Below are 71,188 nucleotides of genomic sequence, written 5' to 3'. Positions count from 1 at the left end.
TAGATTTTTAATTCACAATAATTAAAATTATATACAATCTAAATCAGGTTTGTGAAAATCTCAAATAGTAATTGGAGGACAAACAATATGGTGTAGAAATGTTGGTTTCTAATCCATTGTTTTTATGCTACTATCTTTTACAAGATATTATTTACAACTTTGTTGGTAGATTTGACAATTTCCTATTGTTGAATTTAGTTATGCTTTATTCAACTTATTTTTTTTAAACACACACTACTATAATAATTTGTAATTTTATGATAAGGTTTTGTGCACAGTATTGTTTTTGGAGTGTAATTTTTATTATTTCTTATAAATTCACTAACTGTATTATATTTCTCTAAATATTTATCTAATTTATTTTACTATACTCTTCCTATACTTAATAATATCTGGAGTTCGTTTCTATCATTTCACTAATTGTCACATACTAAATCATCAAGATGTACTTTTAATTCCAAGTGTTTTATCAATCACATAAGAAATACATTTATTATTTTCAATTGAACAATTGTAATGTGTAGATCCATCGATCTGACGTTTTGAAGATCTTGACTTCCAACATTTGATTCCAACATCTTACAGTTTTCATCTTCGAAACGTTTTGAAGATGTTGGAATCATTAATTTGAAATAGTACAGGTTTGGAAATAAAATTGATCGTCTTTGTTAAGTATACTATCGCAGTTCAGATAGTTTGATCTTCTACTCCTTTTCTTTTGCTGATTATCCACTTTTATACATTTCATTACGCTTTGTCTAATTTTTAGTTACTAGATTCAATGAGAAACTAAATATTACAAATTGTCAAAATAAATACAATGATGAGATATTGTAAGAACAGATTGATGTCATGATAAGAACAGATAACTGGTGCCAACTGAAGCTCTGTTATCTTCTCTAATATTTACAAATCTTGGAGAAAATTCCATAATTATAACAAAACCCTGACTAAACATTGTCAAGACCCCTTCAGATAACCACCAGATGCTAATGCTGGCTAACCCATCTCCGCTGCTGGTTGCCATCATAGAGTCCTGAAACAAATCCGAGATATTATGACTTTATAACACTATGCAGATATGACTAAACTGCATGAATCCATGATTTCATCTTAAAGAACCAGCAGGTCCCACATTTGAAGAACACTAAACGACTCTCATTTTCATACCATTTTCCACTAAATTGACAGTAGAGGGTCCAGGAGAGGCCGGTTCGTTCAAGAACATGGTAAGACACCACCCAATGCGGCTGGAGAGTCCGACAATCCAGGTCCAGGCAGAGAGAATATTTCCTATTTCTAAGGAGAGCTGCACCTGAAAGATACCGTCCCGGGTTGCATGCACGAGACGGCTGGCATATTTTGCCATGATACATCAATTTGTTGTACATCAAAACTTGAGAACATTCGCCTCAAATCCAGCGAGACAGCCTCTGCGACTTGCTGCACTCCCAAAAGTCTAGGTCCAGCAACTCAAAAAAATGGTTGAAAAAGTTTAGGGGTAGACAAAGACCTACATTCCACCTGTAGGAATGACATGGCAGTACGGACTTCAATGCTCAGGATGTGCTTACTCCAGCTTCTTCTGATCGAACCAGAAATACTTTTCGTTCTCTGATGCTTTGCGGGGGAAGTACTTGATATTACACATCTCACCCACCTCAGAAAGGACCTGATAATGATAATGAGAATATCTACTCTTAGACCTCCAAGTCAAGCTTCTGAATCATCACATACATTGCCGTAATCACAGTATTAATTATTCTTAGAAGTAAAGAAATAAAGAGGAGATATTCGTTACCTTTACTGCTTGGTCAAGATCCTCTCGTGTGTGAGAAGCAGACATGCAAACTCGTGTTCTGGCCAGCAGCAAAGGTGTTGCTGGAAAAGCAACCACAACAACTGCCACCTGCACTCATTGAAAAGTAACGCTGTATCAGTGCCAACTAAGCTTAATCCAGAAGCTCGCAGACGTCCAAACTGATGTGCACAAGGTATGATATAACTCTTGGACACACGTCTCCAATACACGCAAGCAAAGACTTTGGACTCCTTAAAAAGGAATATTACATCAAGAATACAAGTTAAATCGAAATTGACCAAAGCTGATGGGAATGTGGTAGGATTCGAGTAATTCTTACGTTGCGCTTGAGGCATTCCCGAGAGAAGGCTGGAATCTTTCCAGGGTTGTAAAGCATGACAGGCATGACAGGTGAATCCATGTCACCCAAGACTTCAAAACCCCTATTACGAAGCTCAATTCGCACGTAATTGCTGTTCTCCCGTACCTGAGCAAGTTTTTTTGCACCTAAAGAAAGACAACCACCATAAGCGAACTCCCAAACCGACCATTTTGTCTTTCAAACTGAAATCTCTACCACAGAAATATCAACAGTCTGCCAAAAGTTTAGAATCCTCGGACGCAAGAAAAGAAAAACATCTAGTCACATCACGACATAAACTTCAATTTACGTTAGCATTAGAAAATTTCAAAATCAGAAGATCAGTATATTAGATTGCACTTACCGCGATCGCTTCCATCCAACCCGAGGATGACTTCAAGAGCAGAAATAACCTGCTGCACAGCTGGTGTTGACATTGAGGTTGCGTACATGTGAGCAGGACTAGCACTCTTCATGTATTGTATTAACTCCTGCACAACCGTTGCAACATTATTAAGAAAAGCCTAAGAAGAATGTACACATCATAGAAGCCGTAAATAACCCCCAGAGAGTATGCGATTCTTATCAAAGAAGGGGGAAAGGATTTTTCTTTACAAAAGCCGAAGATAGCTCCTCTGAGTATAACGAACACAGAATACATAACAAAAATTACAACGAATGATGCGGCGTTCTTCAGACAAACCTGAAAATTAACATACCTTAGACCCTGCAATATACCCGCCACAAGACCCGAACGACTTAGTGAAAGTGCCCATCATCACATCAATATTAGCCGGGTCTACACCCTGCAGCTCACATATGCCCTTTCCGGTTTTCCCAATTGCTCCAATGCTGTGTGCTTCATCGAGATATATGTAAGCCTGCACAAGTATCGAAGGCCCTTAGCGAGTGCAACCAGACCCAAAACAATACCACACGTCACAGGGTTGATAACACTAATGAAAGTTCGGAAGTTGAAAATCCTGAAATGATATACTTGAACAGTTTTCGAATCTGATCCGCGAATCAGGATACTGGTGCAAATGATTACAATGCTCAGCATTTTCCTTGAATAGAAGAAATGAACATTCCACGGGGCAAAGAAAGTTGACACGATGACCGTGCTGGGACACAAGAAACACGCCAACTGGAAGCATCATAGTGGTACCTTGTATTTCTTCGCTACTTCCACAATGTCCTTAAGCCGACACAACTCGCCTTCCATACTGTAAATACCTTCAATAACGACAATAATTTTCTTCCATGGCCTATGTGTTCGGGCCTGTCCTTGGGAAATTGCTTCTCGAAGCACTTGCTCTAAATGTGATGGAGCTGTTCAAGGAAAAAAGCACATTTAGTTCTACAGTCCCAGTGTCAGTAATACACAAAGCTACGGGGAGGTGTTAATACATCGAAAACGAGAACAAAACGCTGTGACACAAACACAAAGATAAATCAAGATATGCAAAACTGGTTACAGAATATAAGAACCTGCTTCAAAGGAATCAAGAACACAAGCGACAAGATTCACATTAAATTAAAAACGATACATCTAAGAGTAAGTTAACGTACTATTATGCTGGAAGACCTTGATTTTTGCACCAGAGCCACGTGAGCCATTTACGATGGAGGAATGGTTCAGAGCGTCACTAATTATGAGACCGCCCTGTAGATTTCAAGAACACGTTATTGTAAGTTCTGACGATCAAAGACTTCGCGAGAAGGTGAAAGGCTTGATTTACTATTTAATCTTAAAAAAAAAAGGAGAAGTGGAAGGAGGAGGGCATCTCGGAACTTTGAACCCGAACGTGACAAATACTATCAATTGGGCGTATCTAAGGGATTGAAACGGAGATGAACATAAAAACGAACTTAAAGTTGCTAAGACCTAGAGTATGCTTCAGATCTCAGTATTCTCCCTCTTGAATGAGAAATGTTTTACTATCACGGAAACATAAAACCTGGCACTTCACTCGGCACATACTATTCTCAAATCACCAGTAGGTGCGCGATTTCCGAATTCAAACAGGTGATTACAATGACACTCCCGATTTCATTGCCGGAGCTCATGTATGAAAAGCGGATTCAGACCAACCTTGCCGATGAGGGCAGGTAGGGTAGTTGAGTTGGTTGCATATCCCATCCCATACACCATAGCTGCAGGCTTTCCAACGTACTTTGCAACCAACTCCTCAAGCTCATTGTGGAGAAGAGTTGTGCCTGCAGAAATTTAAAACCGGGAAGTGATGAGCATTACGCTGCTGTACAAATTTTTTGAAAAATGTCGACAGAAAGCGTTCACGAATAGTCAACGAGAACACAAATGGATATGACATTCACAGCACGTAATCCTACACCTAAAAGAATTAAAAAAATAAAAAATAAATAAATAAATAAATAAAAGGAGGGGGATACCTACCACCATCCACACGAGCTGAGCAAGCGCTAGCACCATACTTGTTCAATGATTCGAGGACACGGGGTGTGCAGTACTCGTCGTGAGACGCAAAACCTAGATAATTGTATGACCCCAGATTCAAGCACCGTCTTACGTTCTCTGTTTGGCTGCAATACAAAAATAAAGGACACTTAAAATAAAATTAAGCACAACCCATCAACTATAATAATTATTGCTATGATGTGAAACCAACGACCACGGCGGCCAGCTAATTGAACATAGATATCGACCTAATTCACATGTGAAGGAGGAAGGAAGGAGAATTTCAAATATTTAAATGGGAAATCAGAAAATTAGCATACTGCAGTGTTTTGTTGCTGTCATAGGATACACGCTCGATAACGTCAACCCAATTGGTAGGTGCACTGGCAATTGGTCGATTGAAACAGTCCTGGTAACAGTAATGAAATATGTCAATTTAAAAGCCAGTAGTACTCTTTCGATTTCAATTTAAATTTGCAACAATAAATTGGCGGACCGTCACAGACTCGCAGAGAATGTAGACACGGTGCCAACCTGAATGCGGTTGTAAAGCCTACGCGTGTAGAAATCCTCAAAATCCCGGCAGAGTGGTGCATAACCCTGGTGCATGGTATCGACACAACTTGATCAGGGACAAAACATGTAGGTCGAATGACTGTTAACACATCGTGATGGATGTAAGAAAGATCACATTGCATAAGTTGTGCATCCAAAATATACTGGTGTCATCAATGTCTCGACAACATCAATGCTGACCACCAGCCAAGTAGAGATCAACACCACGCATGCTTGTTGCATATGTTAAATCAAGATGGGTTTAGCAAGGATAGTGGCCCGCAAATGCTACAGTGATAGGACAAGGCAACCTACACCAGATCAAGTGAAATGAAACCCACTGATATTCCCGAGGCAACTTCAGATCCGTACACTCGACATCATTCTAATTTCAACAGATGCAACGCTCACTAGACATGAATACCGTTGTCTTCAGAGACGAAATTTTATGGCACTTTTTATAAGTTAACCAAACTTACTCCCTCTTTCCGCCGTCGAAAAAGAAGAGAAACAAAGAGCAGAACATATTCTAAAAGAGATCTCGATGATAACACTGCAAACAAATCCCGAAGAAGCAGCCAATTCGCTGAATTTCAAGGTACTTCTACAGTGCTCACAGAGCGATGTCCCAGGGCTGGCAAAGAAATACCTTCGCAACCTTCTTTCCTGATCTCATTATGTTCCGATAGAAGTCGCGCAAGGTTCCGATGATGAAAAGAATGCCGTACGAAAAGTAGGTTGTGATTGCCACATGGTAGGGCACCTCAAACCCCTCCTCATTCTCCATAACGGGGTCGGGCTCCGCCACCGTCATCCTCCCCGCTTACGTCCTGCCCTCTCCCTCCTCACCTCCCGCTGATACGGTCGACCTCTCTGCACTCCCTCTCCCTCTTCCCCCGCAAATCTCCACAAATCTCCCACACCTCACAAACCGCTCTGGCTCGTCTCCAGACCCAACGCTAACGATAGATTCATAAGCGATGCCGTTGCATCCAACGTCCAGCAAAACCCACCTCGCACAAGATTCACAGCGAGCCCTTTCTTTACACGGGCCTCACCTTCTCGAAACAACAACCCCACTCAGACAACTTCCAACCGCGCTCCACTTCTATGGGCTCCTCCACATCTGCTTCCGCTCAGGCTCCCACAACGCAACCAGGAACCTGGAGGAAGGCAGAGACGCGGGGGAGACCACAAAGACCAGACGAAGCCAGCCTGCCCGTCTCCTTCTCCACAACTCGCCTCGCCCGTGGGTCCCACCTGCGATCCACAACGCAAATCTTGGAACAAAGAGAAGAAAAAGAAGAAGGACGCCGAAACAGGATGAGCACCCCCACCAACTCGTTGATACTGTTGCCACCCAGTGACGTTAACGACAAAAGCAACAACGTCAACAACTGCAAATGCGAGGCAATGAAGAGAGCAGGCAAGCGCATGGGACGCAGCCCACCCACCACCGAACCCCGCAGCGTCGCTCGCACCCTCGCTGGCTCACCACTTGCGACAGATTGGGAACAACAGCCAACCTGGGGATGGGATGAAGTAACCTGGACCCCGCTCCTTTTAGTTAGCCAGCCCCCCTTAGGCTGTGGGGTTTGGCTGTGGCTATGGTGGCTATGGCCGTGCTCACAGATTCTTCTCCCACATTCCGTCTCTCCGGCTCTAAGCCTCACGAATGCGGGGCCAGCGGGGAATGCCAGTCCATCAGTGCTGGCTGGATCTGTGGAGCCAGCCCACCCAATCCACCCAGCCAGGCAGCCATTCAATGGGATGGATGATTCATTGATCGCGTGGCCGCGACTACGTCGTCAACAAATAGGCAGTATTGTATGTGCCCCAGCGCTGCCGCGAGTGCCTTTCCCGCGTCCCCACCCGCGCGTTCTTCACGCGGCGACCTCCTCCTCCTCGCCGCCACTCCAAGCTTCGACTCCTCGCTTTCTTTTTTCCTTTTGCTTTCTATTTTTACTGTCTTTTACTTTTTTGTTCTCTTGCATCTTTAGGGCCTTTCTTTTGTGACGTTGCTTGATTCGTGACAGGGACAGGGACGTGGCCCATTCATTGATCCACTGGTGGAACTGTGTTAAGCTGACGTTCCTTGGTTATTGTATTCTTTCTTTTATTTTATTTTTCTTATTTTCCACAGACCGAGAAAGAGAGAGATGTGCATGAGTTTTTTTTACAGCCCTTTCGTATCTTCATTTTCGTTTTTTATTTTATTTTTTTCGTCTTCCTCTGTGGCATGTGATGTGGTCATGTCTTTCACCCACATGCTTTGCATGTAGACCTGTTGTCATGACAGTGTTGTACAGTTCTAGTTTGGCAGACATTATGGACGCTTGTGTTTTCTTCAAATGTCTTTGCATGTTAGTTTTTTCTTTTGTTTTCTTTTTCTTTTTCTATTTTGTTTTTTTTTGTTTGATATGCTGTTGTTTGGTGTACAGGAAAAATAAAATAAAATAAGACATGAAAAAAATATATCTATAAGTATGCTCTTATTCATTTATTTATATTTTTCAAATCAAATCAACTGAAAAACACATGTTTTTTTTTTCTTTTTTGAATTTAACTTTGAAAAGTATGTATTTATATATATATATATATATAGGCCTTCTTCTTTACTCAACAACAGAAATGGAAATTAATTCATTAAACAAGGTAAAATACTTTTCCATATTTTGGCATGTGTGTACAGAGATTTGTGTTTTATTTTTTCAATTTTAATATTTGACTTGGATTCATATCTTTGCATTGAAGTGTGCACTACCTGTAGATGATTCCTTTGCATGCAAAAGGAAAAAAGTAAAACAACAACAACAACAACAACAACCCTGAAAATCCATGAAAGCTTTCTTAACACTACCTGGAATGTAACAAACACAATAACCAGATTCAAGGTGTTGGGAGTATCACTCTCTCCATGACTACAAGCAAACATGACCACAGCAGGGTGGCATAAAAAAGAAATGAGGTGGTACAAATACTCAGCCTTTCAACCCATCCATAAAATAAAATATATTTTTTTGTAGTAATCTCATAACAACCTTTTTCCCCGTTGACAGGTTTGAATCTAGAAGCTTTTTTTTCCCCCTTTCAAAATGTGGGTTCATTTAGAGATCCACCTGGGCACTCCAGCCATGCACCAGCTGGTGAGACGTACACACAACATGTTACTCACTCAGAACCCCCCCCCCCCCTGATATTGACTTCTTTTCATCTCGTGTTGGACAAAAATCCCAAGCAAAAGAGGGAGCCCAACCCAACTGCACATTGTACTTTCAGACAAAACCGATCCAGAAAATGCTTAGATTCTAAGTGCCGTCTACCAAGGAGAAAGATATTCCAATCACAGGGGCTCAGTAGGAAGGAGCACTTTCACCCCCTTGCTGGAGGTTTTCTTAAGAAACTTCCACCCCCCATTCACATTCCAAGTCTTACATTTCAAACTGCTAGCTAACCTGTAACCACCAATTACTAACACACACACACACACACACATTATATATATATATATATATATATATATATATTGTTTTGTTTGTTTATTGTTTATTGTTTTTTTTTCATTCATGATTGATATCTCCTCCTCTATTCTCAGCACAGAAGTCGTCAGAAGAAAGACTTTCAAGTCAGGATGCGGTGGGAAGCAAAGAGGACTTTGCCCATCATCCTTTCCAATGAAGTAAAAGTGTGTGTGGGGGGTTGAAACGCGTGTCATAGTAATGTCGGATTACCTTAAACTGTGTCAGGCCCTTGAACCAACTCGTCAGTAACCGCGCTTGTACAAACCTAAAACCGCTTTGAAGAATGTAGAAAGATTCTGAATGGATTCCAAGCCCACCAATGATCTGCAAATATTAAAGCGACAAAGGCGGTGGTTTTGTGTGATGGAGGGTGGTGGTTTAACCTGTTTTTACGGACGGTTATGCTCAAGTCAACGACTGAGTTCAGGGGTAAAATGCAAAAAATGCTTTGAACATTTTTATCAATTCATCCACTGCTGCGATTCATTTTTTTTCTTCTACAGAACATCAGAACCTTGTTTCTTCACCCAAAACAAAAAATCCCCCTCCCCCCGAGATAGCTGAAAAACCTTAAGTTGACGGTTTTAAATATTCCGACATTAGTGGTGGAGGGATACAACAACGAAACCCGACAGGTAGATTTGTGAGATGGATCCTCCTCTTTTTCTGTCTGTCTCTATCATACGGTGTGGCTTCTATCTCTCTGGCTTTCACCAAGTGGCGGTGGGGCCATCGATAACTTCTTCCTCTCACTCACACTCTGTCAGTAAGTCAGTGAGTCTGTCAGTCTGGAGCATGATGCTGGAAACACATCAGCACTGCAACACCTCCACCCAACCAGGTTGTCCGTTTCCCAGCATTATTCGATGTATGTACGTCTGTATATAGTGTATGTATATAAACAAACATACACGCACACGAACGCACACTTAGTGGAATGTATTATAGGTAGAATGTTAAAACTGCAGTTTGCAAAATTGGGTGTCGAATGTTTCACGGGATAGTTGTATAATCAACGAGATACAGGATGAATGCGGATGCTAAAAAATTGATAGCTGTCCCTCGAAATCGCTTCAGAGCCCTTTGTGTGTTTTTTTGGACAAAATTCAGATTCGTTTTTCGTGTGATTGATTGTGCGCAGCAGTAGATCCAAACAGAGATAGAATCTGGTCCACAAAGTGGTTTGCCGAGGATGTGGGCACGTTGTGTGTCATAAATTTTTCCCCTCCCTCAGCTCCATGCGTAACGGTACAAATGCAGATCGAAGTAGAAAAAACAACAATTACAAATAAAAAGCAAGTATAATACTACTTTGAGAAGTTTGCTTTCGGGAGGGTTTTGTTCTCTTTGAAAGGTTTCTCAGAGCAACGGAAGGCATCTGCATCCTGATTTATGACGTCCGAAAATTCGATGAACATTGCAGAAGGGTAATGAGAAAAGGAAAGGAGTGTAAGCTGATAAGGATATAGGAAGGTAAAAGAATGTTTGAAAGCAAAAGAAGCAGAGAGAGGAAAAGAAAAATATGAAGAAGAAGGGAAATATTAGGAATCGAAGGGAACCCAATGTGCATGAAAGTTACGACTTGGAGCATTGCCACCTCAGCAGCAGCAGATCAGTTTTTGACTGAGTCAGCACTTTAATTCGCAGCCTCCACAATCTGTCTATATTTCAAGCTTCTTTTCATCGTGTTCATGTGGCACAATAAATAGATAGATGGATAATAAAGTGTGTTGTTTTATTTATCTTTTTAACAAAACATGAATGCTCATCACTCTCCAGGTTCAAACACAAGACATGCCTAAGGACATGCACCCTTCCAATTTTTATTCTGCGTAAGTAAATAAAAAAATAGACAAAAAGGATGCCATTATACTAGTTTCTTTGAAGAACGTAGCTCTATTTTAAATTATGGATTTTGTAAAATTGTTTTATTTGGCCTCAAATATCTCTAGCTTCCTTGATGTCTTCTCTCTTGAAAACCAAAATTTTAATATGTTCGTTTGTTGTTTGTGCTTATGTTTGGACTATTGACACAATCACCTTCTTGTTTTGTTTTGTTTTGTTTTGTTTTTTTTTTATTTTTTTTGTTTTGCGGAAATACCAGAACTTTCTTTTTAAATTCAATTATTTTGTATTCGGTAAGATGAATTACTTTTCTTCCACAACTTGAACAAAGCGAGACAGAATATGCACAAGAGAAACAACAAATTGAAGAATTCCAACAGAAGCTTAAGTTTTCACTGCAAGTCCGTTAACTCGCAGTCGAGTGATGCCACTCCCAAGTTGCGGATTAAGTGACAATGGAGTTTTTTGGGTTCACGCTGTGCAATCGCACGCATGCTCACGACCAGGCCAGATTAGAAGCTTCACTCTGGAGCCTCCCATCGTCACCAAGGTTCGTTCCTGGGATTCCATGATTTGAGATTTAAGGTATCATGTATCTTGTTCCACTTCTTTAAGAAGTGTTATTGAGTTTTGTAAACAATTGGCATAATGCACCATGGGCTAGGAAAGTTCAAACCTGATGCGAGTGTTGGACACAATATTATAATCATCTCACCAAAAGCCTTTACAAGCAATTAATCCTTCTTTCACAGTAAGGTTGAGTTTTTTCAAGTGTTCGAGTATCAGATTGACTGAGGATCCACATTACTAATCAGCCTGTCATTTTAAGTCTACAATATTTGATATCGAGGCACGAGATCCGTGATCGAACTCTTGGTGTATTGGTTACGAAGCTGCTCCTGATAGTGCGATGAGTAAAGGATTACAATCACTCTCAAAATAAATCCTGTGTTGCTTCACGGTCGCGTCACCTACAGAAGTGATTTGTTGGCACCTTTTAGAGGAAAACTATAAAATGAAGCAGAGCATAAAAGCAAAAGAATCTCCTAAACGTGGTTATGGCGGTACATCGAACTCCTACAACATGTAAATCATGAGCTCGAGTCACGAAACGAACGGTTTGTTGTAGAATAACCAGGGTAGAATAACACTTGCGTACCCTGGTGATCCAGAAGTGCGACCTCACAAACACGTCCTGTTCACAAGACGTAGATAACAAACTAATTAGTTGCGATTCGTTTGGAGATTTCTTCATGTTTGAAGAACTTCGAAAGTCTACCATGAAATAAAATGGATTCGAGGAGTCTGCGGGATATAAAAGTGGCTAACATGGACGGCCAAATGGGATTAAATCAAACCTCAAATCCGAAGAAATCCACACCTTCGAAAGCAAAACGTACAAAAATTGGTCTGTATAAGGTTGATGGTCACCTAATGTGTAATAGCGAATTCAGACAAGCACCCAAAAAGATACGAAGTGACAATATAACGGACAAATGGTCACCCCTACTACACACAGTGGCTTTCGTGATCATAAACATTCACAAATATGTGAATCTAGCGACAAGACACTCTTCAACCAAAAGCCCCATCACTATAAACCTGTTCAGTTGTATCGACCTTGCATCTTAATCACACAAGTGGGGCTTCTTGGAAATCGTTGTGTGGGGACTGCACTGCATTCCACCCAGCTTGCCGTTCCAGGCTGCACACTTGGAGCCCCTTCCAGTTCAAGTTGACGCACACGCTGTGCAGAGAGACCTCTGCCAATTGCAGCATGTGCGTTCTTGACTGAAAGGTGGTGATTCTCCAAACCTCCAGCGTGCGTCACCAATGGCTCGCGCATGAGACTGGTATTTTAGCGAATTTACACATACAACTTAGGGACTACACCGAAGAACTTGCCTCCTAGAAAGACTCAGCTGTGCGAACTTCCATTCGGCATGTCTTGTGCGAAGACACAAGACAAAGCTCACACGACGGCTGCGTCCTTGAAGTGACAAAAATTACCACCTTTAACATCACTCGGTAACACCTGGAAGGGTGAATTCACGGTGGATCCATCCTTTTTGACTTTCAGGTGTGGATTTAGAGTTTTTTGACCATCTGAAGGTTGTTCTTTGCACTTCTGCAGTGCTACCAAAGACGCACTGGTGGGCCCCGTGCAGCCACACATCTAATGACTGTTTCTCCGCCAGAGTGGATGGTTTTGTGTTGAATAATACCCTAAAGAGTGTACAGTAAGTTGGGACTTCTCCAGACTATGATCAAACTTCAAAGTAGGAGCATTCTTTCTTTTCCGTGCATTTGTGATACTAATATTTTTGGCACATTTGTAATAGTAATAGATGAGATTTGCTAGTTGGACAAATGCATGAGTTACCATTTTGTAACATTATATGAGAGCTATGCTTGTTTTAGGACAACAACTATGGAGCTTTGTTGTTGAGTGTGTCTAGTGCTGATTGCAGATTTCTTGCTACTACTATAAATTGGTGCTATTGTTGTTGCTATTGCTATCAATTGATGTTCTTAGTGTTGAAGAAGTAACTGCTATTGCAATTCATATTTCATCATAGCTTGGTCTTACATTTCTTTGCAATTGCTTTTGATATAACATTTGTTGTTATTGATTGATCTATTGTTGCTACTACAAAACTTGTTGTTAAACAATCTTGTGGCTTACTATTGCTCAATTAATTAAATTAATAATAATATTATCTTTGACCAACAATTGTATTGATTGATTATATGAGAGGAGCTATGCTACATGGACATTTGTCATGAAATATTTGACAAATGTATGTAAGTTTAATATGCATATGAATAAAACATCATAATATCTTAGAAGTATGAATAAGAAAATAAATGGGAGTTGAATAAAGCAAAAGAAATGGAAGTTGAATAAAGCACATGTATTAATTGCTCTTATTGTTAAATCCTTGTAGATGACACACATATGCAAATATAAATCAACAAAAGAAATGGAAAATGTTCTGGCTAAGATCCACAAGCCATGAAGGATTATTATTGAGATTTTTTTAATGAAGAAACTCCATAATCTTTGGTATGTTGATGGATAACCTTTCAAGAGGTTTTGTACCAAAAGCTTTGATATTAGGAATCAATATATTAAATATGATAGTGAAATAGACTAATAAAGTATGATTTTTCTTATGCAATAATATTAATATTTTAGTAGACAATAATAGATTATTTTTTTATAAGTAATAAATTTAGAATTTATTAGCATATAATCTACTATAAAAATTATAATAATTACCACTAGTTAAAGAATGTATATATTTTGAGCTTATTTTAAAAATTAAAAAATTAACCTTATTAATAAAAAAAATTATTTTAACAAATCATCAAAATAAACATGCTTAAATAAATGTATTTAAAAATACATTAGAATTTAGTTTTGAATCTAAGAAATCAAATTATAATAAAAAAAATGTGTGTAGACATGTCTTAGTTACCTAAGTTACTTCAACCTTATATGTTAAATAAATTTATTATAACATATTTATTTTAATTATATAGTATTTTTTATATCATTAGAATCATAAAATAATTACTTAATAAAATGTACTCAAAAAATATATTTTTTGTTCTAAAGTAGTACCATCTATCATATATATATATATATATATATATATATATATATATTTTAATAATTACCTATATGATTACATAGAAATAGATTAAAATAGATTAATTTTATAATATCTTCTAGAAAAGCTTCAAAGAAACTATATAGATGGGGTCTTGATTTTACATGTATTTGTAGTTGATTGATAGGTTAGAAACTTGGTAACTAGTTAATCATATGTTATACGTATTGATAGCTTGTAGAACAAATTAACTATATAGTGCACATAAAAAACTTGCCTTGTAAGTTAAGATATATATATCAAGGACTTGAATCTTAGAGAACTAAAAAATCAATACACTCTTGTGTCACTCAAAAAGAATAGAAAATCACTCAAAAATAATATAATATTAAATTAGAATCGATATTGCTAAAAATAAAAAGATTAGAAAGTCTTAAAATAAGACTAGGGACTAGAAAGATATCAATAAGAGTGAAGAAGGCTTCACTCTTGTTTCCATGTACACTCTCTAATTAGGAGATACGTGGCGATATTTTATAGGACCTTCAATTCTCGCTGATTTTTCTTGATATATGTCTTAACTTCCAAAAGAAGTTATTTATATGTGTACCATATAATTAGCTTGTTCTACAAGCTACTAATACATGTCACATGTGACTAACTTGTTGACTAAGTTTCTAGCCTATCAATTAACTACAAATACATGTAAAATGAAAGCAACATCTATGAAGCTTTTAAGAATTTATTTTTTAAAATATTATGAAATTAATCTATTTTTATATATTTCTACTTAATAATATAAATAATTATTGAAGTAAAAATATGTATCTATGACATTATCTTCTTTTTTAAGAACAAATATTATGAAGAGCAATCATCAACTTCCATGGATCTTATTATTTTCTATTTTGGTTTTCATAGATATCATCAATAAAAAAACCTTAATATTATTTGCTACATTTGTTAGATTCTTTATTGACTCTTATATGCATTCATTAATATCATATCCATGCCAATAAATAAGATATTCTAATTTATTTTGGTGTCACCTTAAATCTAAGACTTCTTCCACTTCAAATGCCAATTATGGTTGTCATCTATGACTTAATACTTTTGATTTTTTAAAAGTACATAATCTTTTGGCAAATCATTTATAAAAGCTACATGCAATAATGAAGGCACAATTAAAAAAAGCTCAAAAATGACAAAAGATCAATGCAGATGCCTATCATAAGGAAATGCCAAATAAGAAATGGTCCAAGTCTACATTCTTCTACTCAATAAATATATTGAATTGATCTTTTGGTACATTTTTTGAGTAGAAGAATGTACCAAATTATTATATGCAAACTTTGCCAATGGCAAAAAAGTTGTCCAATCTTCTTGTTGATAGTTGATAGTACATCTCAAATATTACTCCAAAACTTCATTCATCTATTTCATTTGCCTATCAATTTTATAATGAAAGATTGAAGATAATTTTATAACTATCTTGAATATCTTAAAAAAAAATTTCTAAAATCTTGATACAAATTATGTGCCTTTATATGATATAATATCTTTTAAAAAATTTATAATAATAGTAGATATTCTCAAAAAAAAACTTAGTTATTTTTTTACATGTAATAGATTTTATACATGATACAAAATGTACCATTTTGACGAAGCTATCTACAATCATAAATATAGAGTCATATGAACTTGAACTTAAAAGATCCATAATAAAGTCCATAGAAATAGAAGACTATAGTTGTTCCAAAATAGGTAATAGCTAAAGAAATTCTTAAGATCAATGACGAGGAGTTTTTGATCTTGAACAAATGTCTTATGATTGTATAAAGTCTTTTGTAGCCTTCAACATTTGTAACTATAAAAAATCTCTTGATATTAGTTCCAAAGTCTTGTTGTATCTAAAATATCATATGGTTGGAAAGTTGTGATGTGCTTAAAAAACACATAAATATGTGTGTTTTTTTTTGTGGAATATAGAAATAATATTTGAAATAAAATATGTTATTTTTGAACTTGAACTTAGAATTACTATGAGATGTATAAGAAGTATTTTTGATATTATGAATAAGAAGTTCGAAGGACATATTTGATTGAATTTACTTGAGAAAGGTGTTAGGGACCATATATAAGACAAGGATTCAAGACTAAAAAATGGAGTTAGCTTGACATTAGAACAATAATTAGATACAATGCAAGAAGATCCTGGTTAGACCACAAGAAGTGAATTGTTGAGATTGAGGATCTCCTCAGCCTCAACTCCTATATATATTAGGTCCTAGGAAGTTTCTTGAGAAATTTTTATAAAGCTTGGAAACAAAGCAAGGCTAAGATCCTTCTTTAGCAACTTCCTAAATCATCTAAAGCTTCCTAGAACCTTTCAGGATCTTCTATAATCTTCTAGAACTTTCTTAGAATCTACTAGAACTTTTTGGAATCTTCTTCAGTTGTATGTCTATGACATCACCTCCTCTTCTAGCTTTGAGGTCTTTGAGAATTAATGTTGTAACAAGTCAGTATATACTTAAGAAGTTGAAGATCTGTCGCATGGTATCTACTACATATTCCAATTGTTTTTTTACAAGGTAAATGATTCATAGGTCCTTGTAGCCATCAATAGTAGCCCAAGCCTTCTACTTGTGACTAAGCATGAACTTTGGTATCTTCATTATAGAATTGTCCTACAAACACTCCTTCTGGATGTCCTTCATAGGCAGATTCTATCTCAAACATAATTATCAGTGACCTATTATTAAGTATCCTTTAAAGTCTTCATGGTTCAAGTGGCTCTTCATCTCAGGGTCGTCTTTGCAAGCTATTTAGTTGAGATGGTATTATTGGCAGTGCATCTATATCTTGACTATCCATATCATATAAAGTAGATAAGACCAAAAGAATATAAACAAGCTATGGTCGTGAACTCAAAATATCAACTTATAATGTTTTAAACATTTGAAAAAACTACCTCTTCAAAGGTTGCCTCCTCTCTTTCTTTATAAGGCCAAGAACTAAGAATCTTCATGGTGAAGCCATCTTACTAAGCTACCATTTTTCATTTTTCTACTTTTGGTCTAGATAGATGTTGTTGATGGAACCTTTGAACCTTCATTTGTGCATTTACAAGGTTGCTAGCTAGTTCCTACATGCAATCATTAATATCATATCCATATCAATGGACCAAATATTCAAGCCTTCCATATCTTATCCTTGAATGTAATACATCTTCTACCTCAAATTCAACATGATCATTGATTTCAAATATATGAGGTTGAGGTTGTCTTCGACTTAGTATGTTCAATTCTTTATACTATTTTAAAAGTGAAACATACAAGACTAGATGAATCTTCATAGATGAAGGTAACTCCAAGCGATAAGTTACATTATTAATTTATTTCTAAACACAAATGGTCCCAACCTTCAGTAGTCCAACTTATGATATGGCTTGTTGGTTTTTATATTACGTCAAAGAAGCCATACTTTGTCACCAACTTAAAATAGAGGATGTTCCTTCCACAATTCTTCCACATATAGCTTATAATATTGTTGAGTCCTTTCTAGGTGAGTCTTCATGGTTGCTTGAAGTTCAGCCAACTTTGTAGCAAACTCTTCTATTGCTAGATTTGTCGACTTTGAAGGTTCTATCATATCCAACTTTGGATGATGATCATAGTTTGAGTAGAATGGTATTTATTACGTAGATGCATAGATTATATTATTATATGTAAACTCCACCAATAATAAGTAAGAAGTCTAATTATCTTATTGATAGTTGATGGAGTACCTCAAATATTGCTTAAGAATTTGGTTGACCTCCTTTCATTTGGCCATCAGTTTAAAGGTGGAAGGTAAAAGAAAGGTTGATGTCAATCTTAAGAATCTTGAAGAGAGCCTTTCAAAACCTTAATACAAATTGTGGCCCATGATCTAACACAATGTTATCTGACAATCCATGGTAATGATAGACATTGTTAATAAAGAGTCTTGTAGTTCCTTCACTAGTAATTGACTACTTACAAACTATAAAATGTGCTATCTTAGTCAATCGATCAACAACTACAAAGATAGTATTAAATAAATTTGATGGTAGAAGATCTGTAATGAAATCCACAAAAATAGATGACCATGATTGTCTTAGAATAGGAAGGGATTGAAGAAGTTTATATGGCCAATGTCAAGGATTCTGCAACCATGAATAAATATCACATGATAGTACGAGTTCTTTAATATCTTTCCACATTATAGGCCACCAAAAATCTTTAGACAAAAGTTCCAAGGTCTTGTTGAATCCAAAATATTCGGCTGCAGGGAAGTCATGGCATATTTGAAGAACGTCCAAGGGAGTTGATCCTTCAGGAATGAACAAACATTCTTCAAAAAATAAGAGGTTGTCTTCATAATTGAATTTAAAAGATTCTTCAGGAAGGTTGTTGGCAAGACACTTCATATTAAGAATAAGAATGTCTGTGTTTGAGGCTTTACGAACTTGATCAAAAAATAATAAGTCCATAGACATTGATACATTGGTTACTCAAAGATGAAATTGCTCAAGCTTTAACAAGGTTGCCGGTTGTTGATCATATATTGCTTCGCCTTCTTTTGGTTCAAGGTAGGAATGTCTTCATAATACATTTGATAACGTTTGTTGGTTCTTGGATTGATATGTGATGCAAAAGACAAATCATGACAAAGATATACTTCAACGAGCTTGGCAACACTTCAAGACTTAGGTTGATATGAAATATTCAAGATTCTTATAATCTGTATATACAATCACTTAATGAGAGGCGCCTTCAAGTAAGTAGTATCATTCTTGAAAAGAATCTATGATAACAAGTAAGTCTTTATCGTAGATTTTGTAGTTAATTTTTGTCGCTAAGAATTTTTTAGATTAGAATGCAATTAAATGAAGTTTATTATCTTCTCCATATTACAATAAGATTCCTTTCAATACAAAGTCTAAGGCATCGGTTTCCGTAAAATAGGGCTTGTTAAAATCTATATGTATTAAAATTAGAGCTGTTGTAAAAGCATTTATTAAGCTTTGAAAAACTTTTTCTGCTTCAAGGCCTCAATCGAGCTTGTCCTTGCATGTTAATCGCGTAAGTGGAGCAACAATCTTGGTATAATTCCTAACAAAAATCTTGTAAAAGTTTACAAATCTAAGAAAGCATTGGACATCATGTACAATTTTTGGCTTTGCCCAAACAATAATTACTTGTACCTTCTTTAGATCCATAAAAAGATTTTTTTTGGAAATAAGATATCCAACAAATTTGACTTGAGATGCATGAAATTCACAGTTCACCAGTTTTACATATACTCCAGTACTTTGAAGCTTTTTGAGCATAAGGCAAACATATTTTTTTTGGTCTTCTAGTGTTGTATTGCATGGTTTTCTATCTGGGAATATATTTGGTACTTAGCTGTAGAGAATTTAATTTTAACTTATTGGCCAAGCTCTAATAAGTTATTTAACCTTAAAAATAGAAGACAAATAAATACTATAATATTAAAAAGATATTATACTAATAAATCCTTTTATATTTAAGAAGGTTTGTACATAATACTTTCTAAAATATCTAGAAATTTTCTAACATTCTTAGCTATATCAAATCATAGCTAAGCATTTACTGATAGATTAGATTATTAATAACTTCAAAAGAAATCATCAATCTCACCTCAAAAGCTCATCTTTATATAAAAGTTCAACCATAATTCTATATATCCATTTTCAACATATATATAAAGTCTTGGCTTCCAAAATACTCCTTTAATTTGTATAAAATGCTCAAGTTATAATAAAATCCCTTCAAAATATAATATTCCTATAAAAGATTTCTTCTTCCTGAATTTTAGAAATTCATATCACTTGATCCAATTATTCAAATTTTTCTAAATTTACAAATATTATAGAATTCATCCTTAGGTTTTATCTTTCAAAAATTCAACTATAAATTCACTACCAATTTTTTGGCACCTTAAAAACCTTAGCAGGTACTCTAAAACCCTAATTTATAAGCACCTAAGTACTATTTTCTTCATATCTCACAAATCAAAATCTAAATGTTACAAAACTATGTATAAAGTTTAGTAACATAAAAATATACATTCTTAGAAATTCTTAGCCAAAATCTTGTTAAATTACACAAGATATAGTTCAAAACACAACTATTGGTAATTCAGGTCACTTACAACTCCTTACATTCCAAATGCTGACTTCAACTTCTAATATCTCCTTTATTCATCAAGAAATATACATAAAGTATAGCCAAGAAAGTGCTCTCTTCAAATCAAATCGCCAATCTTTAGTTGCTTTCTATATGCGTGCGTTATATCCAAAAGAATGACAATAAGTATGAAATCAATACTTCAACTTTGAGCACTTATATCTCCTTTATAAAAACTCCAAATGATTGAAAATTTTCACCAAAACCATATCCGAAAATCTAAACCTACAGACTTTAGCCTTTGATGTTCAAATCCTCCCAAAAAACTAATTCTAATCTCTAATATGGCCTCAGGCAGCCTCCTTGAAGCCCATTGGTCATGATTTTTGACCAATAGGAATGGAGATTTTCATCATCCATTTCCATTCATCTATATGGCTACTCTACACTCTCTTTTTGCTATCAAAATCCCTCTCTAATTCTTTATTTTATAAGATTTATATAATATATGCTCTAATTACCAAATAAAAGAAACAAAATAAGACTTCAAGGATCACCAATTTCTTATAAAGGTTACTCTAAATATTTAAAGTTACTACCAAAAAAATCAATTTCAAAAGCGACTATCAAAAGAAAATAAAGTTATACAAATTCTAATAGTAATCTTTTTAAACAACCTCCTTTTAAAGTAGTAATTTAATCACACTCTACAACTAATTAAAATCTAGTAAAATGGTGCTCATCATGTTGCTAAGTAAATTGTACATTAAATACATAATCACATTATTTTCACATGATAGCCAAATGATAACATGACACTGGATTCTTGGAAAAGATAAGAATATCATTCAAATAGATCACAACAAAGTCATTGAGATGCTTGCAAAATATGTCATTCATTAAATGTTGGAATATGGCTGGTATATTAGTAAGTCCAAAAAGTATGATATTATATTCAAAATGTCCATATCTAGTGTGAAATGCTATCTTCTATTCATCTCCTTTCTTAATGCATACCAAGTTATAAGCACCTCGTAGGTCAATCTTCATGAAGATCTTTTTTTGGTTAAGTTAATCAAAAAATCTAGATATCAATGGCAATGGATATCATTTTTTTACTGTGATTTTATTAAGACCACAATAATCAACAAACATTTATAAAGATCCATCTTTTTTCTTCACAAATAATATTGGAGCACTAGCTGGCGACTTGGAATGTCAAATAAAATTCTTAGCCCGATTTTTCTTAATGTATTCCTTTAAAGTTGCAAGCTCATTCTGGGATAAATTATATATGGGTTCAAATGGTGGTTAAGAACCTTCTTGAAGGTCAATTGTACAATCGTAAGGACAATACTTTGGCAAAAATACTCACATTTTTTTTTCAAATACATCTATAAAATCCTTGTACACCTTTAAAATTATTGTAGTAGCAACTACAGATTTTGATTATGGATTTGCATAGACACTAAACAAAGTACCTTGTTTGGCCGCCTTCACACATGCTCTAGCTTTAAAAAATAAATATTATTTAAATTTTGGCTTGTTGAGTGTTAAAAGCTTTTTCATAGATTTGCAGGTTCTATGATCTACTAGAAGAAATTCTAACTTTTGTGATACCTAATTTATTTGTGGATTGTATTTTTCAAGCCATGAGAGTCCTAAAATGACTAGACTTGACAGTGAGCTAATGATGTTGAATAGTACTTGGCTGCTATGATTGTCAAAGGTTATTTTTAATAAAATTGTTTTATAAGTGACATCTCTAGACGATAAAGGTCGACCATCTTTTACTTCTACATGTACAACTTTGGATTTTTTGATCATATAGATTTTGTGTGATCTAGAAAATTCTTCATCAATAAAATATGCAGGGGCTCTTGAGTCAAGTAATACATGACACTCTAGTTTTATAACTCCTAATCATATAGGTATAGTAAAACAAGGGGAACGACAAGCAAAGAGTACAAGATCTTTTTTGATTTATGATAGTGAAGAATCTAGCGGCATTATTTCTACTATAGTTGGATGCCTTTGTTTTCCTACAATGCTTTTGATGATGTAGTTGCATTCTTCACTTAATATGTACATTGGTGTTTATTTGAAAAATTATTAACCTTATTACCAAATTTTCCACAATATAAGCATAGGCCAAATTCCCTTTGACGTTTTTTTTTCTTGCTTAGTATGAGGTTTGAAGCAAATTCCATCAATCTGGATATCTTTTGCTTCTAAATACTCATTAAAATTGGATGGTGAAGAAGCTGTAAAATAAATCGTGTATACATGTGATATAATTGAAGAACATTTATCTTGTTGTTATTGAAATAAATATTTATTGCACTTTATAGCTTGACTAATGGTTTCATTGAGAGTTAAAGGATCTGACATAGACAATAATAAGTCCTTGACATCGTCTCTTAATATCTAATAAAATTGGCTAATTAATGCATCTTCTCTCTAATTTATATCATATGCTAATTGTCAAAAATTTGAAGCATATTTTGATGCAGAATGTATTCTTTATTGAAGGCTTTGAATTTTAGTTGTTTTAGAATAAACCTTATCATATTCACCAAATGCTTCTGCAAATACTGCCAAAAATACTTCAAAATTATACAATATAAGAGATTTTTTTAAAAATAATGGAGCAAATCAAGATAAAGCTTAATTTGATAGCAAAGTTCTAACCAAATTAGCATGAGATGCTTCAGTGGAATATCATTGAGGTTGAAGCAAGGTGATTAGTCGTACTTAGTTTACAAAGCCACAAAATTTTGAGTGGATGCCATCAAACTCTTCTGAAAGACTGATCTTTGGTTTTTTTACTGCTATTGTTATTAGATCATTGCCTTGAGTAGATGTACCTCCCATATTTGAAGCGGACATAGTCATGTGAGAATTTGGAACTTCTATTGCGATTTGATGTGGTAGTTGAAGCACTCTAGCTTTGACTATTATGTATGGTCATATATAGTTCTTCATTCTACTTTGACAGAGTCTCTGTCTTGATCTTCAATGCTTCAAGAGCATTAATAATAGAATCTAATTTGATATCTTTAGAGTCTATTATATTGATTTTTTTTTATCTTTTTCCATAGAAAATCAAAAAAATACACATCTTTGAAGGAAAAAAAACTTGATCTATAAAATATATATATAGATATATATATATATATATATATATATATATATATATATAAAAACCAAAAGAATATTTAAAAAAGAATAATATTAGTTTAGAGGAGGATAATCTACAACCTCTAGAATGCTATAGTATTTCCAACAAGAAGGATAATCCACTATCTATTAAGAAAGAGTAAGCTCTTAATATTATTTTATGGCAATTTTGACAAACTGTTAGGGACCATATACAAGACAAGGATTCAAGACCAAGAAATAGAGTTAGCTTGATATTAGAACAATAACTGGATACAAGGCAAGAAGGTCTTGATTAGATAACAAGAAGTGAGTTGTCGAGACTGGGGATCTCTTCAATTTCGACTTTTATATACACTAGGTCCTAAGAAGATTCTTGAAAAGTTTCTGTGAAGCTTAAGAACAAAACAAGCCTAAGATCCTTCTTTGGTAACTTTTTAAATCATCTAAAGCCTCTTAGAACCTTTTAGGATCTCCTATGACTTTCTAAAACTTTCTTAAAATCTACTAGAATCTTCTAGAACCTTATTCAGTTGTATGTCCATGAAAAAAAGCTTGAATCAATAATTAATGTTGATTTTATTGCTTGAAGATAAAATTGTTTGAAGTTTAAGATAATCATACTATGTTAATCAAAAGATGCATCTTCTACTTTAGATATAAGATAAGAATGTCTAAAAAAGATATTTGACAAATCTTATTATTTTTTGAGTTGATTGGTGATCTTAGAATCAAATCTTTATAAAGACATGCTTTAACGGGCTTGGCAATGACTCAAAACATGTACAAACATGAAATATTTGAGGCTCTTACAATCCATATATATATATATATATATATATATATAATGAATAGACTCAAGGCGTTGTCGTAATGTGTGAAGTCTTTCTTGAGAATGCTCCGGGCACCTGGCTGTAGAAGGAAGAATAGAAATTGCGATAACAAAATCCTAAATAGAATACTAACAATGCTCTAATTAGACTATAATAATGGTAAACAAACGTAACCCAATTCAAAATAACTCAAAGAAATTTCAAACAAATAATAAAATTCTTAAAGAAATATTAGAATGATCACAAATTTTACTCAAATATATGTCAATTCAACCTTAATTTAATTCTAGTTAAAACCCTATTGAATTTCACTCAATTTTAGACCAAACCTAATTAAATCTTAAACCCTAATAATTCCTAAATCCTAAGTCAAATCCTAAACAAATCTTAAATTAAATCCTATTCCAAACCCTAAAACCTAAACCAAACCCTATTCCAATTCTAAATTCTAAACCAAACCTTAAATCAAATCCTAACCAAACCCTAATCCAAACCCTAACCAAATCCTAAACCCTAATCCAAATCTTGGTAATTCCTATGACAGATTTAAACCTCAATATCTAATGAAAAAACCGTTGATCTCAATTCAAAATTTGCACACTTCTTAAAAATCAAGTTCAAAACAAGAAAACAAATTTTGAAAAGGATCGAAGTTACCAAATTGACAAAAACCTCAAAAAAGTGTTCGGGTGTTAGCCGGCCTCCTTCTCCAATCTTGTTGCCAACCTTCCAGAGCCAATTACTCTTCTTTGCGCTATTAAATTGGTTTCAAATTTCTTGTGGACATAGGAAAAGAAGTCTAATATCCTTTCACATAAGTTTTACTCCAATCCAACCAGTAGATTGCATGAAATCTTAAAAATCCTCACTGGATCTAAAATTCTATTTTTTGAGACCTTGATTCACTTAAACCTCAATATCTCTCAGTCCAACCGTTAGATCAAGCTCAAATTCACAACATGTATTTAAGACAACTATAAACATGAACCCAAAAAAATTCATCCGTAGATCTGCAATAAAACTCTCGAAATCATTCAAAACATAAACCCTATTTTATTTCATAAAACCCAAGTCATCCGAAAAAAACCTCAACTTTGCAAAGCTCTTACAAATTCATATCAACTCCAAATCACCCAAAATCAACGCCCATAGAAACCTCATTCAATCTTCTCTCAAACCCCTTTCTCCGATCTACCAAAGAGTCCCGGAGTCGTCATCAAGACTCGGTTTTGTGCCTCAGGGTCTGATTTCGACCTTGGTTCATAACCGGCCCTCTCCGGGTATCAATATCTAGTTTTTCTAAGTAAATTTTTTCTAGAATTTACTTTTAACTTTCTTTTAAAGATTTCTATATCATTTATTTTCCCAATCTACTTTGATTTGCCTTACTTATGGTACTACAAAGTAAGTAGAAGTCACCTGTCTAAAAGGCAGCATTGGTACCTTTTAATTTTTCTACCCCTTTGGCTATTAACTATATTTCTAAGATAATTTGTTCTAATAATTTGAACTAAGATCTCTTAAATTATAATAATCTCCACACTCTTTCACCTATTAATCGTGTTACATCACGACAGCGTCTTTTGTATAATGATGCTATTCTTGAAATAAATCCATGATTACAAAAAACTCTTATTGTGGATCTCATAGTTAATTTTGATTGCTAAAAATTTCTAGGAATAGAAAGATATTAAATAGAACTTATCATCTACTTCTATTTGTGACAAAATAACATCCATAGCAAAATTTAATATGTCTGTTTCCATAAAGAATGCCTTAGAAAAATTGACACAATATAAGATTAGTATAAAAATAAATGATGTCTTCAAGGCTTCAAAAGATGCTTCAGTTTCATTGCTCTACTTAAGTTTGTCTTTACATATCAAATGTATAAAAAGAGCCGCTACTTGAATTTTTTTATAAAGATCTAATAATAATTAACAAATGTCAAAAAAAATTACATATCTTTGACTGTTTTTGAGATATTTCAATTTATAATAGTATATACCTTTTTTAGAATTCATCATAAGACCATTTTTTGAGATAATGTATCCTAAGAAGTCAACCTGAGTAGTATGAAATATACACTTTTTTATCTTAGCATATAATCTTGTATTTCTTAATTTTTGTAATACATGACGAATATGAACTTCATGTTCTTTTCTATTCTTAGAGTAGATTAAGATGTCATCTAAATAATAGACAATAAAATCATCAAAAAATTCATGAAAGACATCATTCATTAGATATTGAAAAGTAGTTGGTACATTTGTGAATCCAAAAGGCATAACATTATATTCAAAATTCCTATACCTAGTTTATAATATAATATTTTATTAATTTCTTTTTTCAATATGTATTAGGTTATATGCTCTTTGTAGATCTATTTTTTTATAGAATTTTTTTTGATTTAATTGATCAAAAAATCTTAAAATCAAAGATAGAGAATATCTATTTTTTATGGTAATCTTGTTGAGTCCTTAATAGTCCACATTCATCTGTAGAGATTCGACTTCTTTCTTCACAAATAAGATTAGAGCCTTGACTAGAGATTTTGAATGGCATATGAAGTCTTTAGCCAAATTCTCATCAATGTACTTCTTGAGTGCAACCAACTCATTCTGTAATACGCTATGGATTGGTCCGGATGGTAGTTGAGTTCTTTTTTGAAGATCAATAGAACAATCATAAGGACAATACTTTAGAAGAATATTTGTATATTTTTTTATAAATATCTTAATAATCTTAGTATTAACTTAAAATGCTACTTAAAATATTTTTTTCATCACTAATAGATATCTCATATATAGCAAAAATTAAGCCTATTTTTGTAGCATACATGAAAGTTCTTATATATACTAATAATGATTTGGATATATCAATCTTATAGATTTTTACTTGCATATCAAAATCTTGGGCTAAATTATAAAAAAAATTGAATCTATTTGAAGATTATATTTTTTAATCATAATAATCTTAATATGATTAGATTAAAAAAGATCTAATTATATTATATTACTAAACGATTATGACCACTAATTTTTAATTCTAAAAAAATAATTTTATGTATAACATCTCCAAAAGACAACCAATGACCATTTATAATTTTTACATGTAGAGGTTTGGTTTTTTTTAACTAAAGATATATCTTGTTTTTTGATAAATTCTTTGTGTATAAAATAGGCTAAGATCCTCAAATCTTACAAATTCTAGACTTTGTGATTTTTTTATCCTAAATAAATTTCTATTATAAAACAAGATGAGGGATCTAAAAAAAGAATAGAATCTTTATTATGTATTATACAAGATTTTAGTTGCATGATCCTTATTATAGCTGAAAAAACTCCTTTTTGAAACACATTGACTTTTTTGGCAACCATGCTCCTCATTTTGTGATTGCGTTTCTTATATGGATAATATTAAATAATGTGCTTGGATTTTCCATAATATAAGCACAAACCTTTTTAACAATAATAAGGTTTTTTTTGCTGAGTAAGAAATTTAAAATGTATTGTGTTAATTTGCATAGACTTTTACTTGAAAAAGTATAATCAACGTCAATAATAGCCCTTTAAATTAACTAATTCAAAGTAATAATATAATCCTATTTTATAATCAATTAAAATCTAATATTATGTCTCTTATTATATTATATATTAAATATATATGTATATTATTTTCACATAATAGCTAAATTCTAACAAGACAATGTATTAGAGGTCTTATAGAACATTGCTACTTAGCTTCTAGTTAGATAATATATATGGATTCAAGAGTGAAGCCTTCTTTACTCTTGTCAATGCCTTTCTAGTCCTTAGTCTTGTTTCAAGACTTTATAGTCTTTTTGTCTTTAATAATAGTCATTCTAGTTTAATATTATATCATCTTTGAATGGCATTGTAGTCTTTTTGAGTGAAAAATGAGTGTATTGAACTTTTAGTTCTTTGAAGTTCATTGAATCCTTGACACCATTTTATATTTGAATCAAAAAGTGAATTTTATCCTCATATCTATAATGTATTGTTCTAATAAATTTGATTTAAAATAGTGATTTAATAGTTGAATTTTAATTTAAAAAAATTAGTTTATAAATCCTAAAAAAATTAGATCTATTATATATTAAAAAAATAAATAAAATAAAATGATTTTATTAAGATCTAAATAAATTTAAACATATAATTATTACTTTACAAAGCTAAATATTAGAGAAATTAAAACATTTATCTAACATGTATAGGACTTTAATTTTTGCAATATAATAAACTTTGATCTTATATTAAATTAAATTCATTAGAAAATTCTATTAACCATATTTTTTTAGTTATTTTATAAAAATAATATATTCTACTTTGATTAATGAAAGAATTGTAATAGAATAGAAATTTGACTTTAAAAATAAAATTTGACCAATTATTATAAATAAATAAAGTATCATAAAGTTGTATTTGTTCAAGTTTTTGAAAAAAATTAGCATTAATAAATCTCATCATATTCTCTTCTTTCTTATATTGTGCATCGAATATAGTGCAAAAAATCATAATAACTTTTAAATAAAAAAATATTTACTTTATTATTTTTTAATAATCTCTTATTGGATTTTTTATGTATTTATTTATTATACTTAAAATATAAAAATATAAAGTAGATATAACATCATTGTGTACATAAAATTTTCTATTACATTTATATCCATAATATTAGATATATTCTCTATTTTATTATTAATTCAATGATAATTTATTAAAGATGGTTTTAATATGTGATGTTAGAAGGGTAATTATTGGTGTTTTTTTTCTATATCAAAATATTTTTTTCTATTGTATTTTGTCTATGATATTTAAAGTTTATATTTCTTTTATCTCTATAGATATCAATACCTAAAGCTCTCTTGGAAAGTCTTAAATATTTCATATGAAATTCTTAGTTTAGTTGCATCTCTTACTTATGTGTATTAAAAATCTCTTTTGGTGCAACCAACATATTTTTAATATAAATATAATATAATCATGTAAATTAGCATTTTGCAAGAATTGAACATTATATGTCTACTACTTATAAAGAAAGTTCATGTCTTCATTGATTCATTTCTTTCATTTATATTAATTTTTATCTTTTATAGCTTCTTCAAATAGATAAGACAAACTATTTTTTTATACTTAAAATAAATAATAGTATATTTAGGTAGCTAAATTTATTAAGAAATTTTCTTTATTTTATGATATATAAAAATATTTAATTAGTTTTTTTAATATAAAATATCTTAGATGTACTTGGATTCAAGATCTTTTCAATATTATGTGAAGGTTTGAGAATATTAAGCTTTACTTCAAAAATTGCAAGTGTAATTTGATTGTTCAATTCTTTGTAAATATCAATATCTTTCAACCTATGTATTTTATTAAATTTTATATTTTTCTTCATGATAATCTTACTTAAATTTAAAATTTTAATATTATTTCTTTATTTATTTTTATATTTTTTAGAATCCAAGAATATAAATTTCTTAGCCTTAAAATTCATCTCTAATAATTTTGCTTATTGAATAGAAACACATATCATAGACATTTATAAAAACTAGTATATCAACTTTTTTATGGAATAGAATTAGATAGAAGTAAGTTTAATTATTAATATCTTGTTGAAAATACTTTTAAAAGTCTTGTGGACTTGGATATGACTTTATACATAATTGTAGGTAATTGATAGGTTAAAAAATTTGGCCAAAAAGTTGACCACATGTTGCATGTGTTAGCTACTTACATTACAAGTTGGCCACATGTTCACATGTCAAAAACTTGTGCTACAAGTTGGACATACATCTTATAAGTTAGACACTTATCATATGGCATGTAGGACGTTGGAACATAGCTTCTTAATAAAGAGTGTATATGGAGGCAACTGTAAGGCCTTCTTTATTCTTGTCAATACATTTCTTGTTTCTAGTCTAATTTTAAGAGTTTATAGTCTTCTTGACTTTGGCAATAGCTATTCCAATTTCTTTTTGAATATACATATTTTCTCTTTTTCTTTATATTATTTGTCTTCTATGCATGACTTGTTTGTTTATTCACATCCTTCAAGTTCTTTGCCTTGACAACATATGATATGCATTTAAAAATTCTAAGTTTTAGTAATATACAAGTCTACAACTCCACATCTCTTTAAATGATTTGCATTTTTATAGTAGTAAATAGAAAAATATTTATAAAATTAGAAATATTTATAGCTTTAATTTAAAAGCTCTTTTCTAATTCAACATTGTTTAACATTTTTTGTGATTTTCCCAACAATGTACAGTTTAGCCTCCGTGCTATTCTATACTGTTGAAGAATTCCTAGAACAGTAAAATGATGGAATTGTTTTTTTTGAATTACTTTGAAACAGAATGACGTTTGTGTGAATAGTGCATTAGCGTCAATTCAATTAGACGAAAACTGTGTACATGCTGCAGGAGGCAAAAGAAAAAAGTAGAAGAAGGCCTGAAAGAGAAAAACGTAAAGCAAAAATAAAAAGGAGAAAGCATCCGACGAGGTTAGGTTCGGGTCAGGTTCGGTGCCAGGTCCGGTGCAAAACCTAACTCCCGCATTACTCGTCGTGAGCTCGCATTTCTCATCATCATTGCTCGTTCTCGTCTTCGTCTCCGTCTCGTACAGCAATCTGCTGCTGTGCTGCTCGATCTGCGTGTGTCCGATTGGCAGGTGCTACATCACATCCCTGCCCTTCATCTCTGCTAACCCATCGTGTTCTATTCCTTCGTTTCTCGTTCAGTCCAGTTTCAGCATTCTTCGTTCGGTCCTTGCATCTCGCATGACCGATTCATTGTCTTCGATTCATTAACGTGTTGTCGAATTGTCACGCAAAATGGCAATGCGAGCTGGCTCATATTCGTGTTAATTTCAGTGAGTTTTGGGGATCTTCGGGAGTTGTCTGTTCTGGGTCTCTTAAGCCGGAGTGTATCCGTGTTTGAAGTATGTAGGGTAAATTTATTGGCCTCCACGGATTTTTAAGGGTCTTGTTGCGTTTGGTATAATTTGTAAGTTGTAGGTGAATTTGATTGTGCTGAGAGGGACTCTTGTGACTTTTGTTCTCTTACGCGTTGTTGGCCTTGCAATGGTCTCGATCTCCCTTCGTTTTTTTGTCATGCAAAACGGTTTATGTCTTCGTGGCATTGATTGGTTGCAGTGTCTTCAAATTTTTCTTTATCTCTCTGGCCACTCTTGGTTGTGGTGATTTTTTTTTTCTTTTTCTTTTTTTTTCCCTCAAATCCATGGGGCTCTGAGTTTAGCATTCTGAGGTCTTATCTGATATGGCGCTTGTTTGGCATGTCTGGTGGGGCGAGCTTAGTACGGCCGCAAGTGGTAATCAACGAATATGGCGATGTTTCAGAAGTTGGGTGCATCCAGTAGGCTGCTTCGCAGTGTCTCGCCCCAGCTGACACAGACTCGTAATTTTGCAGGTAAATTGTGAATCCACACCTCACTACTTTCTACGAGGATCAAATTATGTGCAGGCCATTGTCAGCCCGTGGGAAATAGACTCTCAAGGTTTCAAAACCATCTATGGTTTCGGCACAGTTTTTAATTATTCTGGCTATCAGTCGCTAATTAATTCTGAAAGACAGGAAATGAATAATTTGTCACAGACGTTTTCTTTCTGCAAGGATGAAATCGCCGAAAATTCTTTGGCATAGAATTTAATAAAATGAATCCGCCACTATCGACAGGGCACAAAGCCTACGGATCGATGATTACGGCCAATGTAGGATTATTGATTTCATTCCAATGATGTCGTACGCAAAATGGCGATTCCTGCTGATCGCTTAAAACTGAAAAATTGAGTGTTGAATGGCAATATGATCGGTTCCTGTTAGTACCTGTTGACTGACACCAACGAATTTAAGAAACAGGCTTGATTGCTTACCCTGCAATTGAGCATGTACGTTTTAGTTGAATGCACCTTGGATGGGACATTGAAACGATTGGGAGATTACTTCGGCGCGTCAAAATCAAATGGTGACTTAGAGCTGCTCTTTTTGACAAAGATATGAACAATAAGCTTCTCCTTTTTTTATATTTATTTAAATTTTTGATTTTTTTTTGCAAGCTTCAAAGCGCCAGTCAATCATTCGTCTATGACCTACCATCGTAGCGCCTGAGTGGCGTAGTCGTGGCAGAAACTGAGTCAGGTTGCTTGAACATTTTCTCGCACTGAAACTTGTTTTGCGAATTAATTCTTTTCACGAAGAGGCCGTTACAAAACACCGTAAGCTGAAAGTACAGAAAATTTATTGATGGTTAGTTAGAAAATTTTCATCCGTGTTTTACCCTTTGTATGCCTGGCATAACACGCTGCAATTCTTGTCATTGACCCAGCTGACGCTCATGGATCGACGAAGGTGCCAATGTGGACTGCCCCTGGGAGCCCCTCCACATGGAAGGAAGAACATGTAAAGTCATACTTCTGTTCTCATTTTGGACGAAAACCTGTACCTGGCATGAGATCAGAGGAGATATATAGTCTAATTCGCAGGGGGAATTAACTTTGTGTCGTTGTTACTAGAAAACATCACTTGCTTCCTTGCTTTTAGCTGGCTTGTAAAAATTAACTTTTCTTGCTGTATGATTTTCCGTCCCGAGACCAACTTAAAGTGAATTCTAGTGTTGTCCGTCATTATCCTGACGCAGAGTATTAGCTGTATTGAAAATTTGGCTTTCGCTTTAGGTTATTGCAAGTTAAACTTTCTAATCAGGTTTACTGCAGACTAGACAATTTTTGCATGCATTTCAATGCAACTGACTGTGCGTTAGTTCAGTTTGTGTTTGTTTCTCTAGCAGGATGGGGTGCTCTATTCTATGGAGGTTACAAGTTTTTCACCAGCGGTTCCAAGAAAGTTGCAGCTGTCGCAGAACCCTGTCCAGAAGGCATGGAGAGGGTCAAAGTAGCAAAACACTAAATGCAGTCATTTATAAATAACGCACAAGCCGATATTGTTCTTTCCCATCCAACACAAGTGTGTCTCATTTAGATAAGGTGTGTTGGCATGGAGAGCATCCCAGCAGTTTGTGAAATTCAGGGTGTACAGCCTATTGTGAATTTGTATCTAGTGATTTAAGGAGCGCATTACAGTGTTGGACCCTAAAACCGCTTTTTTGGTTGTCACGGTACTCATTAACCGCAGTGAAATTATCATTCTTGGACTTGGTGCCTAAGTAAATTTTGTGAGATTAGCGCTTATTTAATAATGATATGAGGCTCCCTGATTTGTCAAAACATGCCTAGTTAAGGTGCAACTCCTGTCGTGATTCTGGATTGTTTACTGAGCAGATTGTCGTGTATGTTTGAGGTACTACCAACGATTGTATGTTCCAGTGCCAAATATCCATGAACTCTACCGACGGGGGTGATGAAATGACAGTATGGTTCACATTCTTGAAGGCCGTCTACATGTTCTGAAGCAGGATAGTTGAGTGGAGATGTGGGTTTGTGCAGACGATTCACAGCACAGGCGTCTACTGCCCAATTCATTTTTTGGAAACCTTCGTTGCAATAGGTCGACGCTGCGTCCCATTTAAATGGTCTCTTATTTATCCAACATTCAACAGTTGTAACTGTCTTCGAGGCTTTCGTCAGATCTTGACCGGGGTTGAGCTACATATCAGGCATGACGTGGTAGATGCTTAACTACTACACAGTCACACTGTCAAATGTGAGCATGGTAAGTCTTTTACATACGGTACGGGCAGCAAACGAATGCATTGATCGAGCCTTATGAGACTGTCATCTTTAATGAGAAAGTTTCATTTAATGAATAGTTGATCAACAATACCTATACGGGACTGCATGCTGTGCGAGGCACCCTGTCTCAGCGATTGCCTAGACAAACCATGCGGGCACTATACTCTCGTCTGGCATCTAAGCTAAACGGTCTGTGCATAGTCAGAGTCCAAAAAATATTTTAAATGATCTATACGGTTGCTACAAATGTCCTTGCAATTGAACCCTGCTCTTACGCAAGCAGCCATACGAAACAAACGGGCAATTGGCGAGGAATACCACGATTGATGTCAGGTCTTCTGCTGTACAGTGTTCAACTTGTGTCTTATGCCTGAATTGGAAGCTTACCGTTCAGTTGTGAATCATCAGCTATGGTTCCACTCCTCTATTTTCTTCTTCATCCTTTCAATGCTGGCCTCCACTGCGAACTCCTCTACTATGTGGTCATCCAAGGTTTTAAAAGGATACCAATTCTTGTTGGCTTTTGTATACTATACAATGGAATCAAACAGTTCTCAGCCCGATGCAGATCGTTATCCTTGCAGTTGTATGAGTTGCTCGCCGACACCATATAAGTCATTTTTTTTCGTTTTTTCTTTTTAAATTCAACGTTACAAGGCAGCTATCGATCCCAACTCTCCAGCTTCGGAGTAGTACTCATCACAATTCCACCTTCGACTTGCCTGACTTACACAAACTTGATCCTGCACCAAAATCAAAACCTCAGATTACACACATTACAGTACCAGCTACGAAAAATTCCCAAAAAACCAGTCACGGAATGGAAATCTTATGGTGGCAACGAGGAGGCCACTTACCATGATTGACGAGCGAACCTTTCCCCAAGCTTTGCCTGCCTTGAATGAATCCCATCTCTACCACACTTTGAAGGTCTCCGTTCCCACAAACCTGAGCAGCAAATAAATTTGCGAAAAACACGGATGTTAGTTTCTACGTCATGTTCTGTTTATCAAATTGCCACGGTTCCAGCCAGCTGCAAAACTAGCAGAAAGTCAGTTTAGCTTGGGGGAATCAATGTCAGTACCTGAGACAGAGGATCGCCAAAATCATCGCCAGAAACCAGAGACCCCATCGTCGGCACACTCATGGAGCGCCGCAGGTATGAATCGCAAACACTCTCAACACTCCGCATGTCCAAACCGCACCCCGGCGACATGCGCATGGGGTGATGGACTTGTGCGTGGTGCATCTCCACATACCCGCTCAGCGGATCAGGACCCACCAATGTCGTCTCCGGAGACCGCAGCTGTAGCAAGTCTTTCCCTAGGACGTCGAAGCCATAGTCAAGCCGGGGATTAACAGCCGCCAGCTTCATAGACAGAAACTCAATCTGACGCTGGAGCGACTGCACGTAGTTGATGATCTCGTCCAACATGACGGCTTTCCCCGTCACCTTGCTGCAGCCCGGCACAAGGTCTTGCAAGAACTTCATGCGCTCGCTAATCTTTTCTCTTCGAACCCGTTCCGCAAGGCTGTGGCTATCAGTGGCTTGGCCTCGTCGAGCGCGGACGTGAATATAGTCTTGCTTGGGGAGATTCTGGACAGACTTCGAAGAAGCCTTCAGAGAGCTGGGGCCGACAGAGTCGCCGGAATTCTCACTGGCACTGCGCTCTGCCTTGACCGGTCCTGAGCGCTGCCGCTTCAAAGAGGTTTGCTCGTTAGCTTCCATCGATTTGCTATCCTTTCCATCCGAGGCAAAGGATGATGTCGAGGTTTTCCCTTTCCCGTCCGCGGCTGCAGAGCCTTTACGTTTCCGTTGGGGTGCACCGCTGCGATTAGATAGCGGCTCGGTTTGCTGCGACCCCGAGGAGTTCTCCTGCGAAACTCCGTCGCTGGACTCGTTTACGGCCGCCGCTCTAGCGCCCTGTGCTCCCTCAATGGCTTCCATCATGGCTTCTGACTTGGGATCAACTTGATCACCTTTGGGTTTCATCTCTTCCTCAACAAACTGCCTGGTGTCCGAGTTGGTACCTAGGCTCCCAAGCTGATTGAGGCTAGAGCTGCGAGAAATTTTGCTCTCATTCTCTAGGGTGTCTCGGAATGTGTCGTAGGATCCATATGTTTGAGGTCGCTGCGCATAGTTCGATGTACCAAAGGTTGAGTACTTGGCTGCTCGCTCTGCGAAACTAGGGTCGTGAGACAGTTGCTGCAGAGAATGCTGCGTGCTGGCTTCTTGAAGCACCATATCGCCTTTGGTGGGATCCATGGTGATGCCAAGGGGGTAACCCATTGCCCTGAGCTTGTCCATGGAATTGCTAAAAATCCACTAGCACAACCTTGGAATGATAAACTTTGATACGCTTTCTCAGACGTCCTCAACGCTACCTCTCCTCTTGATGAAATAGAATCCTGACAAAGAAACAAATACACGGTATCAGTTATGAGAAGATTATTGAACGCAGTTGGGCGCTTGGTAAGGACATGATACTTGTGTCGCTGCTGGTCAATTTCATACCCGAATGCAGTGCCACTGGTATCCAATTAAAAACCAACTGAAATAAACAGTGTGGACGCACACTGATACTTTGGATCATGAACAATTGCTACGTAAGCTTCCTGGCCAAATGTCGCAAGGAAAGATCTTTAACGAAGCTCATTCAATCTCTCACGCTACAAACTCTGATTGATTCATATATGACAAAGGTATAGCTCGTCAGCGTCCTGAAGCTAAGAATAATGATCGCTCACAACCCTGATTAGTCATCGCCAGGAATAGTACCACTGTTGATTCCGGGGCACATTTGAAAATACTCCTGACCAGGTGCGCCGTTAGGCTGGCTGTTGTTGCAGAAAGCGTAGGAAAATGACTAATAAAACCGAAGAGGAAAAAATAAACGCGAGAATAGAAATGTCAAAGAAAAACAAAAAACAAAAAAAAGACGACAAAACAAAGCAAAACGTGGAAAGGAGGGAAGAAAGACGTAACTAGGACCTGAAGAAAGCGTAAAAAGGAAGTTCCGACACTAGATCTTCAATATCAGAGATATTATGTACGGTGAAAATGGTTTGGGTAAAGGATGTTGCACACAATGCACGGCCTCTACAGATCAGAATCCAAGCAATTTATGAGATGAAATCGGAGTACGTGACTGAGAAGCTCGTAACAAGGAAGCTAGCGCCGACCTGTTTGGACCAAACATCTGCAGGCAGCTGCAACACACTGGTGGGACTGTACTTCAACGCTAAGAGCTGTGGCTCAAGATGAAAATGACGGTACTACCCAAGAGACTTGATCCGAAAGCAAACCCCTGGCTTGAGTAACAATGTGCTCACCAAACCAATGCGCTCATTTACTCGCCTTGGAAAGCGGGAAATGGTCAGATTGAATAGCACTCATTTAGTTCTACTGCATTTTGGTCATAAACTGTTAGGTGGGAAGAATTTAATCCATAAAAGAAATAAGTCTTCAGAGAGAGAAGGAAAAAAATTGGGAGGGAGACGAACGAAAAAGAAAGAAAGGAAAAAAAAAAAAAAAAAAAAAAAAAAAAAGAGAGAGAGAGAGAGAGAGAGAGAGAAGAAGGAGGAGGAGGAGGTTGACTGGATGGAGATAGCTTGCAGACTCTGTCAATGAGTGCGATCGGTGCAATCTAAAGAAGTTTAGCTAGACAGCGATCAAGCTCTGAGTCGACGTTTGACAGACCTGCCTGGTGCGACAGCGGTGGCTAGACCACGGTTCACCCCACAGCTGTGTGCATGTGTGTCTGGGATGGGGGAGAGACGAGGGGGGTTTTGTCTGTTCGCCACAGAAACTACAACCGGGACCTCATCAACACCATACATCAATGAGCAGGAAGAACAGAATATTAGATTTAATCAATGGGACTGAGGACTGACATCATCCCTAATCACCGACGGTGACATTGTCTCTCAAAGGAATGAATAAATGGTTCTGGAAAGGGGGGTGAGACGACTAAATGGTGGTCTTCCGGCAGTACTACCGCGACCGGCAATCACTGAAAGTGTTGGTTGCGAGCAAGAAACGGCTTCTTGAGTGTCATGAAATGTCTGAGCAGAGACAGACATGAATGAGAGGCGAGTACAGGCCAATAATTGCGATTGGTTACAGAGGAATGCAATTCGGTCCATTGCACAGTACTCATGGCTGATGGTTTATCCTTTCTTTCTCCCCCCCCCTTCGGTGAGTGGGTGCCAGATTCCATCACTCCCTTTTCCATGTGCACTTCTCTGTACTCGGCTTCGCACCTCTTCCTCCCTCGATGACATCAAACACAACTCACTCTTCCACACACACACACACACACACACAAACACACACACACCAATATAATTTGATAAAGACACTCAAGCTGACTACCCGATGGCCACCTTCATTACCTTGAATCCGTTCCAGCATCTCTCGCTTGTGGGCAGCTAAATACACCGGCGTGGATGATAGCCCGTCTTTTGGAAACTAGCACCAGCTTGAACTACAAGACTCCTGGAGCTTGATTGAGTTACTTCCAACTACCACAGACTGGAGCTCTCGAGCACGATGGTGCCAGTGCTCACCCCTCCGCCTTCTCTTGTCCTCCCTCTCGATTGATCGGAGGCCACTCTCAACACACTTGCAAGTTTATTGGGGTACTGAATGACGTATAAGTGCAGGAGCCAAGGATCATCAATGCCCGATATCCAGCTCGGTTGCCACCTAGCTACCGATCCTACGCAAAAGCAAATTTAACCGACGACATGCCTTCCAAACTCCACTGAGGCGGTTGACTGTGATCCAGCAGTCTGGGACGAGCAGACATTAATCGGTCCGAGCAAGACCTTGATGATGGTCATCATAAAACCTGACGAACAGAACGGTAATACTCGGGGGACAACAACACCACCACCACCCACACGGACGTCGATCAACTTGACAGACACGGCGGGCGGGGTGCGGAGGCTCTTTTCCAAATCGATGGTTGGTTGCTCAGTGGAGGCGATCGGAGCGCACTGGAGCGTGCGATGCGGCCATATCTCTGGCAACAAAACCAGTCAAGGGTTATATTTGCTGCTCCCTGCACCTCCTTCGCAGATTCCCCCGGCCCTAATCACCCTACCCGCTCGCTACACCTCCCCTCCCCTCCCTCGCTCTCTCGCTCCTTCCTGCTCCTCCCCTTCGGAAAAGCCCCTTGCAAAATTAACCCCACTGCCAAAAAGCATCCTTTGAGGAGTGGCACGCTCCCATTTCACCGCGGAGATCCTGGACTCATCTTTCCCCCTTCTTCCTTCTCTTTCTGTCCGTCTATCCATCTATCTATTTCGCTTTCTTCGGCAACAAACTAACCAACACACAAACATAAAACTCTGTATGTATGTATGTATGTATGTATGTATGTACATTTATCTATCAATATTTTAGTGATACTCTCTGAGATTTTTTTTTATATTTATTTTCCTTTTTTCCTGTTCTCCTTTTTCTTTCATGGTTATCTAGCCATTTTGATGGCAAGTTTGATGTCTAGTTGCAGCATCCAAGCCACTGTTACTTTATTGTAGCTACTGTTGGTGGTCCTTTTTGGTTCCTTTTCACACATGAGCTCAGGCTGATGTATGCTATGGTGTGAAATTATGTTTAAATAAAAATGGTGTTTTGTCTTCTTGCTATTGTGTGTGTGTTTGTGGGGAGGATGATGGCCAAGTAGTGACCCATTTTGTGCAGCAATGCCAGGTCTTTGTGCATCCCCATGACCAGGATCTGGGCCCATGGGTGAGAGCCTCCAGAGACCACTACCTAACACTTGCACCCTGGGCTCAAAATTAGGCCCAACCAAACAGAGCTTTACACAATTAAAGACAGGGGACAGGGTTCAAAGCCCATGACCACTGATCCCCCTTTTTTGGAGCCAATGTGAATTGGTTTGTTGCATTCCATTTGCCCATGCAGTCATTCCATGTCCCTTTAATTCTCTATTTATAACATTTTCTTTTCAAATAAGCAAAATTTCCATGACTTGCATATCTCAGTGGGTGATTCTTTTGTTGTGTCTGTTGAGATAGTCCTGTTTAGTATTGTTTGTATGTTTTTGTTTTTGTTTATGTTTTTTTATCCATTGCCTTTTTTCTTTGCTTCTCTGTGTGAATGTGAATGTGTGATGTGGCATGCTTGTGTGCTGCCACCCACTATTTCCATATCACATGTGCCTTGGACAATAGCATCTTCCTTTGCAAGTATAGTCTATTGTTATCTTCAAAACGTTTTCAAATTGTTTTTTAATTCAAAAATACTAATTGTAATAAAAATAACTATCAGATCATGCTTCCTTTACTGTTCCCAGCAGACTGAAAAGGATAACTTTGTTCTCAATTCAAAGCCTTACATTCAAACTCAGCACAAGTCTCTATTTTTTATTTTTTTTATTTTTTTTTGGATATACATGTATTCTTTGATATTTGCAATACTTTTTAAACACAAACTTATGCGCATGTATCAAATTGCACAGAAAAATCTAGAGTTCGAACATTATTGAATGTCCAAAGGTGGAAAATAAGTAAATCATCAGCAGCTGCAACATTGCCAGTGTGGATGACTCAAATGCAGTGCTCAGCAATCCTTAAGCACAAAGAGATGGTTATCAAAAGGAATTTATCAGTTCACAAGTGAAGAAAGCATGCGTTCTTTCTTGCTTAATATCTGTTTTTTTTTTTTTACTATCACAACCAATTTGACTTGAAAATAGTCCTTGTTAATTAGTTATGCAGTCATTTTCAGTTTCATTTTGAAGGTGGTCAACATATGTGATAATCAGAATCTCCTTAAAACTTTGTGGATTAAGCAATGATGGTCATGTGATATAGAAAGTTAGATTCATTTTCATGTAAGGTAACTCACATAGGAAACCACAGTTAAAACATGCACTAAATTATAACATTTATCATATTTAATCCATATGCATTCAAATAGTCGGATGTCTAGTGTGTATACCTTCAACGCCTAATGGAAGAGTAAATTTACAGTCTTATTTTGGTTCACACCCTGTAAATAATAGTAAATTAACTTTGAAATTTGGTCATTTTGAATATTAAATTGTGGAGTATATAATAAAAGTTTGTACATTATTTGTACATCAATTGCTAAAATATTTCCATACAAGAGATTATTAATTTGTGTTAATTAATTTAGTTGTATTCAATAATTATCATATAATTACATATCTCAAAGTAAGGAACAAATTAGAAATTAAAAGTATTATTATTAGTTTTTTTAAAATAAAAATAAAATAATGATAATGTTTATGAAAATATGTGATATGCAGAGTTAATGTTTTTTGTTTTTTTTTGTTTTTTGTTTTTTTTGTTTTGTTTTTTGTAGTTGCTAAGAAGATTGCTAGATTTTTGCAAAAATTTATAACTTTGGTTTACATTACAGAAACAACTTTGATAAGCATCAAATTTATTTAGTGACTTGTAAAGAATTACTGAGATTTCAAAATATTAATGGTACTGAATTGTAATTTTTGCTTTGCTAATCACATCTTAACTTGGATATGTTTAAAACAACTGTACCTGTAAATATATATATATATATATATATATATACAAATCATATTTCATACAACAAATCTTCATGTTGTTTTATTTATTATTTGAGGAGTATCAATTCTTTAAAAAGAAGTGATACTGAGAACTAACTTTGGAACTTTTAATAAAAATGCTGTACTTAAAAATATGAATTTTCGTATGTTATCCCGATTTTGATAACATGTTTAATATAATACTTTCTCTTTTTAAACCCACTATTAAAAATTATATTTAGTATTGCTTTGATTGTACGTGGTAATCATGAATTGTTATGGATATAATAGTGCAGCTTCAAATATTGGCAATATTGGTTTTGTTACACATGTTTTTATTAACATACTGTTCTGTGAAATCGTATTCATATTATTAGTATAATAATATCCAGTATGATTCCAAAAATTTCCCAACCTAACCAAGATCAATCTTATGTGATGACATCTTCTCATAAAATACCAAAATCAATTGTTAATATCCCATGGTTCACTTATTTCCAAATCTTTTCAAAGAATGTTTGTATATAATATATTTTTTAAATGGATCACAAGGCTTAAAAATATTACATACAATTTCTTTGACTTATATAATATTTTTATATGTGAGTCATATATATATAAAACAAAAAAAGATTAAAATTTCAAAAAATCCCTTTTAACACTTTGATCAATATTTGCACAACAACTTTCAATTAAAATATATATATATATATATATATATATATATACCATGTCAATGAATTACACATTGCTGTGCAACACGATTTGAGAAAACTGAGTAGGTAATACCTGGGTCTTTGATTTATTGACATGGAATTTCTACTGCAAATTTGAAGGTAAACAACCATCTTATTCATCTAATTTGGGACACACACTTTTGTTCTGAGGTACAAGAATTTATTAGGTCATTAGACCAATCATGAGTTGATAATAGTTCAGTAATACAACTACAAAGAAGTCAAAAAACAGTAAGGTGTGAATATCCTTGAGGAACACTCCATACTGTTAAATTGTGTATACATGTATTCTTTCTTTCGGCTAGCAAGAAAAAAAAATAAAAAAAAAATAAAAAATTACAAGACTCTCTCTACAACTCAACTAAATATAATGAGCTACATTTAGTAATTGTGTATGTTGTATGATTATTATTACAATTGGGGCAGTCGCCCACAGCCAGTGTGTAAAAGTGTGTTCAAAATTAGGTCTAATTGGAGAAGTAGAAGTCAATCACTGAGAATTGACGTCTACTATTTTCCCATCTGATGTCAGCCAGTTCCAAACTTATATATGGTAAAATTGAACAGTAACGAGGTTTGGCTTTAGCATGAGTAAAAGTCACTTCCCAACAAGCATTACCCAACATTAGTGTGTAGCCAGACCCTGTAATATTTGTGTTGTAATATATACATATACATATATATATAAATATATATTGTGGGTCTGGACTTAGTCCCTTCCGTGGATGTGGGCAACTGGGTTGTGGTGACAGCTGAACACTGTAGTAGCTCAAATTGATGAATACATGGAGGTATGAGCACGTTCATCACATGGCAGGGGAAAATATCAGTGGGTTTCTCATCTCGTGGCTGTAATGAGAGGAGGGGTTGTATCAGTGGGGAGTCCCCTTCCTGGAGGACTCTCCGTGGACCGATGGAATAATAGTTTCATGGAATAATGGATGAACGATGGAGGTGCATTCATTCGTTCAATGAATGGGCGTTCAATTGGCTGGCAGAGTTATCATCCATAGAGGAAGTTATCCATCCATTTAGGGTTTAGGGTGATTGAAGGGGTAGATTCTGTTCCGGAGGTCATTTTTTGGGGCTTTTAGGGCTGGTGATAGAGTTGCTTTCTTCTGATTCAATTGGTCTCATGGCAGGATTTATATATATATATATATATATATATATAATATTATAATCAATATGCTGATGTGCCCATTTTGGGAGAGACACCAAGATTCATGTCATTCATCCCCCCACAGCATCCAGTGCTTGCTGGGCTTTGTGAAACCACCACCACCACCATCATGTATGTACATGTCCTTGTCTCTTTCATTCGCTGCATATGGATGAAAAATAATACGTCCCGTGGATGAGAAATACTGTAGCAGACTGCTAACTTCCTAAGCGTTAAGTGGAAGGGAGGCCAATAATTCAAAACCCCATTTGCTCCATGTACAATCAGCAAAAGGGAGATGAGATTTGATCAGGGGGATTATTTACATTGGTGGTTAAAGCAGGGCAGTTACAAAACACTCGCCGAACTTCATCCACAGAAACCCTAACTTATTTGGGTTGATTTGTACATTGAACCTCCCTTTGTTCTAATGCCCATATTCTCACAGAGCTTTGGTTCAAAATGGAAGATGCTGCTTTCACACCCAAGCCCTAAAACCATGCCCTACGCCCCTTGTGTAATGCCTTGCATGAGCAATGTTCGCAAACGCTGAGATTCCAATACAGATCGCAACAGGGTGTCAGAATCAGGCCCCCCTTCTATATAGTGATCCAATTAGTGTTTGAGGTCATGCTGATGCATAAAGACAAGAATGTGGTCATTTTGAAATAGATGATTTTGTATGGGTTCAGAGCACGAATCGGGGTTTTGTAGAATTTATAAACAAGCAATTCAAAGGGGAAATATGACACTGAGGCAACCCTTAGTATATAACCCAAAACCCATTTTTAAATCTTTAGCCCTAAACTTGACATTGCACTGGTTTTGAATGCACATTGTAAGACAATTTGAATATTTCGGTTTTTGTTCCAATCTATCGGTGTTTTGGAATAAGGTTGCTGATCTCATCATTTTTCGACTCAGAGTGCGACCAATGGGGCTTTGAAAGGGATGTGTTTGGGTCTTAGGAGAGCACGAAAATTTTATACGGAATGGGCCCCGAAGATCCCTGTGCGGCGTCACCACGAACAGTTTTTTCCGAGGGGTTGGAATGGATTGTGAAATGCGGTAATGGTCGCCCCGCCGAATCTAATGGAATTCGGAAAACTATGCGTGGGTTGAGAATTATCGGGGGGCATACAGCAACAGTAAACAATCGACTGGTGAACCGCCCGAAGAGCGCGGGAAGCAGAGTGAGAGCAAGGCCGGGGAAGGAGAAGCAGAAGCGGAATTTTGGCATCTCGGGAATAACATTATGCGATTCCTCTCTCACGCTAAACTTAGTCCCTCACATTGGAACTAAACGGAAGTAACCCAATTGTTGAATCCTCTAATTATGGCGCACGGATATTGGACTAAATCCCAAATAGAGCTTGGCGCTTGATGGCCATATTTATCAAAAGTTGCCGCCGCAGTATTATAAGCAAGTCTGTTGTGTCGGGTGTACTAGGAACCTAGTGCAGGAGGCAATGACATTGTTTCTCCGACCGAAAATGGCGAGGACGTGATGAACTGTAGTGAGGGAAGAATTTAGTTTAAAGTTTTACTAAATTAAGCAAAATATTGAAAAATCTATAGGAGTGAGAAAATTTAAACCCTGCAACTCGGAGGCCAGGCTATTAACAAGCGAGGGAATATGAGGTATTGGACAAAGTGGGAGCCCGCGACGTGAGAAACAATTGAGAGCATCTGGGTTTACTGAATTTAACAGCGATGTTCAGATGTGGGGAAAACATTGTAATAAAAGTATTGCTAAAAACGCGTTAAAAATCTCCATACAATCTTCGGTATCGAATGAAAATGGGGGAATTTCATGCTTCTATGCTTTCACAGGGAGTTAGTGAGCAGTTTCATTCTCAGGTACTTGTTGCCCACTGCATTTTATGCCATGAATCCCTGGCATTCCCTTGACACCCATACCTTGGTGTCGAGAAATAAGAGCCCTAAGCCAGATTCATGATCAAGCTACCGACCCAAGCATGCTCTGGTCTTCCGGGGAGTAGTCTTATTTTTATTATCTTTATTATTTATATTATAACAGAAATACTTTTAACAAGTAATGAATCATTTTTTTGTTTTTTTTTTTTGTTTTTTGTTTTTGTTTTTTTGTTTTTTACTTCATTTGTGCTTCTTATGGCGTGAGTCCAGCGTTTCCGGATCCTGATGTAGGTTAGAGTGAGCCTTTGATCTTCAGTATTCAAGGATAGACTGTTTAAACCCCATGCACCGAGAGCACGATACTGGTGTGGAATAATTAAACAAAGCTGCATTCGAGTTCGATTAGGTGTTTGAGTTTTTTCACTCAGGCATTTGCTTCAATACGAACAGAAACGTCAGTCAATGGCGACCAAATGTCAATGTGACCAATGTTGTAGCTTCTCTTTACTCCCTGCAGGGGTATCTGTCACTGGAATCACTGTAGAGTTACTGTACTCCACAGGGGAGGGTTTTGAACTTTGGAGAAATTCTTTTAGAGGTGATTGGTGTATTTTGGGGAGACGTCTCTAAATATATTAGCAATTTAAGCTGTAGACTGCAAGAACCAGTGCTCAAAAACGTAATTGTTTTAAATAAGGCGGAGCTTGTGCGGAGAAGTTTTGCTGCATGCAGGAATGTAAATCAGGGCTGCCCCTCCACATGTCACGATCGAGCCCCAATTGTTTGTCCAGGACTCATCCATTTCGGTGGAGTCAAGAGTCAGTCAGGTGAACTGTAAACGTCCAATTCTTTCCAGACGCAGAATCTCGGTGTGATTCTCACAACTGTCTCACTGCTCATGGATCTACAACGCGACGTCTAATTTGTTCGCAAAAAAATTCATTCACTAAAACCGAGTCTGTGCATTGCTTACGAAAAAGACCTCATGATCGAGTTCAAAATTAGACATGGAAACTGATTCTGCTGATTGGAAGGGGCAGTCATCTAATTGAGATTGTTAATGTTGAGTAATTGAGCCACATTACCAGGGTGAGTTCCCTGCAACACCCCCCCCCCCCAACTCATGAACTAAGTCGGTGTACATTACCGTCAAGGACCACGGCGGGGCTCCAATGAATTAGCATCGTGTACGATTTGTCATGCTCTTTCTCAACCTCCTCCACAGATTGGTGGGTTTCAGAGGGGGGGGGGATTAAAAAATTGTTTTGTATGTGTTTGTGCAGCCAGGACATTCTCGTTTGAGTTGTGTACCTCCTCACTCATGAATAAGTTGTGGAGGTAACCAACGTCTCCGTATGCGGTGACTTAGACAATGACCCAGATCGATTATTCTCGTGGAGAATTAGTCTAACTGAAAAAGTGCACTTCGTCTCTGAAACACTCAACCTTGTCGCTGTCAATCAGACGACTAACAGGATATCCCCAGGTCATGCAGTTGGTGTCAACCTCCATGTCCAGCCATCGGAACGGACAACTCCCGCTTCCTTTAGCTGCTTCTAACTCGAAAAATGCACCGTTAATAAAAACAAAAAATCAAGCTTCCAAACCAGGCGATCAGCGTCATTGCCACGTTAGTGAACATTGCCACTGAGTTCGAACTTGTGGATTTCTTTTGACGGCTTCTAATCTGTAGTTTCCACATTTCAGTGATCTAAAAGCCCGTGAATCCAAGCTCTGTGAGGTGAAGTTCCACTTGAATGGCAAGCAAATGAATTTCATTAGCTGCAACGATCTGTTTCAAATATCTTCCTCGCGTGAGACTAACTTTTTGCATAATGCATTGCAATGCAAATCCAATTTCGCACGGCAATAAAAATAACTTTGAACCCACTGCACGATGATTTGATCGTGGTACTGAAAGATTCACGAGAAGAGCCTCAAAACTGTACTGATACTGGATGATCGACGTGATGGCCTTCTATCACTCGATTTTACAGAACCGCTGAGATCTGCTTCACATGCAACCCTCTGCAAACTCATAAGAGAAAGTGGAGGTCTAAGATTCAGTCTCCATCGCCCACGGAAGATTTTGCTGCGAGGGGTAGATTCAGCTGCGCCAGTATCAGGCAGTGGTGAAGAATGAACATCTAACATGGAATGCGTCACCAGTGGACTTTTAATTAAACTCGTCGAGTCTTTGGGTACAGACCTTCTAATGAGGCTTGTAGATGCCGAGGCAGAGGAAGGGTCAAAAGGCAGAGATGCGAGAGCAGGGATGTGTGGAACATTTGTGGGGTTAGGATATGAAGTCAGTGTCATAGAATCAGGGTTTTATTGCAACATATGTGGGAGGAGGGTTTGCAGGTGCAGAAGTGGGAGATGCGCATGACAACCCACACGTGGGTTGGTCGGAGGATATGCGTGCATAATCTGTATATAGGAACGACAACTCAGAGCGAGTGTTTTCTCCATCGGAAGCCGAACTCGACCTGCCAGACTGTAGCTGCTTCTATTTGATTCAGCGGCGGTCGGTTGCTCTTCCAAGTTCCCCTTTTCCTTCATTTCAAGTAGCTTCTCGAACATCTTCTTACACGCTTAAACCTTCAAACTCGAGCTCAGTCCTGATACGAAGAGTGTTTTTTAATGCGCCAGTCTATGTTTGACAATATTTTCAAAGCATTACCGCTACAGTGTGTCGTCATGCTCACCTCATGTAATTCCAAAAAGATATGTTTGCAGCAATGCCAACTCCATGAGAACCTCAACCACCGTCATGAACACACACCCTTGAAGAGGTGAACCCGCTGTCCTCCTCGACCCAATCCTGTCGCATCATTGTTCACCTCGTCTTTTCTCAATAAACGACTCAAGCTTTCTGCACTCCCTGCAATATTCAAGTGCCTGACCTTCACCTTGGTTGTCGCCTTCCCCCACATTCTCCAACACAAAACACTTGATGTCATCCCCTGCAGCACACTTGGCTTCAGTGAAACGAAAAACATGGGAGTCTTCATGAGGTCCGCATTGACTCTTCAATTATCACAATCAGCTTCAAAATGTGCAGAAAAAAGCATCACTCTTCCTGTTCTTCTTCTTCTACAGCAACTACTGCTTCGTCCCCTTTTTCTTCTTCAAGAGGGAGAGTGATGATGTCCCATTTAAGGCACCTTCAAGCTGGGCCTGCATCACTCGCATCATGGTGATGGTGAATCATATTCGGTCACTGCGTTTGCACAACGCTTCAGCCTCAATCACTCCCTGCACATGTGTGATGTGGCCATCTTCAGTGATGCTAACCCTAATCCTTGTTGGGTTCTAAGGTCCTACAATCTCCATCGTTGTTTTCACTTGCCTTCGTCAAGTGGAGGCGAGTTGTGTCAACAGGGCCTTCGATTGATTGTAGTGTTCTTCAAGCTACATAATTTTGGTTTTTTTTAAAAGTCTGAAGACTTATTTGTAGTGTTGTTGCATTTTTATTCTTTGAAATTTACGTCACAATCTTTCTAGCAAATGCATACATTCAAACATGTGATAAAAGCATCAAACTCAAGAAACAACTTGTGAGCTATTCATGGTAAAATTTAAATGCAGTCAAATTGGTTATAATATTAAATTATGAATAATATAAGAACATAGTGTAAAAAATTCAATATTTTACAATTTTTTTTATACAAAATATTTGTAATGATTTTTTAGTACCAATTTTGAAGAATACATGGACCAATTCAAAATTTTGAACTATATAAACTATTAAAAAATATTACATTATTTTAGTATCATGATAGTTTTCAAGAAGTTTTCAAGAAGATCAATACATTAGATTAAGAATTTTACAATTGATTTTTTATAGCAAGATTTTTTTATTCTAAAAAATAAGGATATAGATCCATCAATCTTTATAATTTTTATAAAACTGATTAGGTTTTGTAATTTATAAGATTAAGTCAATCCTAAGCTTTCTTTCTCTATCTCTCTCTCTCTCTCTTTCTTTATATATATATATATATAGGAGAATGTTAAATAGCCCAATGCTTTTACTAAATAGACTCGCCCTTGATAAAGAATATGGTAATCATGTTGAATGTGGTTTGTTTTTATTAGTTGCAAATCCAATAATAGATAAATGAATCTAGAAATTATTATATGTTTTTATGATGTTTAGGATGTGTGGGTTGATTTAGTAAAAAACTTGGGTCTACTTAACATTCCTTAATATATATATATATATATATATATATGTGTGTGTGTGTGTGTGTATGTAAATGTGTGTGTGATTATTCAACTAACTTTGAATTATATTTACAATTTTTGAATTGTATCTTTTCTAATTTAATTTAATTATTAATGTGTTAAGATTTTATTCGTATTAATATTTTTATATAGAGGATTATAATCAAATAATTTATATTCTTTTGATAAATCACAAATAAGTGTGTTTTTTTAAATATTTGACACTTCTAAAGGTTTTATTATGTTAAATTGCTAAGATTTTTATTTATTTTATTATCTACAAAAATTAACCTTAAAAATTCTAATATCAAAGAATTAAATATAAATCTCTATTTGCTTTATTCTATTTAGACTTTATTAATTTTAGATGTTGTTTTAAATTCTTTGGTTGTTTATTTTTTTTAAATTATATAGTTTTTTAAAAGATATACACATCACTTAGTTATGATAAACAAAATCAATATATCTATAGTTTTTAAAAGTTTTTTTTACATTTATTTTTCATTTAATTAAAACTTAATTGGTGTTTGATTTAAAGTTATTTAAAAATAATTAGTGTAATAAATTTATTTTTTAATAATTTTTTTTTAGTATTTAAAAATATTAAATTTAAATAGTCTTTTTAGTTACTATATAATCAATATTAATTTATTTTTGAACTAATTATTTATATAATATTTTTTCCAAAGTCTTACTTTAAAAAAACAAAAAAATTAAGTTTTACTTATCTATTATGTACATGGTAAATATAATCTTATATCAACAGAAAATATAAATAAAAACATACCAATACTTATTTTATTAATATATCTCTTTATATTTTTTAGCCTTTAGCTTAAAATTATTTTATAAATTTAATATATTATTTAAGTATTATATTGTATTATAGTTATTTATTTTTATGACTATAAATTTTTTAAATTAAATAAATTAACTAAACTATATTTAATATAGAATTTTAAGAAACAAAAATCTAATTTTTATTTAAATTTGATAAATATATTTTTTAGTTTATTTAATAAGTACCATTATACCTTAGAAATTAAAGAGTACTTCTTTTGATATCATATTGAAGTAAAGTTATCTTAGGATTTATAGGTATAGTAATTTTTGTAGTTAAATTAAAAAAATCAAAGTATAAATGTTAAAAGAAATAAAGTAGTTGATATGTATAACATATTTTTTAAAATTTATATCACTATCAATAAGAAAAATACAAATAAAAAGTGCTTCATTGATAAGATTGTCTTGTCTTCTTATAACATATCTTTTGCAATACATAATCTTAGATTTTAAATTTTATATTTAAAAAGCAAAAAGATATTTATTTAGATAATTTTTTATAATAAGATTTAATTTAAATTTTCTTATAACTTAGTATTGGCTTAACATATAAATTTAATTAATATTTTTTAAAAATTAAGCATATTTAATTATTTTTATTAAAATATTATTTTATTAAGTAAAAATAAATAAATAATATATATATACTTGCTTTTAATTTATAAATTTACTTCGTATTTATTTATAAATAAAATTTTAATAAAAAATATAATAAAAAATAAGATTTATAATATCTTACAAAATAATTATGTCTAAACTAAAATTTTGTATTTGTGTATAAAGTAAAATTTTGGTTTTGGTTTTGATTTTGGGTTTTATTTATTTATTTATTTTACTTTTTTATTTTTATTTTTATTTTTTAACACAAAAAAAAAGTGTATCCAAAGTATTAATAGAATGAAATAGAAAATACAATACTCTACTTAACTTCATATTTCCAAAGGCAAAGCTAAGAGTATAAAGAAAATAGAACAACTATTAGAGCAAGCTTATTTTCACTATTGGGTATTTTCACACTATACTAAGATATTCTAAAATTTCATTTAATTACTTTTTTATTTCTAAAATCAAGTATGTATTTAGCTATTAATAAGTTATCTTATTTCTTGACTAAAAAGGATTTATATTGCAGATATATATATATAATTTTTTTTGAAAAATTTCCAATAAATTTATTCATATTCAATAATATCTTTTGAAAATAGGCTTCTAATATAGAATGTATTCCATACTTCATTTTTAAAGATAAATTTGTTTCTTTGAATCCAAGTAGTCTAAAAACAAAAATCCTTTAATAAAGATCAAATCTTACAAAAATATTTGAATCTAAAGAGAAGATTTTTAGAAAAAATAGCTTGTTGCTAAGTAAAGGATTTTTAAGAATCCTAATTCTAAGAATTGAATATTAATTTGCATGAAGGAGAGGTGGCCTAATCCAAAATGTAATAAGCTTTGTGACAATTCCAAAATCAATTGAGCATAAATTTAGACATTTGGAGTAGGTAATAGCACAATAAATATCACTACTAGGACTGATTTTTCTCCTCTTAGTATTAATTGCAATACCTTTGTGCCATATAGGCCAAATAAACATAGCCTCTATGTACAAATTGGAATTGGACCAAGTATCTTTCTAATTAAATAAAAAGTCTTAATCAAAGAAAGTATTCTATTTGTATGCTATTAAATCAATAGTAGAGCTATTCCTTTATAGTAACTTTTTACTAAGTTTGGAAGAGTATATCATGAATCTTTTTCTAATAACCTTGGAATATGATAGAAAATCAAATATTAATTTTGTTAACTAGGCCATAGAAAAAATCAACACCAATTTTGTTTTTGGAAACAACTCTAATAATTTAAAAAAATACTTGTCACTTAATTTTAGTTGCCTTTTAAGTCTTATTCAAGCAAAAGTTTTATTTTTATTTTTATCAAAGTAGAAAATTCTTAATTGAATGCCTACTTGGATTTATTTTATTTTAATAGAATAAGGGAAGACAAACCATTTGTTTTCTTTCACACTACTGCACTCTATAAAGAATTAGAATATTACTTAAGGAAAATGATTTGATCCCAATTTATATAATTTAATCCAACTGTTGGATTTTAAAAGGACATTATAATTATAAAGTATGTATTTCTATGAAGTTAAAAAAACAAACATAGCCATAAAATAGTAGAATGTGGTATATAGATATTGCTTCTTCTGTAGTAAGAGGAATCATTGGCCCTTCAAAGACATTTTTGATACAATAAAGATTTTTTAAATAAAAAATTTCAACTTAATGGAATTATACATGCACATTAATTAAAAAAATTTGGAGATCTTACCATAAGAAATAATTTTACATGTTATGAAAAGAAGAAGAAAGGTTGAATCAAACAAAACTACTTGTATTTTATTCAATTGGAAAAATAAAAATATTTAATTAATTCAAAAAAGTAAGAAGATTGATCCAAAGAAAATTATGCAATTAAAAAATCTATAATATTTTAAATTTATTCTACATTTAAGATTCATTACAATATTTTTTATTTGAATTCAATAACTAAACCAGATTTAGTCACCAAGTCCTATAAATAATAGGTTTATTATCTATCATTCTAAATCTAAATTAATGTTAAATATTTGCTTGACTTGGTTGAAGTACCACTAATATTCATTTGCACAAGAATGCTTTGGTGGCTTCTTTTGGATTTATAATGCTATTTTTTTTTTTTTTTTTTTTTTTTTTTTTTTTTTTTTTTTTTTTTTCCTCTCAATCTTTACAAAAAACAAACTTTGTTACTTTAACTAAATTTTAAAAAAATTAATAATTTTAAAATTTTAAAATTAATATTTTAAATTTTTTTTATAGATCCAACTTATATGACTAAAAACATTATAACAAAGAAAATAGAATATTATTCATAATAATGACTTAACATGCTATGTTGATTTGGTTAAATATTAATAGTTTATTTTTTCATATCATTAATAAAAATAAATAAATCAAAATTATGCATATTTAAAAAAATACCAAAAAAAATTCCAATTTTTTTACTAATATCTATATTACATGCCTATATCCATTTAAACTAATTAATATATGCTAGTTTGTTATATTTTTAAATTTCCAAAAGGAAACACATTTAGACCAATAAATTTTAAAAATTTAAAACAAAGTTGAATTGCTTGATAATATTTACTAATTAAATTAAATCTTTAAGCATAATAATAGAGTAACATATATATTGGCTAATGACTTATTGATTAAAATTTTAAGGATATAAATATCTTTTAGATGATATTATTTTATTATATTTTAAATTATATATATATATATATATATATATTTTAATTAAATTAAAGAAAGAAGGTGCCAAAGGTTATATGGTAGATATTCATATTTATTCCAATAATTACCTAAATAATATTAAAAATTAGGAGTAAATTAAAAGTAGATGAATTTGAAAATATTTTGTAGATAAGCTTCTTAGAAGCTTCATAGATGCAACTTTGACTTTATATGTGTTTATAACTGATTGGTAGGTTAGAAACTTGGTCAATAAATTAGCCACATATTACACATGTTAGTAGTTTGTATTACATGCTAACTATGTGGTATACATATAAAAAAAACTTGCCATATAAGTTAAGTCATATGTCTTACAAATTGGACACGTATTTGAAGTCCTATAAAATGTCGCAATGTAGCTCTTAGTTAGATAGTATACATGGAGACAAAAATGAAGCCTTCTTTACTCTTGTCAATGCCTTTCTAGTCCTTATTCTTATATTAAATTTTTCTAGTTGTATCTTTGACAATAACCAATTTAATTTTAATACTATATTAATTTTGAGTGAATATCTATTTTTTTTGAGTGATATAAGAATGTATTAAGTTCTTATCTGTTTCAGATTCATATCCTTCTAGTTTGATAAAAATGCTAAATCATTATTCTTATTTTGTTGTTAGAAATGAATAGATTACTCTACTTTTATTGTTGTATTTTAAAGGTTTTACACTATCCATTACATGTTAATACTTATATTGTATATTATATAATAATTAGACTCAAATTATATTAGAATTTTGATTATTCTAGATTTCTTTTAGATGCTCTCAAGATACTAAAAATATGCCAATTGAATGCCTTCCAAGATGCCTTCTAAAAATTAGAATTTTCTACTAGAATTCCTATTCATTACTAGGATTAATCTACTAATTCTATTTTTTATTCATTTAGCATCTTCTACAATTTTTTTCAACTAACTATTGTAAATTGATATTACTCTTGTATTCTTTTGTTTTAAAATAATTAGTGAGTGAATTTAGTGATTCACATATCATACATATTTTTGATAGAGAAAAGACTTCAAGAGGTATTCTAAGCTAGCATCAAGATTATTTAGATATTTTTGAGAGGACGAATATTACGATTCTTCCAAAACATTATTCTTATGACTATTCTATTGATCATTAAGAAGGATTTCTGTAGATGTGTGTAGATTATTGAGAATTCAACAAGATCACAATTAAGAATAACTATCCTTTACCTTTGATTTTATAAGTTCTTGATCAATTCAATTGAGCAAAAATCTATTCAAAAATAATTTTATAAAGAATATACTTCTAAGTTTGAATTCAAGAATAGCCTATTCTATTTCAATGGACTATTATATATTTTAAAAGGTAAAATATAATTATAAGTTCTTCAAGATCATCATGACTTGTAATTAGACATTTTGGATACAATAAGATTTTGGAGTTAATATCTAGAGATTTTTGGTGGCTTCAAATGTAGAGGGTAGTTAAAAACTTTGTACATGTGATGTTTGTTCAATATCAAAAAATCCTCATCATCAATTATATATACTTCTTTAGCCATTATTTATTTCAAAACAATCATGGTCTTTTATTTCTATGAATTGTATCACAAATCTTCTAGTCTTAAGTTCTTATGATTCTATAATTATAATAATAGATCAATTCACTAAGATAGCATATTTTATATTATATATAAATCTATCATAGTTAAAAAAAATTAAGTTTTTTATTAAAAAAATCTATTACTATTGTAGATTATATAAGAATATAATATTAGATAGGAAGATTCAATTTGAATCAAGATTTTAAAGAATTATTTTTAAGATTTTAAAGATGATTATTAAGCTATCAATCTTGTTGCTTTTCAATTATATTTATTAGAGTCTACAAAGATCTATCCTATATTTGTCATGTCTCTTCTTAAACCATATAAGATAGTGACTATCTCAAGAAGAAGATAAATACCACGTCCTTTTGAAGTAGACAGTAATCTAGAATATAAGGCGGTGTCATATTGTAATATGACTATATGATAAAAATATAATAAAAAATCAATTTTTAATTAATATTTAATCATCTTGATTAAATAATAATTCAAGATATTTAAACATGGTTTTTATAAAAGCCTCTTAGTTTATTTTCTTATCTTAATAGCTAATAGCTTAAAGGTTGATTAGTAATTTTACCTTCTAAGCTGTACAAACTCCTTTATTACCTTAAAAAGACCATAAATTGATAAAAATAAGATAAAAAAAAGTAAATAATTAGTATGGTTGATACTGAGATTAATTTGAAGGTAGAATTGGGCTAAAAGATCCATAGGATATGTTAGATTAATACTCGAAGGTTGACCATTTGTAAGATAGGGTTAAAATCAAACCTCCAGCTACTAAAATAGCTACTTAGGACAAAGTATAGAAGCATTTAAAAATTGGTAATTGTGACTAAAAAGCTAGCTTCAAATTTATTCTAAAAACATAAGGTTTTTTTTTATAAGATTTAGAATGACTTTAGAATTGTTATTCAAAATCAGGATTTATATTGGTGACTTTAGATTTATGAAATACAATTAGGACTAGCACTCTTAGCTAGTTTATTCAATTGGTGTTACATCTATAATTCAAAATTTGATAATGCTTAGTTGATTAAATATGCTAAATATGCATAAAGTTTTATATTAATCTAATGATGTAATTGAAAGATATTTGATTTTTGATGCAAGAAGGTATCAAAAATTGGAAATTTGGAATTGAATATGGTTTCTATGATATTTGAAACAAGATGAAATTTGGCATAGTATTAGAAGACTTGAAGATCAAGCTATATACCAATTTTGAGCTGAAGTTAATAGTTCAAAAAGAAAAAAATTACTATTGAAATATCTTCATCAATTTTTGAATTGGTGGCTAAGTGACATCAATGCAAATTTTTGGATATTTTTTCACAAACATTAAGTTGGATTGAGCTGAATCTTTTTGAATATATAAAAGTTTTATAAAAGAATTTATAAGATTTTTTTTTGCATTAAATAGACGATCAAATTAGGAATTATAACTTACTCAATCTCATTGATTAGGATTAGGAATTGCAAAGAAAAATCAAAATTACCCAATTATAAAAGTAATAAGATAATAGAAATTTGTATATGGTTGAGATTACTACAAAGAAAAATTTTGAGCACTTTATATTAATTTTAAGTACTTTTAAATTAAAATTAAAATTGCATTCTTCTTATATGAGTGAAACCTATTAGAATTTCTTGGATACTTATAAAATACAACTTCACTTTCTATAGCCAGGTGCCCGATGCATTTCCAAAGAAGACAACATATAATAAAATAGTGAATATATATAAATAAAGATTTGAAGCTATTATTAGGATTTTGAAGATATTTCAAGATTTATAATCAATTTGAAATTGAAATTTAATTTTATAGTTGTTTAAAGTATATCAATACTATATGTAAAATTTGAGTCTATTTGAACAATTTGATTATGAAATATGAACTATTGAAGTTTGGAAAAAAAATTCTTTAAAGATATATAAGATTTTAGAATATTTTTATTTTATTTTGGATATTCTTTGATACTTAAGGCTTATATATAGATGTAATTGCCCTTATAAGGATAGTTATATATATAAATTTGGTACTTTCTTATCTTAAAATTTGATCAAGCAATTAATGACAATTAGAAGGCCAACACTTTTTTGAGGCAAACTCTCTACACCTTGACAATGTATTGATAGCTTGTAGTACAATCTATTTATATGATGCATATATAAAAACTTGCCTTATAAGTTAAAACATATATCTCGCAAATTGAACAATTGTCAAAGGTCTTATAGAATGTTGCTATATAGCTCCTAATTAGATAATATATATGGAGACAAGAATAAAGCCTTCTTTACTCTTATCAATGTCTTTCTAGTCCTTAATCTTATTTCAAGACTTTCTAGTCTTCTTGTCTTTTATAATAGCCATTTTAGTTTTAATATTATATTTATTTTTAGTGAGTATCTATTTGTTCAAAGTATAACAAGAGTGTATTAAAAATTTTATTTGTTTGAAATGCATGTCTTTGATATGTTAGCTTTGTTATATTTTTCTTTCTGATAAAAATTATTTTATAAAAGTTGAATTAATAAAAATTATTGTACTTATATCTTAGAGACTAATTTAAATCATATAATTTTTTTTTTTATTAAAGCTAAGTTATTTATATAAATTTTACATGATTTTGTCAAAAAATTTAAATTTTTTTAATTTTTAAAAGAAAAAAGATTTATTTTTAATTTTTGGCTCAATTTATGGTCTCTTGAAAAATAAATTTATTATCTATCATAAATCTCAGAAAAAATAATACAATTTGGTGAAGATAAATAATATCCTTGAGATTTATATAGAGCCATCTTTGGATGATTTTAGTATAAATTTTGTACAAGAAGTTTGATAAAATGATGAACCTTCAATTGAAAAATTTTATTTTATTAATATTTTTGTGCAAAAGAAAAATATGGCCTTTGATAGTACTATGTGATAATAAGAATTCTATTAAAATATGGTTAATTATAAAATATAGTTATTATCAATAATATGCCAAAAGATTTTAAAAATTGTAATATTTACTTTCTTTTAAATATATATTTTACCTTTGATTATATCATTTATTATTTCTTATCATATATATATATATATATATATTTATTTATATATAATTATTTAAATAAGAAGTATTAGATAGATAGTAAATATATGTTAATTTATTAATATCTTATAGAAAAGCTTCTTAGAAGCTATATAGATGTGGATTTGATTTTATATGTGTTTGTAGTTGAATGGTAGATTGGAAATATAGCCAACAAGTTAGCTATGTATTACTCATATTGGCAACTTCTAATACAAATTAGCTATGTAGTATACATGTGAGAAACTTGTCTTGGAAGTTAAACACATATTAGAGGTCGTATAAATTGTCTCCATGTAGCTTTTAGTTAGATAGTATATAGAAATAAGAGTGAAGTTTTTGTATGAATGCCTTACTTGACTTTAGTTTTGTTTTAAGAAATCTTTAGTTTTTTTTTATCTTTAAAAGTAACCATTATAGTATAAAATTATACCATCTTTGAATAATTGTCTATTCTTTTCTAGTAACATAAGAGTATATTGATGCTTTGTTTTTTTGTGATTCATGTCCTTAACTGTTTGACAAGAGCCTTAGATCATTATTTTTGTTTTGATTTAAAAGTGAATGGATTATCTCACTTCTTTTGTTGTATTTTGAAGGTTGTAGACTATCCATCTTTAAACTAGTATTTTCTATTTTATAACATTGATTTGTTTTCCTTAAAAAAAATCCACTATCTTTTTTTGTGGAGATTTTTATTTGATATTAGAAATTATGGATTATTCTCTTTTAATTTGATTTATATATTTATTAAAATTATGTATTAAAAAATAAAAAGAAAAATTATAGAAGTTACACGTAGTAGAAGCAAAAATAGATTTGCATCTATTACAAATCATTATAAATTTGTTTAAATTCTTAGGGTAAAAATCTCATGTATTATTTGTGCCAACCATAGAAATATTATTTTTGGGGCTATTAAAGAAGTCAACAATGAAATTTATTGATTATGTAAAAAAATTATGTTATTGAAAGAAGCAAGTAAATCAACATCATAATTAATTTTAAGAAGTCATGCTACTACAACTATGAAGGTTACAAGGATCAATATACTAAAGAAGTTTGATGGAACAAGATCAAAACCTTAAAAGTTTCTACAATAAGTCAAGCTCTATCTAAGATTGCATCTTTTCTAATATCCTAATAAATTTACTTAAGTTGGATTCACATGTGTACTTTTATCTAGAAGTGTTCTGTCTTAATTTTCATCTTTGATAAAAGAGAATTTATAATTAATTTATAATTTAAATTCATTATTAAAATTATTTATAGCCACATTTAGAAAAATTAGTAGAAAAAAGATAGTAGAGACCAAATTCCTATCTTTATGAAAAATATTAAATTCAACTACCATGTATATTGTTAAATTCTAAAACTTTGCACGTGATATAGATTAAAATAAAAAATACCTTATTAATCATTTTATATATAATTTAAGATATATTATCAAATATTTAATATTAAAAATATCAAAAGAAAATTCATTAGAATAATTTATTAATTAATCCATTACATGCAACAATTGACTTTTTAAAAGGCACTAAAAATAAATATTTTATTAAAAAAAATTAAGTCAAATCATAACAACACTTTCTAAATTTTTAAAAACATTCATTAAGACCAAAACCTATACAAATTAATATAGTATATTTCAAATCTCTTATTTAGCAAGAAAAGAGTTAACATTTTCATGAAGATTTGTGTCTATATTATAGAGAATCTAAGTATACCACCCAATGTTGTTCAAGTAATCAATGCAATCAAAAAATGAAGAACATAATTGCAAAAGATGATAATATGTCAAAAAATCATTTCTTTCTAATTACACAAGAAACCATGCAGTTGGAATTTCGTACAATACCTAAGAAATATCATATTTTATTCTTATCTTATTTTATAATAGATATTTTATTAAGACCAAAAAATTATAATTTCTTTGCCTTGTTAGATTCAAAAGCTTCAACTTATTTTATAGATAAAGACTTTGTCAAAAAACTAAAAATACCTTTAATCAAAATAACTAAGTCCGTATATATAGAAATCATAGATGGTTGTTGTTGTTGTTGTTGTTGTTGTTGTTGTTTTTTTTTTTTTTTTTTTTTTAAATATTTTAGAGATTTTATCTATAAAACTATTTCTTTAGATGTAATAATTAATGGATATATTATTTTAATAATATTTAATATAATTAAATCTTTTTTCAATTTAATTATTTTAGATTTATCATGACTATAAGAATATAATCTTTTGATAAATTAGATTTCTTGTAACTTTGATTTTTTTATTAAGATCATTCAAATTTCTACTATCCAAGTAGAAAGTCAAAAGTCCGAATTCCTATTGGTAGATGCAAGAGTCTTCATGTATGCTACAAAAAAGGATTACATTTTGTTATTTATGCCACATCCATTTTTAATATTGAAAAGTCTTTAAGTGACATTTCTAATTAATATCAAGATTGATAAGATGTTTTTTTTAAAAAAAATGCAAATAGTTTTTTAGAACATTATTTTTTTTTATTATTCAATTGATCTTCAAGAATGAATTCAACCACTATTTTGACAAATCTATAACTTGTCACAAAATAAATTGACTGCACTCAAGGAATATATAAACAAAAATTTGGCTAAAAACTTCATAAAACATTCAAAATCTTATATTGGAGCTCTTATCTTGTCTCTGAAGAAAAAAGACGGATTACTACAAATGTGTGTGGATTATATTTCTATTCCAAATAAAGATAAGATTAAGATTGGAGCTGAAGGAAAACACATGACTAGAATATTATTGATTTTTGGCATTAAAACATCTTGTAGATGGATTGGATTTAAAGTTTGTTCTAAATCTATAAAAAAGCTAAATTTTAGGATCTTTCAAGAAGATTTCTTTAGATTCTTATTATTAATTTGAGTATCTTTATTTCCAATTATAAAATTGGATAGAATCATATGTATTTTTTTAGTATTTTCTATTATTTAGAAGCCCTAATGAACTTATTTAAGTGAGATTTATAAACATATTTCTATTCCAAAGTATTTTTTTTTAATTTTAATTTTTTATAAAAAAATATTCATAGCTTAAATATCATTTAAATTTATTTTTGGAAATATTCATGGCCATATGTAAAATAAAAAATTAAGAAAGAAAAAAAGAGACAAAACTTCAATCTTTGCAACAAGAATCATATTTAATTAATATATATGTTTTAGAATTTTAATAACTTGCTTATGACATAGATTAAAGCAATAAAATTTTTATCAATCAATTTTAATATGTCTTAAAAGATAACATCAAAGATTTATAATTGATAGTATTGATAATAGATTTATTAGAAAAAAAATTATCAAGTAATTACATAAAATATTCAATTATCTAAAAGATGTAATAATAAAAGATTAGATTGAAGAAGAAAAAATCAAGTAATGACGATAAATTTTAAGTCTTAAAAAATCTATTTATTAAGATTCAAAACCTATAATAATTAATAAAATATAATATAAATATTTAACACTAATATATATATATATATATATATATATACATATACATACATACATAATTGTAAAAACTTGTGTTTATTTTGTAAAAGAAAATCTTAAAGTAGAAGATTGTTGCATCAAATCAAATGGATTCAAAGCACAAATTACAAAATCTAAGACAAAAAAGTCAAAAAACAAAGATATCAAAGTGTATTAGGAGCTTTTCTATCAAACAATTCTAGACCACAACCATCAAATATAGGTCTCTTACTACTACCAAATCCTGTATCTTTTTATAAACTTCCAATAATTGTTAAAATTCCATGTTGTGAATTTTCAGCTCAAGCTCTTTTAGAAACCAAAATCTTTACATATTTTATGGATAAAAAATTTATATTACAACAAAAAAATAATATTATTAAAGGATAATTGGCTAGTTCTTGTAGAAATTATTGGTGGATAATCTTTTGCATCTAAAAATATCATAAAAAGGTCTTATTTTTTGAAAGTGACATCAAAAAATTGAATATCTAATATTATCTTTAATATTATTTTATGTCCTTCAAATCTATTAGTACTTAGCCTTCTTTGATTAAGTTATATAATTTTGATATTAATTAGAAATTAGTAAACTATATTAACTATTATATATATTAGAGTTGAGACATTTATACAAGTTGTAAAATAAGGATAATAATTTGTCATTTTTGCATCACAAAGTATCTATTCAAATAATGGTTGTAGCAGAATATTGAAATAGCATATTAGATATTAAGATGTTATTGAAAAAAATACTAATTTATTGCTAAAATCTTAATCATATGATTGTATAAATGATCTTAAAGAAAAAACTCAATTATCATTTGGAAAATTTATAATTTGTTGCACAATAAACTTTTTGATTTAAAATAAAATATTAATAAAAATCTTGTAAAAAATCTTTATTAAATATTTAAATATTTTGTAGATATGTCAAATCTCTGATAAAGAAAAAGATAGATCTTTGTGTATACATGTAATTTATTTTAGTCTTAATAAATTGATTACTAAGAATTATAATATATATATTTTTTAATATCAAAACTTCTAAATTAACATACTAAATTATACTAAATTATACTAAATTATATATGTATATATATATATATATATATATATATATATATATATATTTCATGTCAATATAGGTATCAAATTTTTGACAAACTAGTTAGAATATATCTTTGTTAAAATATCAAAAATACATATTAAAATTCTTTATAATAAAAAGAATTTAGTTAGTGGAATTTTAGTTTTGGACCTTGTAGCCCTCTTTTCTTTTTATACACTCTTTTTCTTGTTTGTTTTGTTTTGTTTTGTTTTTTTGTTTTTTTGTTTTTTGTTTTTAAGAATCTTTTCTTTTTTCTAAGATATCTTGTACATGTTCTTATATCTACTTCTAGTGTTTCTTAACTTACTCCAATATTTGTGACTAATTTCTTAATTAATTATGACAAATATATGCACAAATAGATACATCACAATTAAATCAATAGAACTATTTGACATCCAACTAAACATCCAAGAATAGTTGAAGCAAACATAATGACTTGATATAAGTACACTTTGGTAAAGTTATCCTTAAATGGGGCTTTTATAACAATTTTTATCAATCCATAATATAATCTAAGTTTTAATTGATTTGTTATCATGTTGTAACATAACTATTAGGTGAAAGATTAAAAAAAAAAAAGAAAAAAAATCTATATTATAAAAGAGTTTAATTAAAGACTTAATAAAAAAAAAAACAAAAAAAAAACAAAAAAAACTCATTTAAATATCATAAAGAAATTATAGAAGGAAGTTAAAAAATTATATATATATATATATATATATATATATATATAATATTTTTTCTTAAAATAGATTTTATTTAATTTTAGGACTATAAATAAATAAAAAATAGATTAACAAAAATAATACATAGACATTTTTAGGTAGAAGTAAAGAATAGCTCTCAAAAATATTATCTAAAAAAACTATAGATTAATACCTAAGAAAGATAATTTATAAATCAATGTTGGAATTACATCCTAGGATACAAAATCAAATGCCTATAACAAATAAAAGGTTCTTTTGTTGGTTATAAAAGGAGTTAGAGAGTACAATTGATAAAGTTTTTTTGAGCATTAACTTTGGATAAATTTTGTGATGACTTTTAAAAGCTCTACAAAGTTAGTATTTTATTATAAGAGATTTTTTCTTTGGGAAATAAAATAAGGTTTGAACTTTTATATTTTTTAAAAGTTTTGTGGTAGATTGAAGGATGGATATATGTAAGTTTTTGAATTTTGTTGTACTGGATATAAATTTTAGATTTTTCTTTTGTTAGACAATCAAATTAAAGGTTATTGAAATTCTATTGGATTAGAATCTCAAAAATCAGAGTTTGAAGATAAGTGAGAGTTTCTTGGATTTTTAGAAATTTATTTATTGGATTGAAGTGAAATATTATAAATTGATATATGATTGAATTTCCAACATTTGAGCAAAATTCAAAATCAAATAAATGGTACAAAAAAGAAATATTAGCAATAAAATTTCAACATTGAGGTCAAAAAAAGACCCATCAATATTTAAGAAATTATGAGCATTTTCACTTAATTTGTAAGTATGATTTTCTTCAAATTTCTTAAACTTACTATTAACTAGGATATTAATAGATATACAAATAAATATCAAAATAAATAATTAAATTAATAGTAATTATAATTCTAATTTGATTTAAGATTAGTTAGGATTTAATATGGATTTAATAGAATTCAATTATGATTTATTTAGAATTTGATCATGATTTTTTTAGGATTTGAATTGGATTTACTTGAGATTTGTTTAAGATTTAGTTTTGGTTTGGTTGGTATATAATTAGAATTTGGTTAGGATATCTTTGGGATTAGTTAAGATTTATTAAGATATGGTTAGGATTTTCTTAGGATTTGATTAGAATTAATAGGATCCAATTAGGTTTCTTTAGGATTTTATCAAGGTTTATAAGGATTCTTAATTAGCTACAAATACAACTTTTCCTTCTACAATCAAGTGCCCTATGCATTCTCAAACAAGACCATATATATTACAATTAAGTAGCAAGCAAGCAACAAAATAAACAAAACCTAAATCAATTTAAATCATGTGAGATTAAAGAATAAACTCATATTGTAAAAAGGCTGGTGCATTGGCTATAGAGTAGTAGCACCGTGCAGTTCTTGAGTTCAATCTTGTTGCATGAATTGTTACCTAAGTTCACTTTTGAGTCCTCATGTTAATACTTAGTCAATTCTCCCTTGCCCTTCCCCTCAACCTTTGCCCCTACTCGTCTTTGCTTCCCTTCACCCAATTTTTGTTAGTGAACAAGGATAGACATAACATTATTCCTTAAAATTGCCTGACATCCATTCATAGATGAAGAAAAAAACAGTACCATGGAATGCTTCTCGGAGAAATTCGGCCCCAGCTGACACCAGCGAGGGGGATGTTCTGCCCTGTCCGGGTTAAGGGTGGGGATCTTATCCAACTCAGGGGGATGGTAAACCCGTGGAAAAGCGTATGTACGTTGGTGCCGCGGCGTTGTGTTCCGCCACCAGTGTTTTTTGAGCCGCCACTGGCGATGGCGGGCCGCAGTGTTCAAACCTTGAGTGGACGATAACCCCTTACATCTCCTCATGATCGTCGCACCATGAACAGGATGAAGCCTCCCCATTTCGATGGGATTGAAACGACGCGAGGCTGGTTTTAGCGAGCCGGATTTTTGGTGATTTTGCAAGAGGGAGTTGGTATGTTGTGCGAGGGAGCCCGGCAAGATTGCATTGGCTTGAGGCTCTCAGGGTTTATGGCGATGGCGACCTTTGCTGGCGTGTCTATGTCGGTAGGAGCATCCGGGAGGTCGATTGTTCGAGAGGATTGGGGCGACAGGGTGGTGCTCTCTGTTTTTAATCAGAGATTGCGTGGGGGAGGTAAACATGCGATTTCATCGTCTTCTATGAATGGGTGTGGCCTTAGTGCATCTCGCCGGACTGCGATGGATGCTTGTAGCCGGAGTTCCGGAAACAAGAGTGCATCAGCGCATTTGTATGCGAGGGATCGGGTTATTGATTTTGGGAAGAATAAGGGGAGCATGCTGGGCACCCTTTCCTCTCGGTAAGCTGATTCTCTGTTCCCCGGCTTTGAATTTGCTGTGTGTTTTCTTTTGGGAAGGTTTATGTAGGTTTGAGTTGGCGAACTCGATTTAGGGGTTGTTTAATTTGACAGATACATTTTTTCTTGATCAGAAGTTATCAACACATGGATACCAGGGACTCTGATCTTCCTTTAATATTTTTAGGCTTATTTCTGAAGTATCTGTTCACTGTAAAATACATCTGAATAGTCTTTACTTAATTGAATAATTGGTCAGTCATCGTTATAACGCGATACAACGTTTAAGATTGAATACTTACTGTAAATGCCACCTTTCTATATTCTTGTTCGGTGCAGTATACATTTTGAAATTGACTTCCACTTGTAAGACTTGAGTTAGTAATAGAGATGGTGTTTTTTCACCTTACTCTAATTGAGTAAGTTATTCATTGTGTGAAGGTGAGGTTGGCCCTGTGGTGTAACAGTTACCTTCGATGGATGACGAAAAATCTGAGGGGCACGATATACTCTGAATGGGCTGATTATGCTCAGGAAGTTTTGGACGACCCCCTTTACTTGGACAGAATAGAGTGGGAGAAAGTGGAGAAACTTCTAGTACATTCACATGACCTAGCTAAGCTTTCCAACAACAAAGATGCTCTCGCCCCAGCGCGCATATATGGATGGGACTTAGACAACGAGGCAGCTTGGAGTAAAGTTGATTTTGCATTGCTTGGAACCACCAAGGGGGGTAAGATTCCTAGGGTGCCGATTGAGAAGAAGCCTAAGCCGAAGGTTGTGACTAAAAGCCCAGGGCTGCCCAGAAAGAAGTCTGCCACGTCAAGGTTATCGAAGGTAAGTAACCGCACGAATTTATGAACCTCTTTTATTTCTGTAAATACTAAGGGCTCTAATTTATTGGTCAATGTATATTATATGCCAAACCAAGTCAATATAGATTCTGTCAAGCTTTATCCTGAAAGTCAAATGCATTTAAACATTTCGCATTGCCTTGCAATTTTTTGAAGTAGACGTTTTTGTCGGTGTTTTAGGTGAATAATAAATGGGCATCTACTCCTGTCGTGGAGGGGACCCCAGTCGGAGGCAGCGGAGGGAGCTTGCGGGATGAGCTTGATCGACGACGGCAAGCCAGAAGAGAAAGGTTGTCCGCACAACGAGAAGCTCTCCTCTCAAACAGTAGTGACATGAAGGAGCAGGATACCAAGTTTCCCGGTCGAGGAGGAATACTCAGTAAATTGCAGGAGAAGAAACCGCAGCAATAACTGAATTTGCTTAAGATGGGGTACTATTATAGAATCGCTCACTGAGCTCAATTTTTTGCTGTCTTCAACGTCAGGCATCTGATCTTATTTCCAATGACAGATCTCCATGATCCCATTTAACCGTGGGCTTTTGTAATCAACAGGAAGGCTCAATCTCAAGGTCCCTTAATACCTCTCCAACCTTTTTTTTCCTATCTCATTCTTTGTCATCACTCAAAACGCATATTGTTCTGAGGACTCTCTATGTCTTGATCGGGATGCTGGAATGGGCTGGTTTGACTTACTGGTATCAGGTTGAGTTTATAGGAAAAATTTCTCCGATAAATTATGCAACTTAACCATGAGTCTCCTTCATGCTTAAATTGCTGTCTGTAGTGTCTCCACATGTTTTGCAACATCTGTTACGATTTGTTCTTGAAGCATAATCGAATTTCATGACAAGGTCATTAGGGTCCTCAAACTAAGCACACGTATTATCTTTATATCTTCAAGTACTCATAAGTCACTTAAATTGGCAGATTTCTAATGCAGCAAATTTGATTAGGCACAGAAGTGCAATGAGTTCAAGGATTGGACAATACCTGAATAGCATGGACAATACTTCCAAGCTTTGGTCACAAGGCTTGTAGGTTAAGGAAAGTTTGGGCAACCACCCTCACCACTATTGTCACTGAGGGCTTGTTGAAATACTAGATTGGCCCATGGGCTTGCAGAACCTTGCTGACTAGCCTCAGCAGGCAAGGCTCATGCAAGCAGCCTCATGTGGGCAGCTTGGTTCTTTTTTCCTATGAGTTTGATGTCTCCAATCTTTGTGCTCTATTTTGTTATTTTTTGCGTTGTCATTCTCCCTCTCAATCTCCTCATTTAAATATTGTGACACACTGAACTTTTTGTGTGCCTCTATGTCCCTGATGTTTCTACAAGCCTTTTGCATTGTTTCATTTGCTTGATTTTACATGCATTTATTCCTACTTTGTAAAAACTTTTATTTGTTCTAAATAAAACTTAATCATATTTTGTAAGAAAGAATTTATTTCTAATTCAACTGGAGGATGAGATTAAAGATGTATAATTTTTTTCGAAATGGACCTATTGTATACTAATCTAATGCAATGACACAACAACCAAAGAGTTCAAAGGCTACCATTCAAGCAAATTTGCTTTATGTAGAAAAGATAGTGGCTAACTTTATAAATAATTTTTGTAAAAATAGACATTTGTTGTAAGTATCCTTATTTAACCAATTTTATTGATTACTATATATATTCACAATAGCTTTGGATACATTTTCTAGATTTCTAAAGAATATGTTTGTAAAAAACCTTAACAAAAAAAAATATATAATTTATATTATAGTTGCTTCACATAATGATAAATGATATTTTAAAAAGTTATGTTCACTTTGCTCACCTGCACAACTAAGAATATGTTATTTTTTTAATCACATCCTTGCCTTGGGTTGATCATTAAATTGATTTCAATTCTTTCTTACTCTCTAATGTAGCATACATAAACAAAATTACCATGCTCAAGAAATACCTGCTTTTAAAATCAAAAAACACTCTTAAAAAATTTACATATCTTTTTCATTGATAAAATATTTAAAACTAGGTTCTTATATGCATCACTTAATCAAATTTTTTAATAATTATACTTTATGTTTTTTTATTTTTTAAAAATTAGTTTTTATTATTATAAAAACATATTAAAATAGAAAATAAATAAAAATTATGAAATTATAATAAATAATTTTAAATATCAATTATTTATATTTTTAGAGTTATAATTTATTTTACTTTTTATTTTTTTTATTTTTTTTATATTAATCAATATTTTAAAGTGATGTTTAAAAGAAATTTTAATGCTTTTAAAGTTTGAAATGGTTTTCTTTTGAAGACAACTAACATATCAGCATCTAAATATTATTGTAATACTATAATATAATAATTTTGTAATATATAAGTTTTAAATAATTAATATCTAATTTTTAAAACTTAGTTGAAGAATTATTAATATTTTTAAAAATATATATTGAAAATTAATCATAAATTTTACAAATAAAATTTTACATATTTTTAAATATATTATTTGATATTATATATATATATATATATATATATATATATATATATTTGAATGTATCAGTGATTATTGTGGAATTATTAGCTTTTTTTAGATGAAATGATGAAACTTGGATGTAAATCTATTTGTACAAAAACTAAAGATTTTGATACAAAAGGGTCTCATGTCAAGATTATTTGATTTAGTAAAGTATATCCTCCTAAATTGTTGTACTACAAGCTCCTTGTAATTGAAAGTAGAGACATTTCTTTGTGATTTGTGATTTCATAGTCTTAAAAAGTATTAGGTCCATTGTAAGTTCTTTGTCTATCAAGTCCTTGATCTCAATATAATGCATGTATTTGTTACAATCCATTGCATTAAATACAAAGAAGTCTTTTTGCTATAATAACAAAGCTAAAGATGGCTAATTATTTACATAATTATCATGAAATAATTCAACATTGATATTATTATTTTTTAAACTAATTTTTAGTAATTTAATATGCTCTAAATCAAGCTTTATAAGCTTAATGGTTGTAATGTTCTATTCACAATTAAATATGTTATCAACTAGCCTTAAATTAAAATCATTTTTTTTAAAATAATCAAAGTAAAGTGAATGTACTTCTTCTAATTTTTGTGGTTGTGTCATGGACATATATATTTACACCAATAATTATATAAATAATAAAAATATATAAAAGTAAGTAAAAATAAATAAATTTGATAATATATTATGAAAAAGCTTCTTAAAAAATTCATAGATCCAAATTTACCTTTACATTTATTTATAAGTGATTGGTAGATTGAAAACTTAACAAACAAGTTGGCTATGTATCACACATATTGGCCACTTATGATACAAGATTGACATGTAATACATATGTAAGAAATTTGTCTTGAAAATTAGACACATATTTTACAAGTTAGACACATGTTAGAGGTTCTATAGAATGCGGCCATGTATTTCTTTATCAGATAGTATATATAGAAATAAGAGTGACATCTTCTTCAACCTTGTTAATTTATTTTTTATTTTTAATATAATTTCAAGATTCTCTAGTTTTTTAGTCTTTAGCAATAGTAATTTTATTTATTTTTTTAAATATACATATTTATTTAATTCTTTTTTAATCATCTCTCTTTGAAAAAAATCTTACTTGATTATTTACATTCTTTGAGTTCTTGTCCTTGACAGATTGGTAAGAATACTCTTATAATATTAGAATTTTTTTACTTTTTAATTATAGGAAAATTAATCTATTTTTTTGATAAGACATAAGCATATTAGAATTTGAAGAATATTTACTATTAAACTAATATTTATTTTAGATTTTTTCTTATTTATAAATCCTATCTTCTATTTGTCTTGAATTATATTAAATGGTTTTTATTTTTTTTATTTTTATTGTATTATTATAGCAAAACTTGTTGAAATAAAGAGTGCAATGGTATAAATGGAAGAACAAATGAAGGAGTTAATGCTTGTGATACATCAACTCAATTTACTACTACAAAGAGCAATAAGATTAGCAAGAAAAGAAGATATAGATATGATTGAAGTTAGTTCAACATCTATACTAAATTACATACTTTTATTTTTATAATGGAACATTAGTCAAGTTTAAAAGAACCAAGAATTGATTTACCTAAGAATTTTGATGATACAAGATCAAACTTTTAAAGATTCATTAATGAAGCACAAGTGATGATTGAACTTAAAGTTGTTCAATTCCAAGTTCACAAGTCATG

The 71,188-nt window shown here is 32.6% G+C and overlaps 6 protein-coding genes and 2 long non-coding RNA genes across 15 annotated transcripts; 4 read left to right on the top strand and 4 right to left on the bottom strand.

Annotated features, from left to right (window-relative positions):
• Positions 1–870: 870 nt before the first annotated feature.
• Positions 871–6,353, bottom strand: LOC112282424 (long chain base biosynthesis protein 2d). Of its 2 annotated transcripts, XR_002969897.3 has the most exons (13): positions 5,807–6,353; positions 5,137–5,202; positions 4,923–5,011; positions 4,582–4,727; positions 4,258–4,382; positions 3,735–3,828; positions 3,331–3,494; positions 2,882–3,043; positions 2,527–2,653; positions 2,142–2,308; positions 1,802–1,909; positions 1,518–1,672; positions 871–1,036 (listed from the first exon to the last, which is right to left on the bottom strand). XR_002969897.3 is itself a non-coding variant. In XM_024519993.3 (12 exons), the coding sequence occupies exons 1-12, from the start codon at positions 5,969–5,971 to the stop codon at positions 1,571–1,573; spliced, it is 1,515 nt and encodes a 504-aa protein (XP_024375761.1). In that variant the 5' UTR covers positions 5,972–6,157; the 3' UTR covers positions 871–1,570. The 2 variants fall into 2 exon arrangements, 1 of the variants encoding a protein (XP_024375761.1); XM_024519993.3 differs by having other exon boundaries at positions 871–1,672; positions 5,807–6,157.
• Positions 6,354–8,877: 2,524 nt separating this feature from the next.
• LOC141045402 (uncharacterized) lies at positions 8,878–10,639 on the top strand. The gene is made up of 3 exons (XM_073534057.2): positions 8,878–9,519; positions 9,820–9,926; positions 10,102–10,639. The coding sequence occupies exons 1-3, from the start codon at positions 9,327–9,329 to the stop codon at positions 10,129–10,131; spliced, it is 330 nt and encodes a 109-aa protein (XP_073390158.1). The 5' UTR covers positions 8,878–9,326; the 3' UTR covers positions 10,132–10,639.
• A 584-nt stretch (positions 10,640–11,223) lies between these two features.
• Positions 11,224–12,530, bottom strand: LOC112282792 (uncharacterized). The gene is made up of 3 exons (XM_073534056.2): positions 12,144–12,530; positions 11,683–11,718; positions 11,224–11,494 (listed from the first exon to the last, which is right to left on the bottom strand). Exons 1-3 carry the CDS (start codon positions 12,367–12,369, stop codon positions 11,409–11,411), a joined length of 348 nt encoding a protein of 115 aa, XP_073390157.1. The 5' UTR covers positions 12,370–12,530; the 3' UTR covers positions 11,224–11,408.
• An 18,404-nt stretch (positions 12,531–30,934) lies between these two features.
• Positions 30,935–33,578, top strand: LOC149989288 (uncharacterized). 4 transcript variants are annotated; one of them, XR_016503013.1, is made up of 4 exons: positions 30,935–31,006; positions 31,653–31,764; positions 32,681–32,754; positions 33,121–33,578. It is a non-coding gene; the product is annotated as an uncharacterized LOC149989288 (long non-coding RNA). The 4 variants fall into 4 exon arrangements; XR_016503014.1 differs by lacking the exon at positions 30,935–31,006 and adding an exon at positions 31,093–31,207; XR_016503016.1 differs by lacking the exon at positions 30,935–31,006 and adding an exon at positions 31,093–31,276.
• A 507-nt stretch (positions 33,579–34,085) lies between these two features.
• LOC112282922 (uncharacterized) lies at positions 34,086–38,578 on the bottom strand. 3 transcript variants are annotated; one of them, XM_024521109.3, is made up of 4 exons: positions 38,439–38,578; positions 35,128–36,452; positions 34,901–34,991; positions 34,086–34,786 (listed from the first exon to the last, which is right to left on the bottom strand). In XM_024521109.3, exons 2-4 carry the CDS (start codon positions 36,349–36,351, stop codon positions 34,743–34,745), a joined length of 1,359 nt encoding a protein of 452 aa, XP_024376877.1. In that variant the 5' UTR covers positions 36,352–36,452; positions 38,439–38,578; the 3' UTR covers positions 34,086–34,742. The 3 variants fall into 3 exon arrangements, with proteins under 3 accessions (XP_024376877.1, XP_024376878.1, XP_024376879.1); XM_024521110.3 differs by lacking the exon at positions 38,439–38,578 and adding an exon at positions 36,823–36,961; XM_024521111.3 differs by lacking the exon at positions 38,439–38,578 and adding an exon at positions 36,559–36,817.
• A 5,262-nt stretch (positions 38,579–43,840) lies between these two features.
• On the top strand, positions 43,841–45,278 carry LOC141045436 (uncharacterized). Its single transcript, XM_073534356.2, has 2 exons — positions 43,841–44,270; positions 44,429–45,278. Exon 2 carries the CDS (start codon positions 44,497–44,499, stop codon positions 44,815–44,817), a length of 321 nt encoding a protein of 106 aa, XP_073390457.1. The 5' UTR covers positions 43,841–44,270; positions 44,429–44,496; the 3' UTR covers positions 44,818–45,278.
• A 2,422-nt stretch (positions 45,279–47,700) lies between these two features.
• Positions 47,701–49,133, bottom strand: LOC141045439 (uncharacterized). The gene is made up of 2 exons (XR_012217587.2): positions 48,091–49,133; positions 47,701–48,003 (listed from the first exon to the last, which is right to left on the bottom strand). It is a non-coding gene; the product is annotated as an uncharacterized LOC141045439 (long non-coding RNA).
• Positions 49,134–65,502: 16,369 nt separating this feature from the next.
• On the top strand, positions 65,503–67,566 carry LOC112282097 (uncharacterized). 2 transcript variants are annotated; one of them, XM_024519313.3, is made up of 4 exons: positions 65,503–66,110; positions 66,575–66,944; positions 67,142–67,392; positions 67,516–67,566. In XM_024519313.3, exons 1-3 carry the CDS (start codon positions 65,749–65,751, stop codon positions 67,370–67,372), a joined length of 963 nt encoding a protein of 320 aa, XP_024375081.1. In that variant the 5' UTR covers positions 65,503–65,748; the 3' UTR covers positions 67,373–67,392; positions 67,516–67,566. The 2 variants fall into 2 exon arrangements, with proteins under 2 accessions (XP_024375081.1, XP_024375080.1); XM_024519312.3 differs by having other exon boundaries at positions 67,142–67,566.
• The last annotated feature ends 3,622 nt before the right edge of the window (positions 67,567–71,188 follow it).

The sequence above is a fragment of the Physcomitrium patens genome, chromosome 5, assembly GCF_059467195.1.
Source record: "Physcomitrium patens ecotype Gransden chromosome 5, ASM5946719v1, whole genome shotgun sequence".
Taxonomy (NCBI): Eukaryota; Viridiplantae; Streptophyta; class Bryopsida; order Funariales; family Funariaceae; genus Physcomitrium; species Physcomitrium patens.
The sequence above is the reverse complement of the archived record's forward strand: the minus strand, read 5'-3'. Positions and strand labels throughout refer to the sequence as shown.

What these genes read in the sequence shown, in the direction of transcription:
- LOC112282792 (XM_073534056.2), bottom strand. Translation starts at nt 12,369, where the DNA reads ATGCGCGAGCCATTGGTGACGCACGCTGGAGGTTTGGAGAATCACCAC. An exon ending in TTGTGTGATTAAGATGCAAG is followed by an intron (nt 11,719 to 12,143) that starts GTCGATACAACT and finishes TCTTGTGAACAG; the next exon opens with GACGTGTTTGTGAGGTCGCA. An exon ending in CGCACTTCTGGATCACCAGG is followed by an intron (nt 11,495 to 11,682) that starts GTACGCAAGTGT and finishes TCACTTCTGTAG; the next exon opens with GTGACGCGACCGTGAAGCAA.
- LOC112282097 (XM_024519313.3), top strand. Translation starts at nt 65,749, where the DNA reads ATGTTGTGCGAGGGAGCCCGGCAAGATTGCATTGGCTTGAGGCTCTCA. An exon ending in CTGGGCACCCTTTCCTCTCG is followed by an intron (nt 66,111 to 66,574) that starts GTAAGCTGATTC and finishes GTGGTGTAACAG; the next exon opens with TTACCTTCGATGGATGACGA. An exon ending in CCACGTCAAGGTTATCGAAG is followed by an intron (nt 66,945 to 67,141) that starts GTAAGTAACCGC and finishes TCGGTGTTTTAG; the next exon opens with GTGAATAATAAATGGGCATC.
- LOC141045436 (XM_073534356.2), top strand. Translation starts at nt 44,497, where the DNA reads ATGGGCCCCGAAGATCCCTGTGCGGCGTCACCACGAACAGTTTTTTCC.
- LOC141045402 (XM_073534057.2), top strand. Translation starts at nt 9,327, where the DNA reads ATGGATCCTCCTCTTTTTCTGTCTGTCTCTATCATACGGTGTGGCTTC. An exon ending in CAACACCTCCACCCAACCAG is followed by an intron (nt 9,520 to 9,819) that starts GTTGTCCGTTTC and finishes GATTGTGCGCAG; the next exon opens with CAGTAGATCCAAACAGAGAT. An exon ending in CCTCAGCTCCATGCGTAACG is followed by an intron (nt 9,927 to 10,101) that starts GTACAAATGCAG and finishes TGAACATTGCAG; the next exon opens with AAGGGTAATGAGAAAAGGAA.
- LOC112282424 (XM_024519993.3), bottom strand. Translation starts at nt 5,971, where the DNA reads ATGACGGTGGCGGAGCCCGACCCCGTTATGGAGAATGAGGAGGGGTTT. An exon ending in GGGAATGCCTCAAGCGCAAC is followed by an intron (nt 1,910 to 2,141) that starts GTAAGAATTACT and finishes CAATGAGTGCAG; the next exon opens with GTGGCAGTTGTTGTGGTTGC. An exon ending in ATCTTGACCAAGCAGTAAAG is followed by an intron (nt 1,673 to 1,801) that starts GTAACGAATATC and finishes TATCATTATCAG; the next exon opens with GTCCTTTCTGAGGTGGGTGA.
- LOC112282922 (XM_024521109.3), bottom strand. Translation starts at nt 36,351, where the DNA reads ATGGACAAGCTCAGGGCAATGGGTTACCCCCTTGGCATCACCATGGAT. An exon ending in TTGGCGATCCTCTGTCTCAG is followed by an intron (nt 34,992 to 35,127) that starts GTACTGACATTG and finishes TTTGCTGCTCAG; the next exon opens with GTTTGTGGGAACGGAGACCT. An exon ending in AGGTTCGCTCGTCAATCATG is followed by an intron (nt 34,787 to 34,900) that starts GTAAGTGGCCTC and finishes ATTTTGGTGCAG; the next exon opens with GATCAAGTTTGTGTAAGTCA.